We start from the raw sequence: 71,610 nt of genomic DNA, 5'->3' as shown, positions 1-71,610 counted from the left end.
TAATGTTTAAGTGCATCCAGAATAAATTCACGTGGTTCAATCAATGTGTTCATTTTATTTACAAAATTATACTGTGCTCGAAACATCTGCATACCCTTTTTCTTACCCGAGGGGGAATACAGAAGAGGTTACGTACTCCTCCGATGCCGTGTCTAGGACGATGAAGTTTTCTGAGATACAGAGAGAGTGCTAGTGCCAGCTCCGGTCGCCGGAAGGGCTCCGTGCGGCGTCTGTAACTGCAGACTCCCGGCGACTTGCTTCACACACAACCTCCTGGAGATGTGCCGATGAGAATATCGGAACTGACTGTTCTTCCAGCAATTTCCACCAATACAAATCCCGCTGAGCAGAACTTAGGGTACAGCACTTAGGGGTGGTGTCATTAGAGTGGTTTGGGGGTTTCTTGCTTCAGGGACCGCCATTTGGAAGATATGTGACCCCGTCCAGAGAATAACTAATAATAATGCTGAAAATCCAAAAAAGAGAGTCCCTCTCAGGTGGGGCCGCCCATGAGAGAGATCTGAGGGGCGGGCCAATATTTCTGCATTACAGGGGTCCGGCAGAATGGGAATCTCTCTACAATCTATAATGAAACATTATCACCTGAGTTGTGGGCCGTGGCGTGTATGGGCATCAGCTTTCCTGTCTTTCAATGAGAGGTTTGGATAGGGTGATATTCAAATTCCAAGCTTCCACGCTCTGTGGTGTGGACAGGCGGGCCACCATAAACACCATTCCGTATGCCAGTGGTGATGCCACTCTGGACTGTACCGCAGTTCCCATGAGCATTATGTGTCTACAGGTGTACGTAAGAACTTCTCTTTGCTCTCTTGTTGGCGAACCTTACAAGAAATCAGGGCTCCATTTGTTCACAGGCGGCGTCACACTCTCAGTGAATCTGTGTGTGTGTGAGACAGAGAGAGAGGGAAGGGGAGAGAGCAAAACGGAGACTGTTCGGTGATACGGGGCAGGGTTCACTGGTTTAGGGGGCAGTAAGCAAGGTGTGATCCAAGACGGAAACATTGGCCGACTGTGAGGAGCCATTTGTGTGAGGGTTTGTAACGGGCCAAATCCAGGCCCGTGCCCTCGCACGCGCGTGGGCTCCAGGCTCGGTCTTCTCTCCAGACAGCCCTGAGAGCCTCCCCTTCCCTGTGGAGCGGGCAGGCCCCAGGGACGTGTCGGGGCTGCGGCGACAGGACCCTCCTTGCCCTCCCTGTCTCCCTGCCGGCACACACAGCGTTCCCCGGGCTACCCCCGCCGGTGACTGCAGGGACATGCAGCTCTTTACAAATTCCACAATTGCTTGTGCTCCATGAAAGACATTTTTTTTTTGTTAGAAAATATGTTGGTTAAGAAACTAAGTCAAATTATGCTTTGTACGTCTGTTGTTGTGGTAATAGAAATGTACTTGGACCATAAGGACAGATCCAGAAAATTAAGGAAGGGGAGAAATTGCGATATGCTATAATGGGAAGTCAGATTTCACAAGAAATTAAGCCAGTCACATCTAAAGAGCGCCGTGAACTCATAACTGCGGAGTCAGACCCGCTTGGCCGAGCGTTAGGGATTAAACTGGGCAGGTGCCGATGGGACCTCTGTGTTTTGGGGACACCCTGACCGCACGGAGGGAGGGGCCCGTTACCGGGCTTCTCGTTAGAGCTTCGCCTGCTCCTCCGAGATCATGCATGTCTGCTACACGCATTTGCACAGTGAACTAAAGCACCCCCAGGACGGAAGTAAGGGGGGTGTTTGAGCCGCTCTCCTTTCTGACACGGTTCCTCATCGCCTTCAGCCCACGTGCCCCCAGCCCCCCAAGTGTCTCTCCGTCCCCCATTCCTGGGAGGACATCTCCTCTGGAACTGTGTCTCCGACAGAGAGATCCAAGCTTCTCCCCCGCCCCCACCCTTTCCTACCCAGCTTTCCAAGCTGAAAATCCTCTGGGCTGTGAGCAAATTTAGCAAATTCAAAATTTTATTTTCAGGAGAGTGTTTTACTAGTACAAACACCAGGTTGGGGTAGGTATTTTCTCCTCTCTTGGACCATATAATCGGCTACCAAGAACACTGTAAGAATAAACAACAAAACAAAATGAGACACCCCAAAGCAATAGCACTTAGCACACGAAGGCTTCGTAGGCGCCCGTGCCTCAACCCTGCACAGGGAATGCTGGGAAAGGTGAAGCCTCGCCTGGAGTTTGCACTCGGAAAACACACACAGTAGGTGCTCCTTCACTTGCTAGATGGAGAGCTGAAGGCTGATGGTTTGCTTCAAAAGGGTGCTTTTCCTGTTTATGCTTCCCAGTCCCGATAAGTTCCACCTTGTGCCCAGACACCGAGCCTCACCTCTGGTCCCAGCCTCAGGACCCGTGGAGCGCCGCCGCCCCCCCCCCGCCCCCCGCAAGGCTCTGCGGTGCCCCTCCGCGAGGAGCCCAGGTACATAGATCTTCTGCTCGGTCCGTTCCGCTGTGGTTTCAGCAGGATTCATTGTGAGTGCAGGCAGAAGTCTATGGCCATCTGGAGGTTTTTTATTTGTTTTGGAATGATAATAGAACCCTAGGCAGAGGCGTGAATTAGGCCCTATTTGTCTTTTCCTTTTTCTAAGTTGTTATCGTCCCTCACCTTATGGGCTCATTCACAGCTGGTGGGATCGTGACAGGCGTCTCCTCTCCCTGAAACACGTCCCGTTGAGTAAAACACGCTTGGAAATGAGGAGCCTTCAGCATCAAAAGGATGAGTGTAGGCTGGTGGGTTTCAGGTAGCTCGACTGACTGTTGGCAAAGGCCTAGAGTGAGCTGAAAGCTAATCGCGTGGAAAACTCCAGGGAACAAAACCCTCAGGTTAATTAAAGAGAAACCGGCGGAAGAAGAGGGTAGAACGGCTGCCGTGTTGTTGTACAAAGGGCAGATGATACGAGGCCAAAAAAAAAAAAAAAAAAAAGGAGAGGAAAAGAGGGCGGGGTCAAGTGCAGGAGTAAAGTTCAGTTAGCCGGGGCAGCCAGCGGTTAATACAACCACCTACAGATTCTTGACGTTGACAGGTGGTATGGAAACCATTGTTGATCAGAAGGCTGGTTTTGCATCCTGCAGTCTTTGAACTATACTTACAGGCATGTGTATGTATGCATATGAATGCCATGTATGTTTATATAGAAGAACTAAATGGTTAAACTGTAAACATTTTCAGTATCTGCCACCGGGGTTGGGGTTCCGTGATACTTCACAGGTGATAGCAGAGAATCCCTACTCTTTTCCCAATGTAAAACTCATGTTTTTAGTTGATAGTTCCGTCAGAAACAGGTTTCCTGATGAGAATCTCAGGAGACACATGTGGCTAAACGCTGGCGTGGCCACCGGCTGGAAGCAGAGGGTGCCGGGGTTGGAGAGCTTCGGAAAACACGAAGTCGCCCAGGGTCAGTAGACAGGAAATGATTAGAGGCCGCGTCGTGGGAGTCAGACTCCCAGATCAGTGTGGCTGAAGACAGAGGGCCGTTTACCCCGGTGAAGATCAGCAGCCGCGGGAACAGCCGTCAGGTACTTAAAGAACCCTGAAGGGGAACGTCAACAGTGTTACTTTTGCTGCATTTCTGACCAAATTGGCGGGGAGGTTTACCTGCGAGAGCAGGACTGGACTTAATGGGAAGAAGCCATAGGTAAGAAGTTCTGCTCAATAGAGCAGGGACCTTCCTACGCCATTGAAGTCCCTGCTGCCTGAAGGTGGCTGTGCCACCTGCAGCCCGTGGGGGGTCCTGACGGCGGGAGAGGTCCAGGCCGGGGCTGAACGGTGGTCGCTGGAAGATGTTATAAAGAGCTGCAAGCCCTCGATCTCCATTAGACCGTGGCCACGTGACTTCTTGATTTCTCATTCTCATCTGCAGAGTGGAATCGTAGCAGCACTAACCAAGGGCCCATTTCAACAAGAGCTGGAGCAGGGGTTTGAACCCAGGCCCTCCCAGCCCTGTGCAGAGCTCCTGACCATTATGGGATGCTGCCCCTCCTCTCACTTATTAGAAAGATGTCCTCGAACAGGCCCAGGCGCATACCAAGTGTTAAAAGTTGTAGCTATTATTATTTACTGAAGCAATATTTAGAATTTGGTAAGCGCAGTCAGATTCACTGGCTAAGAGTGAAGGTGCTGGACTCAGAGTTTACAGTCTTGGCTCTACCCTCTACTTCCTGTAACCTCAGTGCCTCAGTATCTTCATCTGTAGAATGGGCATAAGACCACCTACCTTGAAAGTATTGGTTGTAAGTCTTCGGTTAAATAATAACATAACGTCTTTAGAAGGGCACCTGGCCCATAACTACTGTTCAGTCCATGTCGGCCCATCGTGACTGCTCTGGGCAAAGGACCACGCTGCGTGGAAACGGTGGAAGCGAAGAGGCAAAGATAAATGCAACGCCGAGTCCTCAGAGGTGCTTGGGGTTTCGTGAGGAAGATGGAAACGTGCGCAGACACGTAGAGAGCTGGCCCGTGGGGTTCTGCGCTTGAAAATGATTCTCAGAGCAGGTGTCAAGTTCGCGCTCAGCACGAGACTGCCCACGTCAAGGTTCCCAGCGGGAAGATTGGTGGTGGTGAGGGGGGGGGAAGCCATGCCTGGAGAGTCCCTGGGAGAGTGGGGGGCAGGGGGGGCAGTTCCGATGGAGAGCGCTTCTGGAATCTGCTCCCACAATGCGGCCAGTGGTCAGCCCTTCCGCAGAGAGGACACTTCCTTCTCGTCTGTGCAGCGGGTTCGCATTCGTGAGCACGCACGCTCTTCCCCGCAAAAAAACCCTCTTCAGTGGTGTCAACAGTCTCTTCACACGCATTTTCATTAGGGGAGGCTCAAATACGGCGTTTCACGAGACACTAACCTCAAAGACGGAGCGGTGATCGATATGTCGAACAATTAATATCCAGCATTCAGCAAAAGACGCATAATTCCACCAGTGGAAAATGTTAGCTATAAATAGTCAGTAGACTGTGGCCAGAAAAATGCTCTTGGCATGTACAATAATCAAGCAAAACTCTTGAAAGATGAATTACTTTCCTGATTTGCATACCTTGGAGTCAGTGCGCTCGCACAGCATTTGCATTGGAAACTTATCCTAAAGCCAGCGGATGGGAAGGGATACACGGGCTCAGCAACATGCTTATACATTAATGACATTACTCGGCGAGCTGATGTTTCAAGACCCAGGGTGAATTACTTATTAAAAACCCATATACAGCTATCTGTCTTTATCTTTCTCTCTGTATGAGCCATAATAGCTCTGATTGTTTTCAAAATTATATTTGGACAGGAGATGACGGGCTGCTACATGAGACCTCTGCAAGCAATAACGTTTCCCTGGCTGGCGTGGTGCATCCCATGGCCGTGTGCACTGAGCCAGAGCCTCAGTGAAGGAAGCCCGGCCTCACCTCCACGCCTCGGCTCTGACCCGTGGTTCCGCTGCAGCGACATCTTGGAAACTAACATCTTGGAAATGGTTTCAAAAGGGAAGCTAACATGATTATGAATATTTATGGTAGATTCACTCGTTTCTTGAAAATCCATCCTGCCATCTGAACCATTTCATTATTCTTAACTATTTTCTAAGAGGCTTAACTTGGAGATAGAAAAAAAAACCTCACAGTATCTGAATCTTACATTATTTGCAAAATCAAATAACTGTATTCCTGGAGTACATCCCTTCCCTGTATTTATTTAACCAGGCAATAGCTCCTTCAAATCTGTGAAATGTGCAAATGAGGAAGTACATGAACACAGTCGTCCCTTTTTTCAGCTTTTAAAAAATATGTGGAAGGCGACCAGTGCCTTGCGGTTACTCTCCTGAAGGAATGCTGGGTTTCCAGGCAGCAGCTGCAACCAGCAGCTACTGGCAAACGGCTTCTTGCAGGCAGGGGCACCCCACCTTATCTGTGGGGACATGTCGCAGTGTATTTAACGCGTGGCCCCAAACAGCTCGCTCTTCTTCCAGGGCGGCCCAGAGGTTGCCCAAACGTTGGACACCCCTGAAGTCTATGGGGTCTATTTGCATTTCCCGGACAAGGTAAATGGAGACACCTGAATTTGCCAGTAACTAGAATTTTCACATGGACCCGTGACGAGGGGATTCGAGTTTGAGATGAAAAAGAATAGATGAGCCTTTGTCGTGCAGTAGCTATGAGCATTTCTATCGACTGACTGCTGGTGACGGTGCTCCCCACACAGTCGCACCGACAGGGACGGAATGTGCATCCCGCCTGACGGATGTGAGTGAATAGAGGCAGCCAGTGGCGTAGGCCACGTCTCTGGCTCGGGAGGAGACGCACAGGAGTTTGATGTAGAAAGTGCGCGCAGGCCAGGCGAGGCGGGGGCCTCTGGCCGGGAGGCGGGAAGGCGCCCCGCAGGCTTGCCGCAGCCCCGAGGCAGCTTCGAGGCGTGTATTCGGGCTTGCCCGTCTCTTCACCTTTTCTTGAAGCAGCCTGGAAGTGGGAGGGGACGGGACTCCATCCCAGGCTCAGGAGCGCATCTGCCCCCCCTGACCGTTCTCCCTCGGGCTGCCCGTCCGGTGGTCAGGTGACTCCGCTGCCCTGGACTTAGACGGCGATCGGGGAGCGCAGGCGTCTGCCGTGAAGGACGCACTCACCTCGGAGCCCGCCAGGACGGAGGGGGTCGGTCCTCTCTTCCGAGAGCAGGCCGTCCCTGCCCCAGGGGCTGTGACGGTGGGAAAGGGGCCCTGTTTCCCCAAGGGGTGTTTCCCGGCAGTGTCTACCACCGTTTTCTAGAAAACTCACCATTCCACAAGCCCAGTGTAACCCGTCATGACGTAAGCCTTGGAGCCGGTCGTTTGGCCGGTGGCCGCTTCCCCTGCCCATGTCACCCTGGGTCACGGAGACTGCTTAAAAGGGCACGGATGTGTGGTTCCTTACACACTTGTCCTCAGCAGTGTTCCGACTGGAGTTTCCAAAGTGGGTTCTGATTTCCAGAGCCTCTCACGCCACGCTCAAGCTCCCATCGGACACAACTAGGGAAGTGAGCCTCCTCGGAAGGGGGTTCTGCCACGGACAGTGGTGCGTGAGCTCCGTGGGTCCTCACTCTGCTGGGGTGGGGTCCCTGCCGCCGGAACCCAGGTGCCCGCCAGGGGCAAGGGCACACGCCTGCTGGGGGCAGTGACTCGGCCCGAAGACGTGTGCCCGCGAGGGCTCCAGCTGCCCCCCGCCTCCCGGAGCAGACACGGCGGTCGCCACCCTGTTCCCAGAAGGAAGCTGCTTTCTCCCTCTGGGAAGAACACAGGATGGGCGGACTCAGCGCCCTTTGCCGAACAGAACTCTCCGTTCCCTTGCACAGGCTGTCCCAACAGAGTGTGATGTGAGTTGTGTCTCAAGGACCCTCTGGGCTGGTGCCACCTGCCCAGGTGCTCTGATGGGCCCAGGTCAGCAAGAATGCCTCCAAAGTGGTTCTTCTGCAGGAGCTTTCGGGGGCGGGGGAGGGGGGCCGTGGGGATTCAGAGTCTTTGGAGACGTGTGTGAGGTCCAGTGGTGTTCTCCCCATTCTGGACCTGGTTCTGGAGCTGTTCCCTTCGCTGTCAGTACCGGTGTGGCCCTGCTGGCACCCCCGCCGTGAGTGAAGGGGACCCCGGTGTGTGGGTCCCAGTGAGCATCATGGGTGTCCTTTGTCAGCGCCGGGAAGCCCTGGCTGAAATACCGCAGGAATGCGGTTTCTCACGGGTAATACCAGGGACTCCGTCACTGGCAGGGTGACTCCTCAGGGCAGGAGTGCCATGGATGCAGGACACCAAGCGGAGCGCCACCATCGGCGTTCACACCCTGTCGCCGTAGAAATGGCTGGGGTAGTGGCTAGGTTTGGGGTGATGAGCCAGCGCCTGCGGCAGCACAGGTGTCATCTCCTGGGGGCCCACCCTGGGGTGGGGGTGGGGATGTCCCAGAACGTTGGAGTGATGCTTGTGCCTGATAATAGAGCCAAAGCTCCATTAGTCGCTTGTTTGGCGGTGGCACGGAGTCACATGGTGCTCCGTAATGATAAAGTAAAACGCAAGAAGTGCATTCAAGGGATGCTGAGCGTGCCTTGGATCTCAAAAACGCTGAGTGGAAAGCTGAACACCTGCCAGCGCCCATCTATGGCTCGTGGTAGATAAGCCATTAGTCTAGGCCGGGCCCAGCGCTTCGTACATTACCGCGCACGCAGAACGCGAACTCCGGGCCCGCGGGGAGTTCATCATCCAGCGGAGATGTGCCTTTAAGAACGAGTCCACAGAAGGTCACCGTCTCGGACACGGATACGGGTGTGGGAGGGTGCTACTCATCTGAGAACCAGTGGGTTGGAGGCTTCGAAGCTTATTGGATTTATAAATTAAAAGCCAATTAGTGCCCTCCCCCCCACAGAAACCGGCAAACAACCCGCAACTCTCTTACTGAATTCTTTTGCAAATAATTGTGATTCTCGAAGCTGGGCATGGAGCATTTGGGTAGCTGAGATTGTTTCAGGGGAAATTTAATTGTGCCATATCGCACAAGGATACTCACTGACGTGCACAGTGACATGGAAGACCAGCTTGTACACGAAATTGGAAAATGGGATAACTGTATTGATTATTTCGGGGAAAACAGAGAAAGGAAAGCTGTAAATCAAATCAAGGAAAGCCTGTCTTATGTCAAGATTAAGCCAGAAACCGAAAACTCTGATATAAATTAAACCAATTTTCTCTGGGCCCTTAGGAGAAGAGACCCAATTCAGCTAAACCACTTCCCTTTTGGGTCGGAGATTATTAAAATAATAAATGTGGACATCACTGACATCGACTCCCAACATCTGACATGTTTTCTGTTGCTACCGCTGCAGATCAGATGCAGGGCTGTGTGGATGTGGACGGTCTTATGGATTTGCAATTGGTCGGAAGTGTCCCCGGAGACCGTGAATCAGGCAACAAGGTTAATGCAGAGGGAGATCATAGTGATGTGTCATCAAGCTCTCTCCCCAAGGTACCGAGACAGGGCACTGTCTAAGGGATAGACCGGTTGCCATGGCGATAAGAGAATTTACTGATCACACTTCATCAGGGCTCATTGACCAGTGCAGCTCACTGATTGTCTGGCCCGCGGGGACACGGGGAAGCGACTCTGCCTGCTAATCCACCGGCCAGGGGGGCAGTGTCGTCGGGAGAACAGGACTCAAGGGGTGGCCACCGTAGTCAACATAGATATTCTTTAAAAAAACACAGTGAAGCAAAAACAGAAAAAGCACATCATCAGAGGGAAATGATGAGTTGGTTTTGTATAACTGGAAGGCTTTTGAGGTTCTCAAGTAGAGATTCCATCACCTTGGCTGTTTCAGCAAGAGGGACTCCTCGTTGTTAAATTTTGGATCAAACAACCCATTCCGTAATTGGACATAGTTGAGAGAGTCTATCAGGATGAACATTGTCGCTACGCATCTTTCAGGGAACTAGAAATGCCGTCACTGAAAGTGCCTGGTCCCGGGAAGCCGAGGGGGGACTCCGGTCACCGTGTCTGCTGGAGCCCACTCCGAGGCTGGGCCGCGTCAGACACACGAACTTCACAGGCGGGCACTCGAGAGAAGGGGTAAGGACTTGAAAAGTAGGAGTGCTTGCACAACATTTATTTTTACATTTCTCAGGGAGATGAGACTGTTTCAGGGATCGGTCATCAAAAGAAGACACACTCAGATGACCGAAGTTTTCGAAGAGCGGGACCTTCATCCAGGGAGCTTCAGTGTTAGGTCATCGGGTTGCCCAGACTAGCTCCGTTGTAACTGCGATTGCACGAGGCAGGGGTCGATGTGGTATTTTCCCCAATAGGTGTAAGGCGTCGGAGCCCTCTAGGGAAGGACTGCATTGGAGCACAGATTATCCGTGGGCAGCTTCCGCAGCTGTCTGACAACCCAAGACCTGGAGCCCCCCAGAGCGGCAGGTCGGGCCGAGGGGTTCCCTCAGTACTGGTAAAGGGCCGGCAGGAGACCGGACTTCTGTGAGCGCAGACACTGACTGTCTCCTTCTCTGGTGTGTTTCCATCGCCCGGCGCCAGGGGTGGCAAATAAATAGGCATTTGATAAAGGTTTGATAAATTCGATAAACGTCAAGTTTGAGAGAGAGAGAGAAAGAGGGAGAGAGGGGGAGATTTGGCTCTGATGGAGAGGGGAACAGAGGGTGACTAACAACATTTTGTCCCTGGTGCCACCGCTACGCTCTGCCATTTGTTTTACGTTTATCGCCTTTTTGTAGATCGTTTCAGAGAAATCGCATCTTTTCCCGAGATTCCGCCGCTAGTAACTAGCAGTGGTGTCAGCGATGATCTCAAAGCATAACGTCGGGGCTGCCGACGCGCCTGCCCCCGCCACCGCACCACGTCGTTAGCAGGGCTCGGTGATGTCCGCACAGGTCAGATTTCCTCGCCAGGCAGCCGGCTGCCTGTCTCTCCGGAACGGCGGTGCCTTTGGTACTGGAAGGGGCCGCAGAGGGGGGTCTCTCCGACACCCAAGGCTGCAGCCCAGGAAGGCAGGCAAGAGGAGCAGGAGGCGGGCCCACGTGTGGAGTGGAAAGGGGCTGGAAGACAGCCCTGCCTCCTCTCGCATGACCCCCAACACACGCCCGACTGTTTGCCGAACACCTGCCTCCCACACCCAGTAACAGTGTCTGCCCACGAAGCCAGGGGCCCCGGTTCTCGTGCATTCCACACCCCAGGGCCAGCATCCGTAACAGCATTCCAGTGGGGATCGACTGAACGCATGAACGAATGAATGAACAAGCGAACAAACGAACGGATGAGCGAGTAGAATCAGGAAACCTGGAGCCCGGGTTCCCCCGGCCGAAGTTTGAACGGGGAGTTTGTGTGAGACGCGGTCGGCGGTGCTCCGTGTCAGGCGCGAGCTGTACCAGACGGTCGCCGTGGTTCCTCCTGAGGGGCTGGCGTCTCCGACACTGAATCAGCTCACGTCCTCGCCTCTCTCCCCTCTCCCTGCTGCATGCGTCCTCTCTCGGTTTCTCTTTTGGCGTCTGCCTCGTTGCACCGACAAAGCTGTCTCCGTCCTTGTATTTCCCACCAGGTTAAAATTGCACCGCAGTTTGGACTGCCGCGTCCTTAGAGCGGCCTGCAGTGCCTCACGCGGGGCCTGGGCCCCCCCGGGCGCTCATCAGATCTTCACTGACCCGCATGGCCATACCTTCTGCCAGGGCTCTGAGGACGCAGTTAGACGTCTGCGCCGCGGCTCCCCGTGTTGGGAGCTCCTGGTTGCAGATTGCTCTGTGGGAAGGTGTGTATGGACTTGATCGGCTTTCCAGCGAGGTTGCATTTGAACGGTCGGACGGACGTTGAGAGGGGGCGTTCAGAAGAAGTCTGTGGTCCCCCAGGCCGGCCTGACACGAGGCTCTTCCTTTTGAACTGCCCCTTGTGCACGTGGACGGGTGCTCAGCATCTGCTTCATTGGGCGGGGGGACTGCCCCAGAGGCGGCAGGAGGGTCGGGCGGGCGCGGGGCGTGGGCGCAGAGACTCCCGCGCGCGCGCGGACGGCTTCGCCTTTAAATAAAAATGGAGTCAGGTTTCAGAATGAGATTCTCGAGTGCTGTCACCCGGCCTGAAACGGGAGCTGGCAGTTGTCCTCTCAAACTGTTGTTGCAGAGCACGTGTTTCCCAGAAGGGACGGCGAAGGGGATGTTTGTCACGTTGGAACCCTTTCCAGAGCCATTCAGCAGGGTACTGGCAGTCCACCCTCCGTGTTCATTGTTGCCGCCCCGATCGCCTGGCAGCACGGGGCCGGCGAGGTGTCACGCTTCGCCGTCTGCGGAGGCGCCCGGCTCCGTGCGGGGAGAGCAGGCCACGCGGGGTCCGCTGGGGACGCGGCGGAGTGAGCTAGGGGTCTCTGACTGGACGTCGCTGTGGGTGCAGCGGTTCGCAGTCGCACGGCTGTGCGCGTGCACCACAGTTTCCGAGAGCTCTCGGGGGTCGCGGCGGGTCGAGCGACCGAACACGGAGCCGCCAGCCCAGAATCCGTGGCTGTGAGCCGTCTCCTCCAGAGAAGAGGGTGGACTGGCTGCAAGGCCCCAGTATTGTCTCCTTCAAGAATGTTCTAGATGTTTTCGTAACATTGTTGGGATTTAGAAATTTGAGTTCAGACGTGGGAAGCCAAGAATCGAGCGGGGTGGGGGCGAAGACGCCGCCGCTGCGGGAGCAGCCGCCATGGGGGGACCGGTGCAAACCGGACGGGCCCGGGGCTGTGACGGGCCACCCCGCTGGCGCAGTGACCGGCTCTCCTCTCTGCACGCCCGGGACACTGGTCTGCCGCACCGGGCCCCGGGGAGGCCTGCTGTGGACACAGGTCTGCTGCAGCCGGGGTCCCGGGGAGGCCTGCTGTGCAGGACTGAGGACAGAGGGCCCACTCACAGCTTTGGGAAACAGGGACACGTTTCTGAATTACTGTCACAACTTCAATCTTTTTTTTAAAATGACTCTCCGACACTTCCCTTCTTGCCGTGTTCACGGGAGCCACCCAAGGGGTGGCTTCGAGGAGGGCGGTGCAATGTGAGATGAAGATCCGACGGGCTAAACCGAGCCCTGGCTGGCGTAGCTCAGTGGACTGAGCTCGGGCTGCGAACCCAAGCATTGCAGGTTCGATTCCCAGTCAGGGCACATGCCTGGGTTGCAGGCCACGACCCCCAGCAACTGCACATGGATGTTTCTCTCTCTTTCTCCCTCCCTTCCCTCTCTAAAAATAAATAAATAAATAAAATCTTTAAAAAAAGATCCGATGGAAATCAATTCCAAAAGGAACTGTAAAGTGCGATTATTAATGAGTTTAGCGATACTGTTTGTACTGATGAGGTGCTGCGTTGTGAGTATGTAGTTACCCACCCACACTTTAAAACATTTTGATATGAAGATTCAGGTCTATCTTGAAAATAGGGTTTTTTCCCCCCAAATTATTAGGACTTCAGTCATTTATTCAGATTAGTAGATTGTTCCTTTCTCAGTTAAACTAGATTTCAAAAAACCGTAGAAGTTCAAGCATATCCTTGGAACAGATACACTCAGTTCCACACATAAAAGTTTCTGCAAAAAGTGTGCGAACCGGCGTCTGGGCAGAAAAGGCGTGGGGTGGGCCTTCCGTCGTCCACGTGCCGCTCACCAGGGGAACTGGCCTGGAGCCAACAGCCAGACCCAGGACGCGGTCCTCGCCTGGTTCCTGGGAAGGTCAAAGGGAGTGAGAAGCCCACGTTTCCTTCTGTGAGCCTGGGGGGAAAATAGGATGGTCTTCGTAACAGCGACGCTGGGCCGCCCCTTTCTGTCTCCGAGTGCCAGGACTGCCCGGCCCCGGCCACCCCCGCAGCCTCACCCCCCGGGGAAGGCACGCTCTCTCGGGGTCACTCATGCGGGCCTGTACCCCGGCACACTCATGCCCGGCGCCTACCGCCGTAAACAGGGAGGGGCCTCCCACCGGACACCCGTGTCCTGCGCCCCACCCCCTGTCTGTTGTGCACCCTACCCGCTGCATGCCGCAGTGTCGTGCAGGGGCACGGCTGTCCTGGCGTCCTGGCCGGGTCACAGCTGGCGGGTGTCCGGTGGCAAGTGGGGGTGAAGGCCCATCTCACCTTTCAGTGGAACCCCCCGGCAGTGCGGCGTGCACCCCGATGTCCTGTCGGGCTCGTAGAGGGGCGAGGCTCTGTGCAACCTTGAACCTTAAACTCTTCCTGAGAATTCAGCCTCCAGTTTGTGGAGGCGGATCTTTGAGGCCAAGCTGTGTGAACAGAGATATTGACGCATATTGTGCTGAAGTAAATTCCTCTTCCTCCCTTAGGCCGAGGTGCTCTGTCCAGCTCCTATTTCTTTACCTTGGGAGAAATTCCCCCCCGATGAGTCTTCGAGATACCATGTGCAAATAAACGTCTGGGGGGAATGGCCTCACCCCCTCTGACAGGGCGGGTAAAAAGGTCTTAATCCCAACAGCAGCTACGACCTGGAAAGGAGGTGACAGTGGGATTTGGGGCATCAGATTCTCCCTGAACCCTGTGTTTGTGTGGACTGCCAGCTAACCTTTGTGTGTGTCGTTACACAACTGGGGACAGATTGAGAGGAGAGTTCATTGTGATGTGAAAAATTCAAATTTCGTGTCCATCAGTAATAAAGTTTTATTGGAACACAGCCACACCCATTTGTTGACAAACTGTCTGCGGCTGCTTTCCTGGGACAGTGGCAGAGCTGAGTGGCTGGGCCACCATATGGGCTGTCAGCCTGAAATAGTTGCCGTCTGGTCCTTCAGGGAAAATGCTACCTACTTCCGGTGCAAAGATGGAGCCACTGCTGTAGGTGAGGTTGTGGGTGCAGGGGTTGCCTTTAGGAAGTGCTTGGTAAGCACCAGGTTCAGGTGTTCCTTCCAGCACAGAGATGCTCAGTGTTTTATGCTTCCTCCCTTCCTCCCTTCCTTCCTCCCTTCCTCCCTTTCTCCCTCCCTCCCTCCTTCCTTCCTTCCTTCCTTCCTTCTCTTCCCTCCCTCCCTTCTTCCTTCCTTCCCCCTCTCTTCCTTCCTCCCTTCCTCCTTTCCTCCCTCCCTCCCTCCTTCCTTCCTTCCTCCCTCCCTCCCTCCCTCCTTCCTTCCTTCCTTCCTTCCTCCCTTCCTTCCTTCCTCCCTTCCCTCCCTTCCCTTCTTTTCCCTTCCCTTCCTTCCTTTCCTTTCCTTCCATCCTTCCCTTCCATCCATCCTTCCCTTCCTTCCATCCTTCCCTTCCTTACCACCTTCCTTCCTCCCTTCCTCCTTCTCTCCTTCCTTCCTTCCCTCCTTCCCTCCTTCCTTCCTTTCCTTCACCTGTTCTCACCATTCCTTATGAATATTTAATTCATTCCCTAATTTTTTAGTATATATAAAAGAAGTCATTTCAAAAGATTTTACTTCAGATTAGTATTTTTAAAGATTCTGTTATAAAGTGCATATTAATACACTTTAATAAGAGTTACAACATAAAGATGCTTGGATTTTTCTTTCAATTAAATGTCAAATGTGGTTATTTCATTTACTTTGTATAAATAGTGCTAGGGAAATCATGAATTATGGACAGATACATTTTAAAATGTTGGTTTGAAGACCAAAAGTATATTAGAATGTATATGGCAATTTAATTGTGTATTTATAATGTCAGACATAGGCAGGGATTTTTTTATAAGCTGATATTTGGTGTTCTTGCAGTCTATTATAAAAATGTGTTTCTGTTTTGTTGTTTTACATATCATTTTATATAAATTTAAACATTTACATAAACTTAAATATTTTCAATAATACCTATGTGATCTACTTCTTTGTTGTTTAATGTTTGCTTTCTGAATAATGAAACAAAGATTTAAGGTCTTCTGTTTGTGAGCAGTTTAACAAAAATAACACATTATGAATGTACATAATCTTTCTTATAAAGAAAAAGACAAAATGAAAGATCACCATTATTTTTTGACCTTCTAATTTGGGTTTTAAAACAGTTGACATGCCTTGATATTGTAAAATAATTTTTGTTAGATGAATGAGCTTCCCTGATCACGAACATCACGAAGAAAAGGATGGGTCGTCTTCCTGTGCACATTTCAGGGACTAGCGAAATGAAATGAAATCGGCTTCTGGTTGAGCCGATTAAGGGATGGATGGAAGAAGTAACTATTTCCCAGTTCAGATGCCAGCAGTGCGGCCGCCCAGCACTAACATCCTCACCGTCTTACCCACAAGATACCTTGTCTTTCTGCTAGCCACGCAACCCAGCTTCCCGCCCTTTAAGTGCTCAGAGATTTCCCGGGGGAAGATCCTGCTTCCTCTGCGTTAAAATCTCCATCCCCAAGTAGGGAGAAGGCTCCATCCATTTGTTGCAAAGAACAGCAGGAGGCTACAGGGCGGGATATGCGTGTGCCCTTTGTTTTCTGTGTCAGCGGTCTGCGAACATGTGCGTGTGCGCCTCACTCATACGTGTGTAAAGAGCACAGACAGGTAGATGTGGGGAGATCGAGGAGGGTGGAGTGCCGAACATGGATGGTGTGCTCAGTAAATTTAGATAAGTATATACATAAATAACCTTATATTGGACCGTTTTTAAAGGCACCCTACCTCAAGATAACTGCCGTACGCAAATACAGCAGGAAGGAACTTTCCATCTTACTTCACGTAAATGTGGGCATCGGTTACAGAAGACGGTGGAAACCGTAAACCACTTTAAATTGCAGTAAGCCACAGTGTGCTGAAGGTAACAAATGTTGGGCTATTTGGCATCTTGTATGTGCTGTGAGGGTCGTGGCATTTTGCCCTAGCGTGTCCGCATTCAGGATTGTGATAAATAACTTTAAAGTAGTCCTTCTTGTCTTTTATATTAAAAGTATAAGTAGAAATTCTAATACACAGTGCTACTTTACATTCCAGTGGATTCTCTCATCTGTCCCCTGGGTAAGACAAGCTCTCTTCTATGGCCATTATTACCTCATTGTTCCTCTAGAGGTGTGACTTCTTCAGTTAATTACGTTTCTCCCTCCTCCCGATGTCATTGTCCTGATGATCTGGGCCCGAGGCAGACAGGAGCAGACACCAGCTCCGGTGTGGACCTTTGAATGTGTTCCACGTGCTGTGGCATCTGGCACCGATCCCGCGTACTGGATCCTCCTTCCAAAATCACGTCCTTCCTCCTCCAGACCATGGCCTGGAAGGCTCAGGAATGGCGGCCAGTCCTCACGACTCAGCAGCGTGGCTGTGCGTGTCCGTGGGTGGATTGTCTGTCTCTCCCTGCGGGCAGCAGGCTTTCCTGCACTGAAGCACATCTACTCTCCTTCACCCCCTACCCAAGCCTGGGTGGTGTTCCCATTGGTTTTGAAGCTTAGAGCTCATTCTAGGACCCTGGATAACTAGTCGTCTTTCTGGAGTGGCTTCCAGTCCTTGGAAGGTTGAAACCAGTTATCAGGTGGGAGGTAGGGCTAGATGGTGAGTAAGACTTTCAGCTATTTGGTAACTCTTTAGTTACAGAAGAGCAATGTGGAAAGGCTGGGAAGTGGTGTGTCAAACTTTGGAAGGGGTAATTTGATCCCAAGGTTGGTGTTAAATTCTACAGTCAAACACTGCCCTATATGGAGGTGGAGATAGCCACTGCCAAGAGTCTTACTGGAAGCCAAAGTCGCTGCAGAATCATTACAATGATGGTGTAGATTTAGGTGGTTTAGAATCCACCATTAGGGTCATTCTCTTGCACTAAGGGATTCATTGCAGGGTTAGGATAGAAAGATTAACCTTAGAAGAAAGGCTTATTCATCCACTCATTCAAAAATATTTCTTTGGCACCTACTTAGCTGCTGTGTACTCACTGCTTGGCCCTGGACATAAAAAGAGGCAATGCCAGCCCTGGCTGGTTTAGCTCAGTGGATGGAGCACACGCTGCGAACCAAAGGGTCGCCGGTTCGATTCCCAGTCAGGGCACCTGCCTGGGGTACAGGCTAGGTCCCCAGTAGGGGGTGCGCAAGAGGCAACCACACAGTGATGTTTCTCTCCCTCTCTTCCCCCTTCCCTTCCCCTCGGTCTAAAAATAAAATAAATAACATCTTTAAAAAAAAAGAGGCAATGCGAAAGAAACAAGTCCTGGAACTTCTCATTTCACAAATCAAATTTTGTTTGTCGACTGTGTACTTAGAATTGTGGTCAGGTATTACACGGAAACAAAAGACATAAAAAGAGGTCATGAGACCTGCTCTAATTAGTTGAGTAGGTTCTGCCCAGGAACGCTGACTCACCTACGGAAATCTTGCTTTGGGGCATCCACATGGGCGTTCGGAACAATAGCTTCCTCACGAGTGTTACCATTTAGTTCATTTGTGCCGATAAGCTCTCCAAGTCAGAGGCCTCTTTGGGTCAGGGTATCATGTAAGCGTCACCAACAGAGAATATAATTGTATTCAAGTTCACACACTGAGTGGACCCTGCCCAGCACACATCGACTGAGTCTCATTAAGGCAACGTAGTAAGATTCTGTGCGAACAAATACCATTTTCTCAAGTTTGCATTTGCTTCTCCAAGATCAAAATCCGGCTTCTGAGAAGAGTTGCCAGTGACATGTTTAAAAGACCCATTTTAACAGGAAAAGTTACAAAGCCAAGTAAGTTTAATTGCATGTCACCTCTTGGTTTTGACAAAATATAATGGCACAAGTTGCTAGTAAACTTAATTATGTAGATTTATTTTAGCTTCACAAAATATATGCTATATAAAGTAAGTAGTTAGCTCGGAGCCAAGTTTTAACTTGATATACTTTTTTTTTAACAGTGAAAATGCTCATGAAAAATGATTTAAATTAATGGACTTTACCAGTGTAATTATTGTGAGAAGCAGTTTTATACTGGAAAAACACCTTTCTGTGGTTCAAGGAAAAATAGAAGGACCTCTTCTCAGTGTGCAAGGAGACATCTGCTGAAGACACTGCATTTCCTTGCTTGGCCTTGAACCTCAGAATTTACATAATTCCCCCCCTCCTCTGCAGATGTAGTTTTTCCAAGCCACTTCTTAGGCTGAGATGTCACGATTGGGAGCTAAGTGAAGACTGATGAGCGTTTGTCGTCCCTCGACCCTCCCCCCGGCCTCCCCACACTCCTTTCCCCCATTCCCGTCTCATTACCCGTTTTTTTATGCAGCTCAAACACGAAAACAAACGGGCAAAAACCATGGAGGCATCATTTCTCTTCCTTCTCCTTCAGCAGCTCCCAGTCAGCCAAACCCTGCATCTCCTCGCTGCAGTGTTTCCCGGTATCCGTGCTTCCTGGTCAGTTCTCAGTTTGGTCACCCTGGCCCGGGTTCTCCTGTCCGGACAGAGGTAGTTGCCTGTGCCTTTGTTCCTCGCCTTCCCTTCCACAGCCAGTGGCGCCCGCGATTTCTGGCGCTGAGACAAAGAGGGCGTCCCTGCCCCCCTCGGTGTTTCTGTACAGCCCGGGAAACGGCTCAGACCCTCACAGGACCTCCAACTTCTTCCCCACGATAGCCGTCCCCTACGAACCCACCCTCACCTCCGCTCCAGCCCAGCTCATCTCCGGGCCCCGACCAGGAGGGGACCTCCAGCTGTGACTTCTCACTCACGTTCACCACACTCCCCTGTCCTCTTGTTCCTTCTCCCTCCTCAGATCTCCCAGCTGTCAGGACTCAGCGGGCACCCCAGCTTCTTTGCCCCACTTGCTTCTCCCAGTCAGGCCTCCCAGCTCCCGGCGAACAGTGTGCCAAGCCTAGAGGAATCTCGGATACTATGCGAATGCACCTGCTGATCGTACACGGGAGGAGGTTGAGTCCCAGAAGGGTTAACCAGTTAGAGCCCAGCTGGTTAGAGACCCCTTCATTTGACTTCCCATTAAATCTCGCTGCTTTTCTGGCCTGCTTTGAAAAGTGGAGGGATTCGGGGTGTACACACGTCTCTGTTTGGTGGTCAGGGATACAATGGCTTGTGTTACCACCGAATTCTTTCCTCCGTATGTGTTGGTTCTTGCTCTCTAGTCTAAAGCTCCAAGAAATGAGGGGTTGCGTCTCACCTGCAGTTCTGTGCTAATCATGTTTAAGCAACTGTAAATGCTTACTGCTTGAAAGGTTTAAATATACCCTTCAAAATTAGATCTAAAATTCTAATGAGGCCACAGTTATTTTGCTAACATGTTCAAGGTGCACATTAAACCATTGTTTATTCTTAGACAATAACAAACTGTTTAGGTTTCAGCATTTGGCTAAGTTAGCAAAGGGAATGGATATTCAAATAGGGTTAGAAGCTAGAACTCAGATATTTAGATTAAGAAATAAAGCCCAGTACCTTACTGCAGTTTGCTAATTAAAAGATAATTCCTGAAATGAAATTAGGGTGAAGCATTTTACCACATTATTGGATTTTCTCCCAAATCATTTTTATATATTTGGTAAATATTGTTAGATTAGGAGGGAATATTGGTGCATGCATACCTATGTTATTATTCCTTTGGTAAATAAGAGACATTTGGTCTTTTTTGTTTCTTTCTATAAATCTAGTTTGCGGTCTGTAATACTCAGGGAATCAACAGTATTTAACTACGTAGGCAAGCTTTTGAACTGAGTGGGACATACATGAAGTCTAGCTTCTTCTGAAACGAAAGAAATTCTTCTTGATCTATTAGATACAAACTCCTCCCATGGACTGCTCCTTAGGGGCAAGCTAAACATAACCTACAACGTAGGGTAATTTTAAATACTGGGTGCGGCAGAAGTAACGCCTGCTCACGTGTGCCTGGTAGGGCAATCGTATGGGTGTAATAATTTATAGTTTTAATTTGAACATTTCACCTATGATGTCCTATGGTGTGCTGGAGTGTGAGAGCGTTATGTCACAGAATTGTGTGCTTATGATTTTGTAATAAAGGATTTTGTAATACGAGAGGGACATTATTTGTGCCGGAACCACAAGCGCTTTGAATTGAGGGCAGAGCAAATATGTTTTCCCTTCGGAAGGGCGACCTCGCTGACGAGCAGCAGTGAGGGTCTGTCAGAGCGCGCGCAGAGTCGGTGGAGCAGAAGTCACGGTTTTGAAATGTGGGGGGCCACCCTGAAACTGTCCGCGTGCAGCGCTGCGCCCTCACCTCCCCTCCATCTCGGAGAGACGCGACGTGTCCCTGGTTCCGTCAGCAGGGACAGTGTCTTCGCACAGGCCTGTCGCCGACGACGCTGGAGCGAAGCGCTCCAGACGCTAATTGGAAGCTTTAAAAAAAAGTCTCAACGACAGCCGACTCCATCATGGCTCTGACCCTTCACCTTCGACGCGAATTATCACCCACACGTGCACGGATGTGCACGGGGAAATTATTTAGAATTGCCCGATACTGCGTAGTCGAGATCATCCCCTTTTATCCTGGTGAATTAGTTTGGATGACTAAAACACATGCGATATCAACCTGCAATTTTGAACATATATTACCCTGCAAACAATACAGAGGCTCCCGGTTTTTAAAGACAGTCGTCCAGGTCTGTCCCCCCGAAGGAAAAGCCACGTGGAACCCCAAGGGGTCCTCTCGCCCAGAGGAGAAGGAAACCCGGCAGGCTCTCCAGCGTTACGTAATTGACTAGGTCGGCACCGTCCTTAGAACTGGAACGTTTTCAGGGTTTGGAAAATGGAATTACGAGTGGGCATTTGGTGCTCGTGTGATGATTGGTGAAAGCTATCGACGGAATCGCGCAGCGTGCGTCCCAGCAGCGTGCCAGCACCAACGGCAACCACCACGAACCAGAGCCCGTCTGCGAGTGCGGCCGTGAGGGACGCGGGACCAGGGCAAGGTCCAGTAATGCCCCCTGCCCGCTCCTCTCCTCCGACCCTGCAGCGGAGACAGCCGGTGCTCTCGCAAAATCGTAAACAGAAAAGGAAAAGAAAAAGCCTCGATGTGTACGTGATTCGTAGAATGAAGTTTACAGCGAATATTAAGCCGTAAATACCTACAATCATACAATGAAATGCTCAGTGCAGACAATACGTGGTGTGAGTGAATGCACAGAATCCGCTGGCCACACTGTCTGCTCTGTGGCTTAGCCCGTGGTCTAGCCTCACAGAAGCCTTTCCCCGGACACGTCTGGAAGGACCGTAGGCCGGGACACTATGCAAAGGAAATGACTTCCCTGCTCGCCTCACGGAGTGCACGCAGAGGATGTCACCTAAATATCTGATACGGCACGTGCTACCCCACAATACTGCGTGCCCAGGCTGGCATTCCACCCCCTCTCGGCCCACCCGTTGGCGCCGCCAGGGGCGTCTGCATGGAGACAGTGACCACCCGACGCCTGCACGCCCCACGCCGGTCAGATTGGTGGGAGGCACGAGATCCGGCTCCTGAATTCTTCCTGCTCCACCTCTGCAGCCAGGACTTTGTGACCCAGCAGTAAAAATGTGCCGAAGACACGCTATCCACAGTTATTGATCATCCACCAAATCAAGTTAAAATTCCCACGTTATCGTAGCTAATGCTCGTTGAGTGCTTGCTGTACATCTGAGTTACAAACAAATAATTCCTCGAGCTTGTACGGAAGAGAATGACAGTGTAACCATGGCAACAAATAAACACTTCATCAATACATGACAACGCTTTTGTTTAACCTGCCTCTGAAAGCCAGCCAGCTAGTGACAGCGTCCTGCCTTCCAAGCCAGCCGTCTGTGGCCGGGTTGCTCCCGTGGACGCACTTCTGCAGCCGACGTGAGCAGTGACACGCTCCTCTGACACCAGCTCTACTCCACGGCTGGCGTTCGCAAGCCTCGCCTCGGGCACGGGGACGTCCTCTGGACACTCGTCCCTCACGGCCCTAGGAGAGGCCAGCAGTGTGCTTTGCCTCTGGGAGTCTGCGGCTGACCAGCAGGGGACCTTCCGTGGTCAGGACAGAGCGTGCGAGCGAGCGCTTCCCTTTTCCTTTTGCATGCTGAGCAGCGTCCCTGTGTCCCTGTGGCTGTGGCCGGTCACTGAACCCCCTGATCCACTCCGTGAAGCCCCTTCCACTGCAGTCTCCATTTTAGAGCTGGGGGCTGAGGGACAAGGACACTAAGGAGTGTTCTCAGGGCTACAGCCACTCGGGGGTCAGAGAGCTGGCCAGAGTCCAGCAGCGTGACTCAGTGCTGAGACGTGACGTGTCACAGCCCCTCGGCACTGCCTTCTCCACCCCGCAGACGAGGCCGAGGACAGGTCCCAGCCCCTCCCGGGGCAGACAAAGAAGGCCAGTTTTAGACAAATGACTGCTGTGCTTCTCCCCTTCATTTTTAGCAGGTTGAAAGGAGAATGGTTTATGAGAATGTAGATAAAAAGTGAAGTACTTTAAAGCATTATTTGGTGGCTTGTAAAACATGATACCACCAAAATATCGACTGTGTGTGATGGAAGAGCTACTTGGTGAATAACCTTCCACTCCTTTTGGGAACCTTTTTCTTCCTTGAATGCTTGCTTGCTTTCTCTCTTTCTTTGGAAATCACCTGTAATTTCTACTGCCAGACATAAACCATAAAGTCTACTCTGATTTTTTTTCAGGGCTGTTTGGCTCCTTGAGAGCCAATTCAGCCAAAATTCTATAGACCCAACAGTCTTTCCTTAGTGGAGAAGTGAAAAATTGTTAAAAGAGGCCACGGAGTGTGTTCGGCGCTTCACGAGTGGGTGATTGGCAATGAAATGATCACGGAATGTACACAGTATTACTGCAAGGTTGTTGGTGGCTGAGGCACCTCATCACGCAGTTAATCATGCAAACGCAACCCCATGTAACGAGAGAATGGGGGCTATGATTTCTGTGAATGCCCCAATGGGTGCCAGAATATTATAAAAATGAAAACACCAATTCTTACAAAGAACTCTTAAAATTCAACATAAAAAAGCAAACGGCTGAATTAAAACATAAGTAAGGATCTAAGCGAATGTTTCACCAAAGAAGACATTCAGATGATCACAGAAATCGTGAAAAGTGTTTGTCAAGATTGTCATTAGGGAATTACGAAAACTATTCAGTGCCTCGCATTCAAGAAAAATCTGAATGTTGTAATTGCTTCATGTGTTTCTAAACGGTATCTTAATCTAAGCCAACTCTCAACTGGGTTTTAAGTTCTTCAAGTAACAGGACTATTATGCCTTGTTTTTTAGATATATATACGTTGCGGAGTACTCCACACGGGACGGATGTCGGCTTGTCCAAAGATCTCTGACAGTTGAAGTGTTTAGTCCATTTACAGTTGTTGTAATTATTAGTGTGGTTGGGGTTGAGTCTATCATCTTCTCCCTTCTTTCTGCTTTTTTCTTTTCCTGCAGCTTTTGGTACAAACTGAGTAGTTTTTGTGCTTTTTTAACTTTTTAGCCAATGGCTACTCTCAGCATTATAATATACATTCTTAACTTGCTATAGTATGCTTAAAAATAAATATTATAGAAGTTACTATAAACTAAAAATGCTTAGTAATATGATAGATACTTAATGATAAATTACTTCTCAACTTACATTTATTGGGATGGCAATGGTCAGTAAAATTACTTACGTTTCAAGTGTACGATTCTATATGCATCATCTGCACATTGTACTGTGTGGTTACCGTCCCAAATCAAGTCTCCTTCTATCACTGTGTGCTTGGCACCAAAGTGCTTTTGCTCTCCCGATATCAGCACGGGAGCGTGAGTCTCACATAGATAAAACCCCAACAGCTGACAAAGTCCTGTGCCTTTGGTAAGGTAAACTTAATAGAGAAATTTAAAAACTGTTAAATTGGAGCCAGCAAATAGAGACCCGAGGAAGTGTCAGAAAGTTGAGATGTTAGAAATAATCATTCTCCCACGTAATGTTCTATTGAACTCTCCAAAGCTACTGCTAATGAACTAGGATCTTCCTAGAAACTATGTGAACGTGAATTGGAAACTAAAACATACTAATACTTCATTTTTTGCAACGCTTTTATCATCTTAGAGTGTGCAGACACACCATGAGGACTTTTGTGCCTGTTACTCACATGGGCAGGAGAAGGACTATTTTCATAAAATAAGTTTGAGATGGAAATATCGGGAGATAGAAAATTTATTTGTAATTATACCCCAGGAGACCTGCTTCCTCAATGTAAAATTCATATAAGAAACCAGCTAAAGGTTGTTATCACGTAATTTTATTAAAGGAAGTAGCAGCAGTAATCATGGTGGCATCCCATGAGCCCGGTCGATATTCCTAAAGAGAGTAAAGAATGCGCTTGAGATTCAAAAAATAACAAAATTGATGTGTTTTTGATACAAAGTGATCTCAGTTTCTCTTTCATAATGCCTTGATGATGTCCTCACTAATTCTAATGTTGGATAAAACATTACCGATTTCCCCTTGGTTGCACCGTGCACGTCTGAGGCTGACCACGAATGGACTGCTTCCGCTCACCTTTAGGGGGCGCTGAGTACCCACACGTTCTCTAGGTCCCCTCCCCCACCGCCTTTTCCTCCTTCAGTGACTCTATGCAAGTCGGCCGTTCCTCCTACCGCCTGCCGAGATTCCCTCTCCCCAGGCCCGTGCTGAGATGTGCTAGTGACCACAGTACTTTTCCTACCGAACGCCGGTGGCCGTTCCTAACTGGCAAGCATTAGTGCTCGAGGGGACGCCCGTTCTCGTGTGACTGTCCGCTGATCGCTACAGCCTGTGTGTTAGTAAGACAGTGTGTCAGTAAACAAGGACACACGTGTTCTCCAAGTCCTTTGCGTTTAGACAGTTATAAATGTACAGATTTGGTGAGTTCTCCTCAGTAGACTTCAGAGTCTGCCAATTTTAGTCATTTTTTTCATCAGGAAGATATGGCAAAAATGGTATGAAGAAACTATATGTAAATTTTTACATTAAATTAAACATCCATAATCAAGAAATCTTGAGTAGGCTATGCTGTCACAAATAATTAAAAGCACAGAAAAATGCCATTTATTATTTTTTCTTTTAAATACTTTATTTATTTATTTTTAGAGAGGGAAGGGGGAGAGAGAGAGATATCAATGTGTGGTTGCTGGGGGCCGTGGCCTGCAACGTAGGCATGTGCCCTGACTGGGAATCGAACCTGCGATGCCTGGTTTGCAGCCTGCGCTCAATCCACTGAGCTACGCCAGCCAGGGCTATTTTTTCTTTTAAATGATGGGAGACATTGTCCCTACAGGGTATATGCTCATTGGGGTTAAAAGCACAGGAAACTTAGGCTTAAGTCTCTTCTCCGTTGCTTCTTTTTTCTTGACATTCTTTTCAGTTGTTATTCTCTGCAAAGTACATCCGTTTAAAGAAAACCTAGGAAGAACACGCAAGCATTCATTAGATATCTGGAGGAACAAATACAAAGAAGTAAGTTTTCAGTGAATGCAAGTTAGGAAATGTCCCTTTTGTTTCCTTTATGTTGCTGGAAGGAACTCACATCACGGAACAAATTGTAAATGCTACTTATCCTCCCGGATCAGCCCCAAACTAAACATTTTTTTTTTTAAAAATCCAATTTGACTGACAGGTACGAAAAGTAATAATAGGTTTTCTTTGATTTTGACTTCACATTCACAGGTACGTCTTTTCCTTGATGCCTCTGGTGGGTAGGCGTCCACGTTCAAGTTCAGGCAGGGACCAGCCGGGCGACTCCAGCAGACGCAGCAGGGTGTGGTGCCTTTCCTCTGTTTGGGGTGGCGCCCGCCTCCACAGCTGAAGCCTCCGCTGACGCTGCCGTGCATCCCATCGTGTCCGGGGCTCCTCCCCGCTCCCTGCATGTTTGGGGGCCTTGTCTGGTCATTTCAGAAGAAAACGCCCACCGAGTTGGCTTTTGCCTGGGAAGGTTAGGAGCAAAACCCTTGGTGTCCCATCCCTAATCTCCCCCGCGGCCTTGGCTTCTTCAGGTTACATCTTCGAAGCTTGGTTTTCATCCCTGTAAAATGGTGTTTGATAATTCCTGTCTCTGGGGAAGGGGTAAAAATGCAGTTGATAATGGATACTGGTACAAAACTTTCAACACGAGATTTGAAGACATGGTAGCTCCTTTCTCACACACAGAACTGCTGAACCTCTTCACTCTCCCATATGTTCTATGTCCACGACAAAACTGAGCAATCGGTAGTTTTTATTTACATGAAAAGCATCTCTTGAAATTCCTCGCCCCAGTGATCTTAAACATCCGTTTGCCACGGAGCAGAAACGGCGGGGGTCGTCAGCACCTAAGAAGGCATCCTTTCAAGTTCGCAGTAGAAGCAAGGTTTAAACTTCCAACTCGTGATTGAATCATTTAATATTTAGTTTTTTTAAAAAATAGAGGCTTTTACACAGGCAAAATGGGCATCCACGGGGGAACGTTTAATAACATCGTTTTGAAGAAGACCTCCAGGAGATTCAGATCTTTGCAAGCCTGAAGGGCCAAACTGGAACTTCCGAGTGACATTTCTTTTTACTGCTGTTCATTCACATGGGTCTAAAGCCAGCAGCAGCAAACACTGTGTGTGCCTCACCAAAGAAAACCCACATTATTACCGAAAGTGTCTTCGGGAATAATGTTAACAGGATAGTCCACTTTAATTTTATTTTTCCATCTTAAACATAGATATTGCCAATAACGATTGATTCAAAGGCTTCATTTTATACTGTTCCACTTTAAATATCACAGCAACTTTGGTCTCTCTCTTTTTAAAAAGATTTTATTTATTTATTTTTCAACAGAGGGGAAGGGAGAGAGAGAGAGAGGGAGAGAAACATCAATGTGTGGTTGCCTCTCACACGCGCCCTACTGGGGGCCTGGCCCACAACCCAGGCATGTGCCCTGACTGGGAATCGAACTGGCAACCCTTTGGTGTGCAGGCCAGCACTGGATCCACTGAGCCACACCAGCCAGGGCTTATTTTGTTTTCAGTTTAATAAATTCAAAATATTTTTATTTAACAAACGTTATTCTCACACCGTGCAACAAAGCACGCTTCTAAGCGTTACTGTAGGTGTTCCGATGAGTGCGACGTGGTCCCTCTGTGGGCAGAAGCGTGCACGCCGGCGGGGGTGAGACGTGCCCAGTAATGCATAGGCACTTTTTTAACAATGGGCAGGGAAGCTTTCGGACTTCCCTTTGCAAGATCGGTTACTTTTTACCATACCCAACAGGTCTGCCTGGATTAATGAGGTCACCTTTATAAACTATAGAGCATTGTGCTACTTTGGCCTTTATTTTTTCCCCTGGCCAGTCTTAATGAACAATCCATGTTATTCCCAAATAAGTAATCTGTTAGAAAATGTGAGTGAAGGATACCCACGGGACTCAAACTAAGTGCATAGATGTACTTTTTCTTAGGTACAATACATTGTGACTTTTTTTTTTTTGCTGCCTTTGCTTTCTTTTCTGGCACATAAGATGCATATTTTAGATCAAATAAATTCATTTTTCTCCACAAAGAGCTCGTATTGAAAACTGAGCTTAAACAAAGCATAATGACCTAGCTCTAAAAACCCATATTATTTTTTTTTTGCCAGTAGAAACTTCTCTCTCAGTGATCAAGTCCCAAACAGCCGTGATAATATCATGAAATTCAGTGAAAGGGGCCAAGAGGAACTGGAGGAGTTTTTTTTTTCTTTTTAAGAATATTTTTTGTCTTACGGTGTACGTGACATTGGAAACAAATGCATGTACGCTGGAGGGTGAAGACAGGGCCCGTTCCCCTCAAAGACCGAGACGTTTTGTAGTCACAGCCCGTGTCCGTGTGGGCAGCTGTTCACCTTGACAAAGCTGCAGGCCCAGGGCAGTGCGCCCCAGAGACGCTACAGCTTCACTCCACTGCCGTAAGCGTGTGCGACGCCGAGTTGGAGCGCTCTGCGCTCCCCTCAGGGAATTCCCTCATGTGGTTTGGCTCCTTAGAACCTGCTCCACTGGGCAGGGGTCTTCCGCTTCTTTTGTGCAGACGAATATATATATATTTTAAATGCACCGTCACGGCAAAATTCCTCGACTTGCATCTTATTCAAGACAAGAGACTACTCATTTTTAAAAAGATTTTATTTATTTACTTTTTAGAGAGGGAAGGGAGGGAGATAAAGAGAGAGAGAGAAACATCAATGTGCGGTTGCTGGGGGCCATGGCCTGCAACCCAGGCATGTGCCCTGACTGGGAATCGAACCTGCGATGCTTTGGTTCGCAGCCTGCGCTCAATCCACTGAGCTACGCCAGCCAGGGCTAGAGACTACTCATTTTTAACATGGATGCCAAAATGACGCATTTTATGTACATGGACACAGGAAAAACCAGCCAAGAATGACTGCTTTTAGTTGAGATCTTAGGAACTCACAGGGCAGAGCGCTATCCGAGTGAGGGCTTTGTTATGGGTGCATATGGAAATATATAGACGTGACACTAATACATCGCACATCAATACAAACACATGTATGTTTACACACATACATGTACCTTCCCCTGCAGGATCAATTTCAGCACGTGATTGTTCTCATGCCTGGAACCAGCAGAATCAGTTCAGTGAAGTTCATCAATATTCTGTTTCTAAAAATAACAACACGATTTGTAACAACAGTGTGAGCCGCGTGGCGTCACGACCCCCCTCCAAATCGCTGCCGCAGGCAGGAGCGGCCACAGGTGGTCGGAGGGCAAGAAACTAGGGATTCTGGGTCCCGGCCGGTTATCCTTCTGCCTGGTCATGAAGTGAACTCTTTAAAATCAGGCGCCGTTCCCCGCGATCCCTGTTCAGAACCAAGCAAAGCGCCCCCTGGCGAGGCCTTCACAGCGGCTCCCAAACCCTGCCCGATTCAGAGGCCCATCGCGGCCAGTGAGAAACCCGGTCCGTTCCCAGAATTCCCACGTGGGGGTACCTGGGGGCTCACGGCATGGACGCAGCCCTCCTCGGGGGTCCTGTGGCGGAAATTCAGAAGTGCAGGATGGGGTCACCCCCCAGCAGGCTGAGCCCCGTGAATATCGGGGTCAGGACCCCATTGGCTTCCAGGCTGGCTGATGTGAGGACGAGAACAATCTCATTGCCTAGGTCTTGCCCCTGAATCCCCAGTGACCACGGTGTGCGCAGGGCCCCAGAGGGGGCTGTCCCCGGGCACACCCGGGAGCTGGAAACGCAGCAGGAGGCACCCAGAAGCCTGGCCGGTGGAACCTCTTTCTGCGGGACTTAGATGTTTCTGTAAATGTTCTCACAGGGAGGGTGTCCTTGGGGACAAGGGGACAGCAGTGATCACACACCCATGGAGAGTGTTTGGGGACCGAGGAGCAAGTAAGGTCTTCAATGGGGGGTCGGCTGAGGTTCACGCCCCTTCTCGCTCTGTCTCTCGCTGCTTGTCCCCCCTGTGTCCCCGCCTGTAAAGTGGTGTGAGGACGACAGAGCCAAGTTCACGGTGGTCTGCGGGGCAGCGAGAGTGTGGATTCTGCCAGTTACTGTTGAAAAGAACGTACACGGAGTAGGAAGTCCCACTGATGGCTTATCTCAATGGATTACAAAAAGGAAAAAAAAAAACCCCACTTCTTTGTGTGGAGATGATCTTAAAGGCCATATCCTTTCCTGGGGATGCCGGGAGAAGTGGAAATTAGGTGGCCGAGGATACCGTGCTGTCGCTGAGATCCCACGGAAAGGGTGAGGCTCGCTCGTCCCCGCAGAAACGTAGGGACCTGGAGCCGCCACCTTCCCACTCGTGACACTCGCGCGTGAGCGCCTTGCTCGAGAGCGGGTGTTTCCAGAACGGCGCTTCGAAACCTGCCTCCTCTTCGTCTGCGGGCTGGTTGGAAGGGCAGGTGCGGGGCCTCCGCCCAGACCGCTCGGGCTGACACACGGGGCAGCTCCAGTCACTGTCCCCCAGGGAGCTGCGCGTCTGTCCGGGGCGGGGGGGCTGGTGTCCCCTAAAGCTGAGGACTCGGACCCAGAACAGCTGACCCCAAGCATGTGAGCAGCTTATGACCCCCCACACCCCCGCATAGGTGGACACGTCCTGTTCACTCGCGATGATGGGCATTGTCGTACACACTTAAAATCCGAAAAACACATTAAAGGTTAAAATATAAATGTGATTGGAGATTAAATTCTTCCTTTCTTTTTTATATTGATAGTATGTCATCTGCCTGGGACGCAAGAGTTACATGCTGTACCCCCGGCCCAAAGGGTAGGCTGACTTTGGCTGTGGAGGGCGACACGCCGTGGGTGTGGGGCCCGCAAACCCGGAGCTGTGCGTGCTCCCTCCCGTTGACGAGTGTCAGCTGTGAAATACGATGTAGCCGCCGCCTCTCATCCAGCTGTCACAGATCTTAGCAGGTTGCCAAATTTGCTTCAGAATTTCTTAAACAATGAAAAAAACTACAGCGACATTTAAATTCTTCATGTGTCCCTCCCTGTCCCTCCTCCCTTCCTCTAACTGCACAGGAGCCATGATGTGATCCGAGACGCAAGGGAATGGCTCTCACTCATGATTCCATACCGCACCTGCGTGGCTTTTAGTCCACACACCACTTTAACGGCTGTGACACGTCCTTGTGTGAGCACGTGCATCGTTGTGCGTATGTGAGAAAGTTTCCTCGGTGCACAGAAAAGTGTGTACTCTGTTGATCTGCAACTTCTTATCTGCAGGTATCTTAAGTGATGATGGTTAAAAGCGTGTAAAAATATATCTTCCTTCAAGTTGTCCTTGACTCATACTCAGCGGACTGGCCATGTTTTCATGTGAATGGCCACTGGTTTCAATTTCTGTGAGCTGCCTACTCATTGCCTTTATTAATTCTTTCTCTTGGGTTTTTTGTCTTTTCCTTATTGATTTGTAGATGATTTTAATCTATTTTGAAGATGCACCTTTTATGTGTTTATAGATATCGCAGCTACCTTCTCTGGATCTGTCCCTTGCCTTTTAACTTTTTCTTTTGTTACACAAAAGTTTTACATTTTATGTAATTAAAGTTATCATTTTTCCTTTCATGGTTTAGAAATTTTTTAGTCATCAAAAACATAGTGTTGTAAAGATGTTCTCCCATATTTTCTTCGTGCACAAGTTTAGCATTCATTTTTAAAGGGCGGTCTTTGGTTCACCTGCAGTTTCAGTGACGTGTGTTGTTAGTTGTGCACAAGGTGAAATGGTTAGCTCTGTCTGGACAGGCGTGTGAGCTCTGACAGGTGCACGCACTTGCACACACCCCCGCGCTTGGGCCGGACCCGTGCCAGCACCCCAGGGGTGCCCGCACGTGGCCTCAGGGGGTTGGACTCCCCACCCACCCCTCCCCCCACCCGCGGCAACTGCGGCCCGAGCTTTATTGCTAGAGCTTTCCCTTTTCCAAAACTCACAGAAATGGAAGGATATACCGTATAACCCTTGAGCCAGATTTCTGTCATGTGGCACAATGAATCTGGGGTTCAATCGTGTTATTGCCTCGTCAATAACTTGCTCTTTTTATTGCTGAACGGTAGTCCATGGGGCAGACGGACCTCACTTCCTTTAACCAGTGATCCGATGAAATATATTGCAGGTGTATGCCGTTTGTCTGATCATCAATACGCCGCTATAACCGTTCTGCAACAGATTCCCGTGTGAACGTGTTTTCATGTCTCTAAGGTGAATACAAAGGATAAGACTGTTTTACTTTGTAAGAACCCACCGATGTGTTTTCCAGAGCGGCTGTTTTTATTCCGCCACATCTGAGAATCCCAGTCCCTCCCCACAACTTGTTTGGCTTTCTCGCCGATTAGTGATTTCGAGGTCCTTTCCATGTGCCAGTCTGCCATGCACATCTCTTCTTCGGGGAAATGTGTGTTCAACTATTTGCCCATTTGGGGGGCATCGTCTGTTGTCGAGTTTCCAAGTCCTTTGCACACTCTCCTGCTGGTCCTGTGGTCTGGAGCGTCTCCTCCCATCAAGGGCCTGTGGCTTGTGGAGAATCACGGCCGGTTATTCTGTAGACTGGCCTCCATGTCGGAGCTTTCTAAATGTTTCTGATTAACTTCAGCCATGCACTTGGGGCAAGGATGCTCTGGAAGTGGACCTGAGCTCTCCTCCGTGTGTGGTGTCAGCTGACAGATGCTGTGGATACGTCTCCTTACTGGGCTGGTCTCTTCTCTAAAGACCCGCTTGGTTTATGTGAGCCCACTATCAGCGCATTAATGTCTGTTGTTCATAAACGTGTTCCTGTGGGTGTCTTCCTGTTATTCTGTCAGTTTTGAAGTAGACGTTTTGAACCTATATTTTTCCGACATGATAATCGGATCTGAGTGGATTTTTTTCTTGTGTGGTATATCCCTTTTTATTGCTATCCTGTTTTTTATTTTATACTTTGTTGTATATAAAATTTTTAAATAATAGTTGGCATTAGTGTTCCCTTCCCGTATTTACACCGCCTCTCAGCCCCTCATCTCCTCGATTGACCTCTGACGCCTTCCAGACCTTCCCCTTCCCCTGCGTACTCTGAGTTTCAGGACAGATGTGCGGGCTCCATCCTCTGTCCACACCCTTATCCTCTCGGAGCCCCTAGCCTGGCCACACACGCTGGACCACACACTGCCGTAGCTGCACTCATTCCCCCACCACTCAAGGTCGGCGTGCCTAGCCGAGGGCAGCCACACAAAGATCCCGTTGTGCAGACGGCTGTCCCGTCAGACCCGTGCCCACTGACCCCGAATGGGCCCGCAGGGGTGTCCCCCAGCCCTGTGCCATCTCCCCAGTGCCTCGCTCTCCCTCTCCGGAGGACAATGTGGCCCCTTCTCAACTGTCCTCAAACTTGCCCCTTTGCCTGAGCTGACGATTTTCAAGAAGAAAATAAAGGCAACGAAAGGAACTGGGCTCTCTGGACGGCGTTTACCTGCCTACCCGAGTACACATGTCCTCTTCCTTGCCTTTCCCTGTGGCTGGGCTAACCATGCCCCCAAGCCAGCAGCCCTGCCTTGTAAACGCATCTCCGTCCAAGCCCACCGGGCCCCGTCCGTTGCTTTCCCCCTGGCCCACGCCCTTGTCGCCTCGCCCCTGGAGGTTTGCCCTGACTTCCGAGGGCGGCCCCGACTGCTTGTTCCCAGGTGCCTCACGGTGCGTCCCCAACCTGGCAGAGGGAGTGACCCTGATAAACTCCACAGTGCACTGACGGATGGAGGGGGATTTAACAACAAAACAGAACTAGAATCCTAGACATCAGGAACATGGAAGAGAAGAGAACTGATAGGAACAAAAGCATCCTAAAGTTTCTTCTCCCAACTAACAGCTAATTAAATTCACGTATTGCCTGTGAGGGGGGAGGGGGGGAGGGGCTTTGCATGCCACGCGACAGTTTCCAGTGAAACTAATCCCCTCGTATAAATTTTCAATAAACTTGATGAAAGTGCTATATGCTAATTAGTCTTAAAATGGAAAGCGAATTTTTGAACTTAATTAACATGAACACTATGCTGCTTTTCCGTGGCCCGCTGACAGAGACCAAGCTGTGTGGGAAACTTCCTTCAAGAATAGTGCACTTACTATTTATGTTGGCTGCGGCCTTACGCATCCGTGAACCCCTGTTTTCCACGGGGAGGGCCTGTGGGAAGAGCCTTTTCTCCTAATAATGAGAAGAGAGCGAGGGGAAGACGGAGGGCCCAAGGTAGGTGCACGGGGCTCCGAGGGGGGAGTGGACACCCCTTCAGCGTAAGGAGGCCAGGAATCCGTGGGAAGGGTGTGACAGTCTCCTTGGTCCCGCGCTCAGTGCTGCATGCTGTCCGCTGAGGTTGTGTGGGAGATGTCGGCGTCACGCACGGGAGGCAGGGGAGGGCACCCCGACAGTCGTGGAGACCTGGGGGCTGTGCCCACAGAGAAGAGCGTCCCGTTCTCTCGGTTCCGTCGTGGGCAGGGCGGCTGGGTTCCGGCCGGTCTCTGGGTGTGCGTCCGAGCTTCAGAAGGAGGCAGACGGCAGGAAGTCAACACTCTCCTTGAGACGGGAGACCCGGGGCCTCCTCTCCTGGGGGCCTCCCTGGTTCCCCCGGCCCTCCCCCGAAGCCCAGCATCGGTGACATCGGCAGAGGCGAGAAGCATTCTCACGTGGAAAGGCCAAGGGCCCTGCGTGCTGCCGACGGAACTAGGACAGCTTCACGTTCTCGGTCAAGTTCTCTGGTGGTCAGTCTTGTGTCCTTCATGCAGGGCCTTGTTTAGCCAACCGTTCCTGAGCTCCTACACCAGCCCGTGCTTGCACAGGGTTTCGGGGTCTCTCTTTTTTATTTGTAACCGTGTGAGTGTACCGCGGGGGGGGGGTCCATCCTTTCGGCGTCTCTGGGCCACACCGGAGGAGAAGAGTTGTCTGGAGCCACACGTGAAATACACTGCAGCACGCGATCACAAAAGAAATCTCGCAATGTTCTCAAGTAGAGTGACGACGATCTGGTGCTGGGCCGCACCTCCCAGCCGTCCCAGGCCGCACGCAGCCCGCGGGCGGCAGGTGGGACACCCCGGGTGAATGCGAGTAGGAACCCGCCCACAGAACGTCACTGTTCCACAGCATCCCTTCAGCGGCAGTTCCTGCTCGTGGAGTTCTTCCAACTCAGAATCCCCCGTGGAGAAAGGGGCTTCACTGTCTGTTCTTTTGGGGGGTCTGCTCTTCACTTATTACAAATGTTAGAATGATGAATCCCCCCCAAAACTTTGAGTCTGATATAAATGCCTGATCCTGGGAAGTGTTGATCGGTTGCAAATTGTTTCATGCGGTTCTTCAGCTCCCCATGAGTTGGATGGACACAGGAACAGGGCCGTGGTCTCTTCCGCTTGCCGATGTGGCCGTGTGGAGGGTGGCGATGAACACACCCCCTGTCTGGTGAACTCCAGGAATAGTACATTAGTTTACAGCTTTGTGAGCGGACCAGCGTGTCATTTAAGAGTAAATTAAATGAAAGCATTGGCACTTTGAGACACTAACATTACCTCTAAAATAGTTACTGGCTTGTATACAGACTCTATGGAAGAGTCGGGAAATTTTGTCCCCCTGCTAATACTTATTTACGCACGCTGTCCCGTTTTCGCTGGGGATGTACAATGGTCACTACAACGTGTGGTCGTGAGCAGAGGGGTGGGGGTGGGGGAGGCAGTGTACAGAACAGATGGGGGTGCTGAACGACATAAAAGACCCCCCGCTTTCCTCCAGGGGTTCCTCCCCACCTACTGGGTTCATTTTGCCCACCACCTGAGGACAGACATCTCTTAATACCAGACATCAGTGGAAACGAAAGGAATTTATTATTCATTTGAAATAACACAAACTAAAGTTCCCCACAAACGCACACAGTCCTCCCAGCACCCTCCAAGTGGCAAAAGGGAGCACTTCCAAAGCCTCATGGTCCTGACTCTCACCCAAGCCTCGTGGTCCCAACCAAGACACCAAAGCCGCCTGGTCCCCAAAAGAGAGACGCCCACTGGCTCCCGTGCCTCCGAGTCAGTCCCGGCGCCAGCCTTCCTCTGCAGCCCCGTTTCCGGCTCCGCCCTCAGCCGGCCGCAGCTGCCAGCACTCGGGCAGGTGTGGGCCTGTGGCGTGGGGCTGATCATCTCCAAGCTCGTCTGGGCCCCGTCACAAACCCCTATTTGAGGCCCCCCTTGGCTGCACCCTGTTCCAGCAGGAGAGGGGGAAGGGTCAGATGGTGACGGGAGGAGACTGGACTTGGGGTGGCAAACTCACCGCACACTGTACAGATGCCGCACGGTAGAATGGACCCCCTGAAACCTGGGTAACTGTATTAGCCAGCGTGGCCCCGATAAATTCAATGAAAAAGGAAGAAAGGGCAGCGGCTTGGGAAAGGCGCTGGTCCTGCCTCCCTTCGGCCAGTGTTTAGTGACCAGGCCAGGAGATATTTTGTCTTCTTCAGGGACGACAAACCGCTTCTGATTTGAGTCCCCTCGGCTCCTCCAGCCACCCTGAAGCAGCGCCACATTTCCTCCACAATGCGCCGCGTGGATGGAAGTGCCGTCCCGGGCGAGCACGGGCTCTGCTGCAACAGAGTGAACAAACGTCGCCGTGAGCACCAGGCAAGGACGCTCGGCGGCTTCCAGAAAACCGCGGACGGCCCGCTGTGCGGAGCCCCAGGGCGCGCTGACAGGGAAAAGGCACCCTGGTGAACAGTGTTTTCAAGCAGCTAATTAATAACTAAGGCCACAGGCCGCACCCCTTCTAGCTCAGACAAGACGGTGGTTGTGGTTGGTGGTGGTTGTTTAACTCCACAGTATCAGCGACTTTCCCAGGAGGTAATACACAAGGAATCCGGGGAGGTGCCCGTGTCTTTCAAATGGGCGTTTTTGAACAGAAGTACTTGACCAGCTCCCAGAATTGAACTGCGGGGAGTAAACGGCTGCCCACCTAACGACGATGATGCTGATAATAACAACAACAGGATCCGGCTTCGTGGGAAGATGGTAGGGTGTTGAGAAGCTCTGACCCACCAGACGTGGAGATCAGGGGTCGAAGAACTGCCAGAATGACCTGGAGAAAGCATGAGCCCCCCCTCCCCCCCCAGGCCCCTCTGTGAACCAAGGACCGCCCTAGGACCGGTGTGGTTAGGGCTGAGACAGGTGCTGTGTGTACGATGCCCAGTGCCTGGCGCATAGGAAACATTCAGCGTCTCTCGGCGAGTAATGAAATGGCGAGCGCTGGTGTTTCACCGGATTCCCCGCCTCACGGGCAGGGCTGGCAGGGAACGCTGCCTGCCGGTTTAGGGGCCGACTCCGGTTCCAGGCGTGAGAGACCCTCTGGGGCAGAAAAGCCAGAGAGCCCCGTGGGCCGGGGTCCATTCCTGGCCCCCGTTCCCTTCCCCAGGTAATCCGTTTGGGACTGTCGAGAGACAGAGAGAGGCAGGGACACCGACGCCCCTCACAAACGCCGCCCAGCATGCTCCCGCTCTGCTCGTGCCCTTGAACTTCTCCCTGGGGCCTGTCTCCCTTGTCCTTTCAGACAAGGGGGTCTCACCTGTTCCCCCCTTCTTTCCAGGAGGGGTTCCTGTGGACTTCTAAAGCCGGCAACCTCCCATGGGAGAGCCTTTCTGACCACTAGTGTCTGGCCTTGGTGCCCCTTGCCACGGTGCCCAGAGCACCTGCGACGGTCGCCCTCTGGGTCCGTGAGCTCTGAAAGCACAGGTAGTGCCCGGCGCAGCACCCGGCATGCAGGGGCTGCTCCACGCTCTCGTGTGATCGTTAGTGAGTTTGTGACTGGCCGGCCGGGGGGCCAGTGGGTCCCGGGGCCACGTCCTAAGGCACCTGTGTTCTCCTGTGGGGTGTAGGGGTGTGGGGGGGCACATGGAACAACAGGGAGACAAGTGGACGGGAAGGGGGCCGCCCCTTGCCACGGCCACCCCCTCTCATTCGCTCAGGAGACGCGGGAAGGTGCGAACGTGTTGGCCTTGCCCAGACACCCTCTTTGACTTACAGATCTGCTTAATTGTGCTGAGCGCGTGGCAGAGAATCAGGGCATCCCTTTAGCTTCAACAGGGATATTTATCAAAGGAGCATCGTGTTTGTTGTTCATCCCGTAAAATAACTGCAGTAAAACCTGTGTATGGTTCACGTCCACCTCTGTTGTCTCACGATAACCAAAGTCTTCATGTTGACTTGACCCGGACTAGGTCGCCGGTTCCTCGGCCCGGCGGGTGTTGACAGACCACCTCCCGACGCGGAGGTCTAGCCAACTCCCGCGCACGGCCTGCACTCTACGGCGGCGACACGCACCCGGCGGCCGCAGGAATCTGCAGAACGTGGGGCTCTGACCCTTCTCCCTTCGATGGTCCAATTAAAAAAATGAGAATAGCCAACGCTATGCATCAAATGCACCAAAATGATACCTGTTTTTGTTAGATTGGCAAAAAATATATTTTTTGGTGAGCTGCAGAATTTTAGTAGCTCGTGTATGTCAAGAGACGAGAAAGGTTGAAAAACCGCTGCTGTAAACACTTGACTGAAATTCTTTTGTTTCTAACCAGAAAAACAGCTCAAAGCCCTGCGATACTTTGTACCCATTTCTTTTCAGCCCGGCTAATGTTCAACCAGAGGTAACGAGTTTTCTTTGCTTTTTTTTTTTTTGGAACTCAAGGTTCAGTCACATTTCTAAGCATGCCCTGACATCTTTCCATCTCCCTGATTATCAGTCTTCCAACGGTGTCCTTTGCCTCTTTAACTCCCCACTAATTTGGCAAGCGCGGCCCGACACCCGCGAGGTTTCCCGCCCCGCCTCGGCACCCTTGCATTGGGCCTGGAAGGCGGGTCTGCCCGGGGCTCGCACAAGGACGGGCTCTCCTCAAAGCAGAAGCAGCAAGCCGCCTCGCACGGAGCCTCGTCGGCCCCCCTCCTGCCGCTCCGCACGCAGCAGGTGCGGTGGGATCTGTTGTTTGGCACCAGGCGCGCCGTGCACATGGCCCCTATTTTTAAGCCTCTGTTGGTACCCGTGTGCGGAGGACGCGGCGTGGCACCACCCTGCTGCAGAAGGAAACAGGCTCAGAGACCCGTGCAGATGACAGAAAACCGAAGAACTTCCGTGCATGTGTGTGTCTGTGTGCATGCGACTGTGTGTGTGTGTGTGTGTGTGTCTGTATCGACCGGGAAAACATGAATAATTCAACCTGCTCCTTCCCAGCCACTGAGATCGCAGGACTCTAAATAGAATCGCAATGATTCCATATAAATCATATCCGTCTGGAAAGGCCCAATGATTTTATTGACAAATTTCCTCGCACGCCTTCCCTCTTAGAACGAGACTATGGCAGAGGCACAGAGATATGAATTAATGGCTCTTTGATTTTAAATAATTGATGCGAAAGGCCATAAGGACGGCTGGCTGTAATATGTCATTGTGTGGATACAAAGACCCCCAAAGAGAAAGTCCCTGCCACGCACAGTCCTGCCACTAATGATAAAAGTGCACTAATTGATTCGGCTCTCATCGAATCAAGAGATAGGTTGGATCTGAGATTTTCAAGTTGGTTCCTGGAAAGTGAGGACCGAATGATCACTCGGCTATTTTTGTCCTTGGTTACAGTGACTCGCTGTAAATTATTTTTATGACAAGAGACGTTTCAGAATACGCTAAGATGCCTAACAAGATTTTTCAGTGAAGAGGAGGATTGTCATTTCGTTGTTTTTTTTTTCTCTGGAAGTTTCCCTTCCGGAGTCTGAGCCGACACCCGCTCCGTGCCTGTCCATCCTGACGGTGCCCACCGTTGGATTCAGCTCACGGTCCCACAGGACCGCCAGGGCAGGAAGGGGGACCTGTGGCGTTTCAGAGCCTCTGAGGGATGCCATGCCACAGGGAGATGCTTCAGGGGCAAGGACCTCGAGAAAGGCTACAGAGAGGCCGACAGGATGAAGGAGGGGCTTTAAGAATGACCCGCCCCATCCACACAAAATGCCTGCTGGAGACCCTCCCATCTGCTGCGTGACCCTTGGCCTCAGGCCCTACCTGGTCTCAGGTTTGCGTGCAGCTGGGGGAGACGCTGCCGGCGCCCTTGACGTCGGCGACCATCTGCCAGCCCGCAGCCCTGCCCACAGACCAGCGACGTCCAGATGGGACTTATCGTGTGGGCAGCAAAGCACAATTTTTCAAATTAGAAGTGGCTCATCATAGCAAATTAATGAATTTTGACCAGTATTTCTTTTTAGTAAAAATGGAATAAAGTAGAAAACATCAGCTTGTGGATGCAAAACAAGGGACAATATTAGTTTTGTGAAACATTTGTTTGGGTGAATGTGTGTGTGTGTGTGCGTTTACTGGGTCATGACCCAGATGTATTTATCACGATGGACACTGGACTGGCCTCTCGTACCGGGAAGTCCCGCCCACCAGGCTCCTTGACAACGACCAGCTTCGCCCTGTGACCCAGCACTTCCTGCTGCCCTGAATTCCCGGGACCACAGACACACCGCGCACGCCCAGCATCGTTGACGCCCAGGGGTGTCCCACCCGCGGCCCGTGGGTCCCACGCAGCCCAGGGTGGCTGTGAATGCAGCCCAACACAAAATCGTAAATTTACTTAAAACATTATGAGAGTTTTTTCGTGGTCACGTGTCACAGTGTACTTAATGTGTGGCCCAAGACAGCTCTTCCCCATCCGGTGTGGCCCCAAGGCACCTAAAGTTTGGGCACCCCCCGGTTCAAACTTGGACATCACCTGCTGTGCCCCAGGGAGCGACGGAAACAGGTGTTCCCTCGGCTGAGAGGGAGGGATGACGTGACATGCCCGCTGCGGAGTCCCACCGGACCCTCGTCCCAGAGCCGCCTGTGGAGGGCCACCTGCCACCAGCCCCGTCTCCCTGTAAATCTGCCCTCCCCTTTCGGGTGCAGGTGGCATAGACGTTCAGGGACAACCACATGTAGGCTGACTCGGGAACGCTAACTTGGGAGGGTTTGCCTGAGTGGCCACAGCAAAAACCCAGCTCTGGGTCACTCCGGAGGGGGCCTTGCAGACACCCACCTCACGTGCCCACACCACAAAGAACAGGGAGACATGAAACCCGCTCGCTCTCGTGACTCCGCTTCCCTCCAGGCCAACCCTGGTGCACGGCACCGAGTCAGCGGTCCCCCCTCTGTGCTCAGGCCGCGGGCCTCGCCTTGCACCCTGGCTCCGGTCCTTGGCTTCCAGCTCTGGGGCCAGGCCCCGCCATAAGCATCTCATTAGGGTGGGCTTCTCTGACATGAGCCCTCCCTTCAGGGCGGACTTCCCATTTCAGGCCTGTCTTCCTGTGCTTCCACTTCCCCCCGCGTCCCCACATCAGTCGGGTCACCCCGGGCAGCTGAGAGCAAATGAGCTCTAGGTCTTTCCTGCCCTCAAATTGCCACTGCGCACCCTCCCTCCCTTAGCCTCTGCCCCCACACCTGTGCGCCGGTGGCAGGAGTTTCATACAGAGAAAGAAGTTGTACGAAATCGGAACGGGAGGCGGCATTGAACTGACGACTCCACCAGCTGGAAATATGTGTCCCCTCCTCTCCTCTGCCCCCGCCTGTCATTCTTCCCAAAAGATAGTTTCAAACGGAGGCTGTCCGAGAACAGCTTCTCCCGAAGCCGACCCTGAGCCAAGCGTCGAGGTGCAAGTTGTTTGTTGGTTTGTTTGTTTGTTGGACAAGAAGAGACATTTTCATTGTTCAGCATCCTTGGGTTTTCGGCAGGGGTACAGAAGCGTAAGGCAGGGTCTCTTCTGCATGTCAGAAATCGTTCAGGAAGTGGGGGCGCGGGAGAGAGAGGAGGAGAAGCCCAGCCAGGTGCACCTGCCGTGGCGGGCCCTGGAGTGTAAACCACACCTGGAGCTGGAGAGTTTGTCCCCTGCAGGGCAAAGGCCCGGGGCCTTGGGCTCCCACCCAGGCGTCCCCGGGCTGAAATGGCGCGTCTGCTTCTCCGCCGTGCCCGAGGGGCAGTGAAGTCCTCCCACGTGAGGCTGTGTGTGGCAGGGCGCAGGCACGTGGGACAGGCGTCCCGGGGACCCGGGGCCGGGTGCCAGGGTGTGCACTCTCAGGGCACGTGCCGGTTCCTGGAGCCCGAAAAGTTGAAGCCACTTTCCAAAACGACGCGAGAAGTGTGACTCAGAGCTCCCCTCCCCACCACAAGGAATGTGCTTCCCCACGGCTGCCGTCTGCGCAGGGCGAAGGGCATTGCCTGGACTCGGGCCACGCAGCACGGGGGGTGGGGTGGGGGAGTGACCTGAACTGCCTGCCACCGCCAGGCGCGGCTGTGGCCAAGGCGCCCCTTGAAGACCGGAGTTGTGCGAGTGCCCTTGCTGTCACTTGGCTCTCTCCCCCTCTCCTGCGGTACGTGCTCTGCGAGGTGGAGCTGGGCAGCCGACCCGGGCCTGTGCTGCCCCGCAGCAGGAAGCTGGTGTGGGTTCTGCAACGTGAGAAGGGAGAAACGCATGGCTCCCAGGCCCGGCGTCTGCAAATAATGCTGCCATTTTCCACCTCGCACCCCCCACCCCCCCAAAAAAAACACCGTTCAAGGAAAGCCCCCACCTCAGTGGAATGAGCACACTGAGCCCGGGCTCCTTGAGCGGCCTTCTCTCCAGTGTGTGACCTGTGACCCCCAGGCGGTGCTCCCGCATCAGGGGGGTCGTGTCAGGGGCACTGCCCTCGGCCTCAGTGTGGGACTCCCCGTGCCTTGCCGCTCCCACGGCGCCCGGAAGGCTGTGCATTCCTCCCCAGGAGGCTGTGATTCCGTCCGGAACTTCGTCTCGTCACCCGGGCGGCCTTCCACCGTGGGCCAGTGACTTTCCCGTCGGAACTGGGCTGCGTCCGCGATGTCACCGGCCCTCTTCCCGTGCGCCGCGTCCGAACAAATGGAGAAGACAATTCTCGAACAAAAATCTGTGTGTGGACGACGCTCTTCATCTTTCCATTTTAAAAACTGACTTCCCACATAGGGAGTGGGTGTTCACCCCAGATCTTGCTCTGAGGTCGGCTCGCTTCCGAATTAATGAGTTCTCCAGGTTTTAGATAACTGTTGATAACATTTTTCTATTAGCTCTCTTCACTAACATATTAAACCGATTCTGAGCCGACGCCATCTGGGAATAGTATAACGGAGCAGGAGATTGCGTTTCCTGCCTGAGCATTCCCTCCTGGCGCGGACCCTTTCCTGCACGGGGGCCAATCATCCTCGTCCCCCCGAGCCTCGGTCCCCTCGAGTGCTCGGGGGGAAATCGCGTAAAGGGCCCCTGTCGTGCCGTGCGGACTAATGACAGAAATTATTGGATTAATGTTTGGAAAGTGTTTCAGAATTCTCTCAAGAAAGCTATTATGTAAGTTGCAAGGACTATTATTATTATTTTCTATTTCAGCTTCCTTATTTTTCATCTCTCAAAGTCATTTGGGTCATTTGCTGCGGAACTTTCTGGTTCCTTGGCAATGTCTAATGGCTCTTTGGAGGGTCTTCGGAAGCTGTTTAATCCCCTGGCGGATGATCCACCTGCTCGTGGGGTCTGCACTTTTTCTCACGGCACATTAATGTGCGGGGTTTTGAAAAATAGTTGTAGCTATTTTGTACCTAGGTGAAATTGCTTATCTCTTAAGAAGAGGAGAAATGGACGATCTTGCTTTTCAAATTGGATTTTTTGATGTTATTTTTGGGTTGACTTTTTCTGCGTGTGCGGGGGGCGAGCTGGAAATGGAGCTCAGCGGTGCTGATGGTTAATGACACTGTTTGGAAGCAATGCAGGGTCCGGCAGAAGTAACGCCTGCGTGAGTGTGGTGGGCAGGGCCGTAATATGGGTGTCGTAATTTATCGGTGTAATGTGAGCATTTCACCCAAAATGTCCCATGGTGTGCTTGAGTGTGGTATTATTGTTATGACACACAGTGACATGCTTATGATTTTGTAATGAGAGATTGTGTAATAAAAAGGGGGGTGTTATTTATGCCAGACCCTGTGTAATCCAGACGTGACCCCCAAGTTGCTCTCTGAAACCATCGGAATGCCTCCTTCCTGGAGCAGGGCGATCTGGGCGCTCTCCAGGGGAGAGTCGCAAGGTAACACGCCAGTTCTTGGGGCACGGAGCACGTGCTCCGAATTCCCACACGTGCACGATGAAAATGCACGTGTTCTCACCGGTCCCACGATGCAGGAAAGGAAAGGGACCTCGTGTTGTCCGACGACTTCCTCGCCCTCTAAGCCCCTTGTGAACAGCGGGCGGGGCTGGAGGCGGGGTTCTCCCACTCACTGTAATGATTACAGAAGCCCCAGAGCGGGAGAGAAGGAGAAACCCCGTGATCGGGAGTAGCCTGCTGGCCAGCGATGAAACCATGTCTGTGAAGTGGGCTGGTCTGAAGTGGAGACTTCTTCCGCAGGTCACTCCACCGAGCCTGGCCCCGTGGAACACGGAGCAGACACGCACCTAGCACCTTCAGGAGGCTGAGGCGTGGCAAGGGAGTGGCTAAGCTCACGTTCCCCGGTTTAGGTCGTGTTCTGGAAATAACTCCTTTGACCGGACCATCGTAAGTGATTCTCTTTATAAAAGTGAGTAGTGCTAACTTTGTATCCTGACGATCAGCAATTGAACGGAACCTTCACCGTAATCCCTATATTTTCGGGGAAGCAAATAGCTCCAGCTCAGAATTCGTTTTCCTTTTTCCCCACAGAAGAGCCAGCTAATACGTGTGGAGAGAATTATAGCGCCCTACGTTTCCAAGCCCCGATGACGCGATCATTTGAAGCAGAGCTCCCCAAGGCGCTGAACAATGAGGTGGGAGGTTGCTGGGGAACTTGGCACTCAGAGGTCAGCTGTCACCGCCTGAAGCACTGACCAGTTAACCTCCCCCCCACCCCGTGGGAGGGCCAGCCAGCCTGTGTCCCCTAAGCAGCAGCCACGGGTGGGGTGTTCTTGCCACAGTTTATGGTCACTCTGCAGTTCGTGGAGCCCCCAGAGCTAACTGCCTTTAGCAAGGAAAATGAAAAATAAAAATATAAATAACGTCACAGAAAGTATGGCGAAATCCAACCTGCGAGGTATCCGACGGGGTGAACCAGCGAGTTTCTGCAGTGAAGCACGGCCGTGGGGGGAGCAGCAGCGGGGGCGGGGGCTGCGCTGTTTTCACACCACCCAGGGGAGGGGGCGCGTCCTGCCTGAACCCGGCTCAGGTGAACTGACAGCGAGAAGGGCCTTTTCGGAGGCGCTCGGGGAAACGCGACTATGAAGATGAGGACGGAGTCGTCATTAGTGTCTTGGATCTTAATTGTTCAGAAAAAAATGTCATGTGCATAAAAGGTTACACACGGAAATATGGGAGTGAAATAAAGGGAGGTCTAGGAGTCAGAATACTTCAGCAAAGATAAAAAAGAAACAAAACAACACAAAACACCAGCTCTGTCAAATGGAACAAAAGCTTAGCATTGGATCATTATTCTTTTTTTTTCCTTTGTATATGGTTGAGAAGCTTCAGGATAAAATAATTTTTACATGAGCCAAAGGGCATGTGCTTGAGATAGTACTTCATATCCCCGATCCCTTCATGCACGTCACAATGAGGTCGCTGAAATGCCATGCATTGTCACTGCTAATTAGTCTCACCAGAAAACCGTGGGCTGGGGTTATCTTCTCTTTCCTTGAGTCCCGCAGAACCGCCGAATAGGACTGTTTGTTTATCCCTGTGTCTGTACCGCGTTGACACCTCTGGTGCTCGCGATGCAGCGCGGCCTCCGGGCTGAACCAGGAAGCGGAGGCACCTGCCTCCGCCAGGCTCTCAGAGGTCTGCTCTCCTGCCCACCCCCGCCCCCCGAGGGTCTGACCCCCAGTCTTCCTCGCCTGCTGTAGCCGGTGGGGTCGGCAGCCCCTTCCTCTGTGCCTGGGTCCAAGAGAGGCCCTTTACCTAGCGTGCAGTCTCTCTCTTCAACAGTAAGCAGATCCCTGATTAGAGTTCAAGTCTCAGCACAGGAACTCCAGCGCCTATGGAAATGAACTTGGCCCCTTTCGGTCTTCGGGGCTCCCTAGCACACCTGCCTCTGCTTATTGCTGTTTTGTAGATTAGTCTGCTGGCTGAAGGGGGCGGTCCCTGAGGACACAGCCAGACTCTGTCTCTTCATCTTTGATCTTCACCCACACAGAGCCTGCGGAGTGTTTGTTGAATGAGTAAGCGAAGGAGCGTGTGTTATTTAAACCATGGGGATGTTCTCATCGGGAGGCCTGTTGTTCGACCTCTCCCCTGTGGCCCCTGGGGAATGACACTCAGCTTCGGAGGCAGGAGTGCAGACGTCTGGGGCCTGGCTTTGGGTGCTTTTGAATCTGTGGTTTTTCTTTTTCCCCCTGAAACTCAGCCACTTGGCTTAGGAAGGGAGACACATGTTCATCGTCTTCACGCCGTGGCAGCAGCTTCTTTTCCTTTGTCCTGCTTCCCCACCAGCCAGAGCACCCCTCCCCGACAGCCGCTCCTCCCCGCGGGCCTCCCACACGTCCTTCCCGCCGTGTTTGCCGTTGCGCCGTGCTGGTGTGGCGAGGACGACGAACGTCGCGCTGCCGCTCTCACCAGGCAGAGTCCTGCGCGCATCAAAGGCCCTTTTCCCTGAAGCCGTGCCTGGCGCCCGGGGACCAGCCTCTGTAGCATTCCTCCTCTCAGAGTCGAGGCGCTGAGCCCAGCGGCTCTGCACCACCAGCTCCGTTGCTGTTGAAACTTTCAGGGAAACGGGGGAGGGGGAGTGAGACCCACGGTCAAGTTCCCAAAACCGTCAGTCTCTCAAACGTCTTGGCTGGTTTCTGTTTCTTCAAAAACGTGCCCCCCGTCTTCCTGAGATGCAGGAGTGGGGCTCGGTCTGCCTCCGGGCAGGAGCAGACACTGCTGTGACTTCTCTCTCCTGCGGGACTGGCCGAGGTCCTCCGTGCCCCTGAGACGCTGGGCCTCACCCTCGTGGGCCGCCTGACACGCCGTCCCGTCCTTGAGCTTCGAGACACCTCTGACAATGGTCCCTGACATCAGCTGCCGTTTCAGATAGATCTCCAACGGCAGCACGTCCCTTTCCCTGCACAAGTCAAGAAGCACAGCAGTTACCAAGGGGAGGAGTCTGAGCCACAGCTCAGCTGGGGTGAAAAGCCATGGAAACTATTTAGGGGGCCACCAGGAGGCGGCTCCTGCCCCGTTCCCAGGGTCTGTACAGAGCCGGCTGGGGTTACCGAGAAGCCGGGAGAGACGTGTCCCGGGGTCGGGGGGCAAGGTGAAAAGGTGTCTCAGGTGGTACAGACAGCAGGAGAATAAGTAGAGGCCGTGAGGTTGGCGGGGTGGGCGGGGGGTGATAAGCAGGGAGGCCAGACAGGGCCACACTCGTCTGTCCCTAGGACAGGTGCTGGGAGGCGAGTCCAGTGCTTAGGCCCCCGGTCACTCAGCTTTGGGAAGTGTCGCGGACCACCGTGAGCACTGCAGCCTGGATCGCTGCAGGTGACCGCGAGAACCCTGAGGACAAGGGGGTCACTTCCCCAAAGCGGTTCGGTCTTCCCGTCCACAGGAACAGAGAGGCGACGCCAGCAGCGGGAGGCGGCGGCCGCAGCCTGGAGACTCGGGAAACGGCAACTGCAGATGACACCCTGCCCACAGCCCGCGGCTGACTCCGGGGGCCTTTGTTGCTCCGTCTGGCCGTTCTCGGAGCTACCTGACACACTTCCTGCTGTGAATGTGCAGTATTAAACAGTAAACTCCTTATTAGTTTGACACCCTATTAATGTGTCAAGTGTGAAGCCCATCTTGGCTGAAGCGAAAGGAGTCTGTTGAGCTCCTCGCATTAAGTGCCCGAGACGCAGCAGGGCCGCGAAGGTCTAGAGATGCTGCCCATGACCTTGCCCACGGGGTTGCTCCTTAACGCCCCAGCCGAGAACGGCCCGCCGAGGTCAACGTCTCCACCTTAGCAGCTACAGCGACTTCCGTGGGGGTTTTCTACGGTTGCTTCAATCCCTCTTTCCCACGAGACAAGAAGGAATTCATGTTTCGTGAGCAACAGCGGACAGAAGAGACAGTGAAATGCAGCCTGGGGAAGGAAACTGGAGTTACGGAGGGAGGGTCGGCCAGCACCGTGCAGGCGTCCGGGAATTTTGGCTTGTTCTCACGATGACGGACTCACTGTGGCTCTGGGGGTAGAGGGTTCTCCGTGGGAACAACGGCGCGGTGGTTGGGACAGGATTAAAGTCTCGGTGGCACCATTCTCCAGCTGCGTGACAGTGGGCACAGAACCCTCTACACACCGATTCCCACGTGTGGAAAACGGGAATAACAGCAGTACCTTCCTCCCGCGGTGCTTACGAGAATCAGATGGGTTACCATCTGACAGGCGTCTAGAACAGTGCTCGACACATAGTAGGTGTGACACGGGGGGCTGTTAAAGAATCTGTCAAGTGAAGTAAAAGTGGCCCCTGCTCATGGAGATTGTAGAGAAAATACTAAACCTCAGTTTATATAAAAATTATATTTTATCCTTTTAAAGCTCATTTTTTTACTTATACTAAAATATGCTTTTAAAGATAACACATAATTCCAGGGGGTGTTTGGACAATTATGTTTCTGTGCCCGGTCACAACAGTCTGACAACTACTGTTGCGGATTAAGAATTGCTCTGGCAGCCCTGGATGGTATGGCTCAGTGGATTAAGTGTCAGCCTATGAACTGAAAGGTCGCTGGTTCGATTCCCAGTGACAGCCCATGCCTGGGTTGTGGGCCGGGTCCCCAGTGGCGTGTGAGAGGCAACTGATTGATGCATCTTTCACATAGCAATGTTTCTCTCCGTCTCTTTCTCCTTCCCCTCTCTCTAAAGTAAATACATAAAACCTTTTTTAAAAAAAATCACTCTTTTTTTTTAAAAGATTTTATTTATTTATTTTTAGACAGGGAAGGGAGGGAGAGAGAGAGAGAGAAACATCAATGGGCAGTTGCTGGGGGTCATGGCCTGAAACCTAGGCATGTACCCTGACTGGGAATAGAACCTGCGACACTAAAAATTACTCTTTTAAACGTACCCAGAGGCTGTGTGGGGGAAGGTTATGGCGGCAGCACCGCTCTGCCAACATGAGAGTGTTCTGGAGAGGTTAGTGTGACATGTCTTGCCCGAGTTCAGGGGTGTGTTCTAGGAAGCCTGAACTTCACGGAGCCTCTCTAAGAGAAGGCACCATATAATTACTGTCCTGTGATTGGATAGTAAGAGGGTTGGCCACGTGATGAGCAACAAATCAACTTCTCTTTCATGAGATGTGGAGCTAGGAGATGGAAACTTCGGTTGGTTGTTGGTTAGATCCTCAGCTCGAGGGTGACCTCACCTTGGGACCAGTGTCCACGTCACAGCCAAACAGAATCAAGTACAAGTCGAAGTTGGAGGGGAGCAAGTATGAACTGTTAGCGACTTTTTTGTTGCTGCTACAACAACCCTCTTTACCAAGTTCACGTTCATGGTCTCTATTCCTTATAACCTAGTATTTCCAGGTTCGACTACTTATGGTAGATCGGACGTCACAAAGAAAAACATTAATAAAAACAGTGAAGACTAGGGATTAATAACGGAGCAATTATACCATTGAGATCCTGGGAAAATGGCAGAAGACACCTTGCTATGGTTTGTGTTTATGAAAATTAGAATGATACATTGTGTCAATGACCACTTTTTATTGAAATTAGACATCACCAGGTCTTTTCCTCAGACTTGATGAATGACGGATAATCTTTTCAATTATTTTTAGATAACGTCAGGAGACATGAAATTCTACAAACAGTGTTTAAGAAGCTATTTTCTTTTTCCTAAGCGGCAGTTTCACCATGCACTCACATTCTACGCCAGCCCAGAGAGCGGAGATGCACACAGGGCGTCGGGAAGATTCCCGCCAAGTGGGGCGGCACTCCCACACATCTCGCACGCGATTGGAAATGAGTGCCCCTGGCTGCACGCCCCCTGCTGGGCACTGCCCCTCTTTCTGGAAAAGACATCTCAAAGCTGGAGGAGCCTCTCTGTGAGCCGTGACACAGGAGCACACCAGGCTCGTGGCGCAGGGAGATAAAAGCATAGTTGCCCAGGAAGCGCCGCTTAAAGTGTGTCTTTCATTATGATTAAAACATTTTATAGAAAACCACCGCAATGTATTTAGGGTCATTGTTCTTGTTTACGTGTGTTGCTCTGTCTCTCCCAATGCCTCTGGCTGTAAAAATGTCCCCTTGTGCCTTAAATACGGCGGGCCTCCGAGGGGGAGACGGCGGCGGTGGCCCGTGTTCATAGCCGCGCCAAGTCCAGTGAAGGTCAATGAACTTAGGCTACCGGAGGAATTAACCATTCCGTGCCAATGTGGGCCAGTGAGGAAAACAGTGATTCTCTAAAAGCCTGCTACAATTACACCTAGGTCCTTCCAACGCGGTCCTGTGTTCCTTGTGCCCAAAAGGAACGTGCCAGGTGAACGGGGCAGTCTCGTGTGAGCTCCGGCCATCCAGTACCCTTCTGGTAAATTCCATCCGGCATCCCTTTCAGAGAGCAAGCGGGTTAGGGCTTTGCGCTCCATCAAGAGGAGCAGAGCGCTCCGTGCAGCCCTTCCGTGGGGACTGCGGGGCCACTGCATAGAAAAGGACGTTCAGCTCTGAAACGGAGACGAGGAGCAAAGCACGTGACGTCCGAGGCACGCCGCATCCTGGAGCTTAAACCACAGGACTGAGTGTCTGCAGAACAACACTGTCCCGCGAGAATCACCCTCTCCCCTACCAGACCACGGAGCAGGGGACTGAATTTGCCAGACTTTCTTTACGTGGGGCCATAACAATTCACCTGCTGAAGAGGGGGCATGTACTGGGCTCGCTTTTTAAATGGGAATCTAAATTAGGATGCTTCGGTTAAGTTCCTCTAGGATAGAGTAAGGCGGACAGGATTATTCTGCGTGAAAACCACGGGTTTTGTGCGTCTTAGGGAAGATCTCCGAGGTTAGAAAACACGGACATCTGGAGGGGAGGGGTGCTTTGGGAGTGAAGTCCCAGATTGCTCTCCGTAATTCCACGTTCAGTTGAATAGACGTCACACCAGTCCCCGCATCCACCGGCTCATCCACTGAATAACTGTTCATTCACGAAACAGCCGCTGCCTGTCAGACCGTGGCCGGACCTCGGCCTGCAGCTCCCAGCGCCCCCGGCGAAGGCCGGCCTCGCGGGCCATCCCAGTCTCCGGCCGCTGCGGCTTCCGGGGGTGGGAGGGTCCGCTTCGCTTGCTCAGTGAATGTACTCGAGGGAGTGGTCTCATTTTTACTGTACATTTTCGCCTGCATTTTCTTCTGATCCTTGCTACTTATCACGAAATATCATAAAGCATTTTACCACATAGCTTTTTCTGTGTTAGAGGCCCACGTTAGAAATTTAGTTGGGGCTTCTGATTTGTCTTCATTCATGCCGTGTTTTCTCCCACAAGGAAATAATGGGAACCAGACACCTGGTTAGCTTCGGATGTGAGAGCAGCGAATGCTCAGCGATGCTTACGCGGAGGATACCTGCCTTTGGGAGGGAGCAGCTATAAAGAAGGGACGAGTTCAGAGCTGTCAGCCTCCGCGAACTGGAGGTGGAGGGTTTGCATGTCACTGCAATGTATGTGGTTGTAGGAGGAGCCAGGTCTTGGAGGAAAATCAGAAGTTCCGTGCGGGACTTCTTGAGTGTGGCGTTCCTGGTGGGTCTCCCAGCTGAGATGGGACGCCAGGGGTCGACCCAGTGAGTCTGTGGTTCAGGAAGGGAGCCAGGCTGGAGGTGCTGTGTCAGAGTTGCCGGCACAAACGTGTCCGGCCCTGAGACTGGGGAGGGGGTGTGGGTAGAAGAGAAGTGTAAAGAAAGAGCCCAGGGAATTTTTGTCATTTAAGACAGGGGAGAGTTTTTTAAAAAGAGCTGGGAAAGGAGGCCACGAGGAAAAGCCGCCAGTGAGGAAGAGGAGATCGTGGGTAGGGGGACCTGTCTGAGCAGCCCTGGGGTCCGGGTCCCCCTCCTGTGTCCCCTTCAAGGAAGAGGATGCATCAGCTGGCCCAGGTGCTGCCGATGGACGCACGGAGAGGAGGGCTGAGACTTGGCAACCTTGACCTTAACCACCTGAAAGCCACTGGGACTTGAGAAGGGCTGTTTCGGTGGCGCGGCGGGGACAGAAACCTGGAACTGAGGCGGACCAGGAGCAGAAGGCTTGGTGGCAATGAGCATCGATAACTTTTGAGGAGTTTCATTGCAAAGAGGAACAAAGAAGTGGAATTATAAATAGAAAGGGCTATGGGGTAAGAAAAAGTTCTTACTGTTTTGTAAGGCAAGATTCAATACCATGCCCGTAATGCCGGAAAAATAGAACGATGGTTGAGTCAAAAAATATTGGCAATGCCTTTGAGTGGGTGAAGGATCTGATCTAAAGTGTGTGTGTGTGTGTGTGTGTGTGTGTGTGTGTAGGAGGGAGTTGGCTTTAATAGGGGCATTAACAATTCATGTCAAGTAACAGAAGGAGAAGCATAGTGTTCGGGCACAGCTGTAGATAAGTGGATAGTCGTCGTGGTAGAAGCTTCTTGAAAGCTGTGTCCAGAAAAGGAAGACCAAATGTATGTTTCTTAGAATACCTCACAGCAGTAGGCCACCCTATAATTCAATCGGATCTTTAGAACATGGTTGGAAATAGGTAATGCACTCTCCATTTTGTAGATTTAAAAAAATGAGATTTGGCAGGCTTGCACAACGTGTCTGGTATCATATGATGTGTAAGCTGTGGAAAAGAGAACGAGACCCGCCTGCCTTCAGACTCTAGCAGGGCGGCTGCTCCGCTCCACTCCAAAGCGTCTGTAAGAGCGGCCCCTGCAGTGACAGACTGTCACGGTGGAGTCCAGCATGTTTATGCTGGGAGGTTGGGGCGATCTGATATCTTGGGGAACACTTAACATGAGTCAGTCTTAGGAATCCGTTCCACCTCGGCCTCCTTTGTCCCTCCACTTGTCTTCCACTGGACCCTCCCAGACCTCCCAGGTTGCCCCGGGGGGGGGGGTGGCAACTCACGGCCTTCCAGACTGTGCTTCCTTTCTCCGCTTTCTCTTCTCCGTCCCCCAACCTGCCCATCACACCCTCCCCCCAGAGTCCTCCGACCGTTCTGTTCCTTTCATTTCACGAGGCCGATCCGCCCAGATGTCATCACACCACGAGTTCTGACTTCCATCAGCTCGCGGTGAAATCTGCGTTCTGTGCAGTCCTGGTGGACGAGCTATTCTGGTGCCTTTGGCCCTCGATAATGGCGTTCAGCTTTATTTTGTGTGTCTGTGTCTGTCTTGATTTCTCCTCGCTGAAGTTTTAAGGACCGAATTCCATCATGTTTTCTGCTTCTCCATCCTGACAGGACGAAGATACATAGTAAGTTCTAAAGCAAAGGCCTATCTGAGCCAGAGAGTCCCATAACAAATAATGCTGTACAATACACGATTACTTTAAAAAAATAACGCTCGGTAACTGAGTGTGGCTCCGTGGCCTCCTGGAGGCCATGCATTCAATGAGACGGGAGGGACTGAGGAAGTGACACAGAATGGGCTGCTTTATTCGGGCGGGGTCACCTAAGTTTAAAAAAATAAACGATCTCGGGGTCGTGGTTCATTTTCCGCTTTTTTCCTGTCTCTTCAACAAAAAAGTTCTGCACTAAAATAAGGAGCCTGGTGGTATTACTGCTTCCGAGACCCAGGCAGCCGCATGCAAAGCCTGCCTTCATTGTTTGCTTGCGAACCTGCTACTTAGCAGTCCCGTGGGCCGGGACGGAGCGTCGGTTAATATTAGGGCTTCACTGCGCGTGCGGCTCTCCGCTAGGCACTCAGAGGGGCCTGGAGGAAATTGTTGTGATTTCGTCTCTGCTCCTGAGAAGCATAGAGTGGCGGTAGATGCTCCGAGCGGGATGTGCATATCCACGCGCGTGTTAAGGGGCGTCTGGAAGGCGGGAGCCGCACAGAAGCTCTGAACGCCTCCTGGTCTTCTGCCCCGAGATGCCCTTAGCACTGATTGGTGGAAGGAAGCGCGGAAAAGCAGAGAAAAACATGCCGGTGTTCTCGGTGGGCGGGCCCAGACCCCGTACTGCTCTTGTGTGTTCTTGACTCACCAGCGCGGAACTGGACCCGTCGGGAGGGGCCCCGTCATCCTCTGGGAGTCTTCCTGGAAAGGAACCCGCTGTTGACCTGTTCCACCTGCCCAGCGGCCCTGCGGACCTGCTTTCCTCTCGCCTTTTTGCACCTTCTCTGTCGAGACTTAACCTCCTGCCTGTTCCTTCGTGCCTCCCTCTAGAATCGCGCAGATGTCCTCGCAGAGCTGCTGGGATTTCACGCTCCTGCTGGCCCCTTTTGGCCTCCGAAAACCCAGTTGCCCTTTCTCCCCTTGCAAAGAGGCGCATAAAATCCACCTGAGAGCCGACAAGCCGAGAATCCCCGTCCGTCTTCCTGGCAGACAAAGGCCGGCTCCCGGCGCGCCAGGGCCCTGCTTGCAGCCCACGCGGCCAGGCAGGGGCAGGGAGATTTCCGAACGCACACAGAGGGTAATCGGTTCTGCTGGGAAATCTGCTTCCAGACTCAAAAGGTTTATTTCTCTCACAAATAACATCCTGTTGCATTTGTTGAGTCTCGAAGGCAAGAAGGCTAAGCAAAAGCTACTTACTTGTGGCCAAACCTAAGCAGTTATGCTTAGGAAGTGGAGAACCCAAAGGCTGTGGTGAAGCCACACTGGAGAGCGCGGCAGGAGGTGAGAAGCCGAAGTTCGGGGGCAAGCTCGACAATTGTGCGTCTTCATTATTGGCCCCCTGCCACACACTGAATCCTCTTCGATTTAAATTCCCCCTCTTTCTCACTCTTTTACCTATCGGATGGGTCACAGAACCTGTTGCTTCCATCGCAGAAATATCTATACAATTTAATATCCTTTTCAGCCCCACTGGCACTATCTTGGTTTGCCTTGCTTGATTGTCCACTTGATAAATACTCATCCAAACGGATTTTCCCAGCATCCACCACTGCTTTTAAGTTCTTGTTCCACACTCCTGCAGGAGTTACTGTTATACATGGGGAGGGAGGGAGAGAGAGAGAGTGAGAGAAAGAGAGAGAGAGAAGGAGGAGGGAAGGGGTGGAGGAGGGAAGGGCAGGAAGAGGAGGAAAGGAGAGGAGGAGGAGGAGAAGGGAAGGGGAGGAGGAGGAGGGGATAAATGGTGGGACGAAGGAGAAAGGAAGCAGGCTGTGCCCCAGGAGAAGAGCCCGTGTGGGTGGAGGCAAGGACGGCCGGGTTGGGGTGGAAGGGCTCAGCACGCCCGAGCGCAATGGGAAGCACAGGCAGGTCCCCCGGGGGGAAGCAGGCCGAAGGTCCCCAGTGCCAGAGTCCGGTCCGCCTTGTGCCCACACACCCCGAGCCCTGCCCGGAGCTTGCCGTCCGCTTTCCCCTCGTAAGGGGGGTTCCCGTTAGAGTGAAAGACCTGGAACAACCTTCGCGGGAGACCCAGTAGTGGACACAGTGATCAGCCCGTCACCACGGACGCAGCCGGGTGTCCCTGGTGCGGAGCAAAGCCAACGAGAGGAGAGAGAAGACGGAGCTGAGAATGAGTGACAGGCGCAGAGGGAGCACCGAGAGAGAAGTCGAGAGGAGGCCGTGGGCCCCGGTGGGAAAGGACTGGGGACATTAGGGAGCAGGCCGGTCCCTGGGGTCAGGCCCCTGTATCAGTTAACTGACCCTCCCACAGACCCAGCCTTCCTTCTTCAGGGGTGGCCAGCCTGTCGCCTGCGGGCCGCATGCGGCTCAGGTGGCTGTGAATGCAGCCCAACACAAAATCCTAAATTTCCTTAAAACATTACGAGATTTTTGTGTGTGTGATTACGTGTCACAGTGTGTTTAATGTGTGGCCCAAGACAGCTCTTCTCCCTCCCACCGTGGCCCGGAGACGCCGACAGGTGGGACACCGCGGCACGGTTACGTTTCAAAGGGGTGAGTGGAGGTCTTTGGGAAAGACAAGTTTGGGTTGCAACCCGGTAGGGGTCTGGGAGGAGACCGACAGCCCACAGGGACAGCGAAGGCATCAGCAGCAGCGGGTTCCCTGAGGTGCGTGCTCTGGGAGCGGGGGGGGGGGCATGAGGACAGCTGTTCAGAGTGGCGGAGTGGATGGCAGTCACGGAGGCGCACGGCCCGTGGGCCCGTGGGCGCCGGCTGAAGCTTCCTGATGGGACGGCAGCTGCCTCTTTCCAAGCTGCCGAGAAACGTCTGTATTAGTTCCCTCCTGCCGCTGCCACCGATTTCCACACAGGACTCTCACGGCTCCGGAGACCAGGAGTCCCGTGGGCGAGAGAAGAAAGGTGTCCGCGGGCTGCCCCTCCCCCTTCCCGGTGCCTCTCACGGAGCGCCGCTGCCTGGCCCCTTCCAGACCCTGCGGCTCCAGCACACTCCCCGCCTCGGCCCCTCCTTCCGTTTGCAAAGCCAGTAGCGTCACATCCTCTCCCCGCCCCCCCACCCCCGACCTCTGCCTCCAAGGCCACGCCCCTTCTCCTTCTGGGACCCTGACCCTCCCTCCCGCCTTCCTCCTCGGGGACCAATTTATCGGACCTCCCCGCGCCGTCCAGGAGAATCGCCCCATCACCGCATCCCCGTCTGTCTCCGGGTCCTTTTCAGCGCCTCGGAGGGTGTATCGCGGGTTCGGGAACCAAGGCTTGGGCACCGCTCTGCCTCCCAGCCCCCTGGCGGTTCTTGCACACGTACATGGGCATCATGGGCTGCGGCCCCGGCAAGCGTGTCCCCGAAGGCCGCCGCCCCTCTCCGGGCGGCCCGGGGTTTCTCGCGCTCTTTCCTCCGCAGACGTGTTTCGGACGCCGAGGTCGGGGTCGCGGCAGGTGCCCGTGCGCTGCTGAGCCCTCTAGTTGGGGGGTTTTCACGTCCCTGGGTGAATGACCCTGGTGGTGTGACACATTTCTGGCTGCTTATTAAACCGCCGGCCCGATCCAGCTGCAAATAACAGCTCTACGTATACAAGCGAACACTTAGCTCCTTGTGTTTAACGATGACTATAATTTAAACATCTACTTTCAATTAAGGAACCTTGTAATTCCCCAAAGCGGTCGTGTTCCAGCTAACTGCTGACAGGCCGACGGAATGCACGTCCACGTTCCGTCGGGCAGAAACCGGCGTGGCCACGTGGCTTCATGCTGAAAAGGCCATGGAGGGGTCCTGCTGCCGTGACCCGTGTGGGTGGCGTTTAATGTTTGTCTCTCGGAGTCGCCTCCTGGTGTCAGAGCGATCTCCAGCCGGCAGAGGAACTGCACACAGCTCGAATCAAGTGTTTGTTACGAGTCTAACTACATACACTAGATATTTTCAAGAAAATGCACTCAAGGGGCGTATTGATTTAGAGAAGGGAGATCGCTGGTCATTCTGGAAGCAGGGTGGCCTTTGAGAACGGGATGGTCATCTGTTTTCTGTTGCCAAAACTTTCCGCAGAGGGAGTCAGTTTTCCAAGGAGAGGGCTAAGCGTCCGGGCGGCCCTCCTGGTAGAGATTCAGTCCAACAGGGCTCAGCCACCAACGTTTCGAGTCCAACGTCCACAGCAAATTCCCTTTGTACTTAAAAACTAAACTGAAGTGGGAATGGGTGCAGGTAATGACCTCGCCGCGAGATGAGGAGCTTGCAGAGGGCACTCGGGGATGCCATTGGCTGCATACTGGCCGGAACGCACCGGCCGAACACTTATGGGATATTAGCGGACTCCTGATTCCTGCAGCCCCAAACAAGACAGAACGGCTTTTAGAGGGATAGAGTCCGTCATCGTCTAATGTATGAAAGCTAAGGCCGTGACGGCAGTTTTAAATGAAGTCCAGAGCAAGCCCGTCGTGAAGGCGGTCGCTTTTGCCCAAGGCTGTGTTTATTCCCTACCTGGGCCTTGATTTCTTTTTTTAAATAAACACCATTGAAAACATTTTATTAAAAGCTCTGTGTGTGTGTGTGTGTGTGTATGTGTGTGTGTTGGTAAGAAATTGTATTTCAACTGGCATAGGCCAGAATGGTGCACGCTCCCCCGCCCCCCCTTCCCTTTGTCATTCTATCTGAATTCTTTCCCGCCCCCACTCGGCCTGGAAGGGCCGTTTTGACCAGGGAGGGGCTCCGAGGGGGCGGCTCGCCCCGCGGCTGTGCGGCTGGGCGGGAGGCAGGCAGCTCTTCCTGCGGCCACGGACATCTCCAGGCGGTGTCCACAGGCGCGTGGAAATTTATAGACCAGCGTCGTGCTCGGACGCCCTCCCTGCGGAGACGAGGAAGGAAAACTGTCGTTTGGAGCACTGTGACACCCAAGAGGGCTCCCGTGTGGTCCTCAGCCCACGCCGTGTGCATTCTTCTTCTCGACGTGTGACGTGTTCGATGCTGGGGTGGGGGAGGGTCCGCCGTGTGCGTTAGAGCAGGAGCGCGCCTAGGGCGGGCCGTCGTGGGCGGAGCTTCAGGGTCTGTCTGCTCTCCCCCCCCACCCCCCCCACCCAAGCCTGACTCAGCTACCAGCCCTCCCCTCCGATGTCCGGGGGTTTCATTTCCCATCGGCGAGAGGGCTCTGTTGCCCCCCTGAAAAGATACATCTTTAGTTCAGACTCTCCAAGAGCTGTGAGGAAATATGTTTAAGCACATGTATCACATATTACAGGGGACTTTGGAAGTAATTGAAAGGGTTTCAAGAGCCTTTTTAAAACATCAGTGGCATTGCTGTGACAGGAAATAGTCTGACAGCCCTGACCAGGTGGCTCAGTGGGTGGGAGCATTGTCCTGCGCACCAAAGGGTTGTGGGTTCGACTCCTGGTCAGGGCACTTACCTAGGTGGCGAGTTCACCACGGTCAGGTGCATATGGGAGGCAGCTGATCAGTGTGTGTGTGTGTGTGTGTGTGTGTGTGTGTGTCTCTCTATGTGTGTGTGTGTGTATAGTTATACTTATATATCTACCTATCTTATATCAAAGATATGTATGTATATATCTTTCCCTTCCCTTCTCTCTAAAACCAATAATAAAAATATCTTCAGGTGAGGATTAAAAATAATTTAAACTAGTGTGCTAGAGGCTGTTCGCTGAATATCTGGGATCTGCCCGTTGGAGCTTATTTGTCAAGTAACTGGGTCCTAAGCCAAGGCAGTCCTCCATATTCCAACATGAAGCCGCAGCACTGTCTTTGATGGGGAGGGAATTCAATCAACTCTCTGTTGCAAATGGGTTTCTGAGTGTGCTTTTCCTTTCATGCAGAGAATGAACCGAACAGTTTTCCGAGTGGTAAACACGTTTCGGTTTCTGCGACTGATTACTCCGTTGTCTCCATTCCTCCCCGATCAGCTTGCTCCGCTCTGTAACAAAGGCAGGAGTTAACCTCATCTGAGCTGCTGCCCACAACGTAGGGAAAGATAATCCAGTTCATTGGAAACGAGGCACTTCAAGCATTTGACAAATAGAAAGTATTTCTCTGTCAGCATGGATTCAGCTTCAGATGCGTCTCACACTGATCTCCGGACTACCGCTGATCCGTGCAGGGATAATTGCAAGGAGTGGCCGGGGTTTCTTGGACTGCCGGGAGAGAGCTCCCTGGAATCACTCTGCCTGTGGCCCGCAGTGAAACACCCCGGTCTGAGTGTTTTCAGCTTCGTGCAGTGGGTAAGGTGTGTCATTTGTTTGGTGCTGAGCTTTGTGACACGGAAAATAAATGACTCCTGGGAGGAGTAGTGGGAGGAGGGATCCTATTATCAAATACACACACACACATGGACACACATATTTCAGCAGCAAGGATTTTTAGGGTTTAATGTTTCTCTTCACACTCGCTGGCTGGGACCTGCCGGCCAGCCCCGCTCCGCGCAATCTTGTAAAAGCAGCTGGCTGTGAACCGGACCAAGCCGGTGGGCGGAGGCCATGCCTCTTCCTCTGCGGGTGTTATGAAAATCCCCCGGCCTGCTGGACGGACGGCCGGCATTAAAATAAGGAGAATGCTGTGATTGTTGTTCAAAGGCACGAAGTGCAGCCTAGAACCGTGCCTCTCCTCTCCACACAAATTCCTTGTGAGAATGTGGCAATGAGCATGCGTTGGGGCCCAGACCTTGCTGTGTAGCCGTGGCGGATCGAAATAGGTCGAATCAAGGACCAGCGGAACATCCAACCGTGGTCCACGGGAACCTATTGAAGGGTACGTAACCTAGCAAAGACAGAGCAACAATCAATAAGCTGGCAGATTTGGTAGGAATCTATCACACGCCTACTCTATGTCACACACTGCTGTAGCACTGAGTATAAAGCAAAAAGGAAGACAGAGTTGTGATCTTAAGATGTTTCACATATTTTTTAAGGGAAAAATGAGGTGTCTTCTCTGGGGATCCCCAGGAAGCAAGCCCTACAGCAGGCGGTTTATCTGTTCTGATTTCATTAGGCATCTCAAAACCAGGACCCGGCCGGGAGGGGCCGGGAGAGTGAGCTCAGGAAGCAGAGAGTCCACAGGAGGAGAAGGCATCACTGATCTGGTGAAACCAAGGACTGGAGCAGTGAGACTCAGTCTTTCTCAAGTTCACGTGTGAACTGTACATAGACCTGGGCCGTGTTAGGGTAGGGGTTCGTCGGAGAAAGGGGGAAGAAGGTGGCTACTGGCCTTTTCCTCCCATCGGTCAGTCCTTCCCTGGGGAACGTTCCTCCCCTACCTTTGCAGGGCACTGGTCAGTGGGATGGACCCCGAGTGGCTCCTCTGTGGGCCCCCCCCCCCGCAGCATGTCTGCTGTGCCCACGTGACATCAGGCGGAGCCCGTCCGGGACCAGCCTGCGCACCTCAGGCGTGTGGGACACTGACTGAGTCGGTCACCGAGTAGTCTGAACACTACGATCCCATTTTTGGCGTAGGAATTATGGTGATATCAGCGATGGCTACAGTTTAGTTCCAGGAATATTGCTTATACTTATTCTTTTATCTGTTTTCTGTTTTTTTCCTGTAATAAACACGATCGCTTCAGCAATGAGAAAAATTAAGGCTATTTTGAAATAGAATTTTGTTATTACTCATATTGAGCAAATTCTCATCTTCTCCAACAATTGGCCAGTTGATTACTTGACTTTGGCCTAATTTACCCAAACTTAGCTTGGCAAGTAAGAAGGGCTTATCAACTCCAGCAAGCGGTCAAGCTGCCAAGGGAATCCATAAAGACAATGCCAATGATGTGCCCTGAACTCTGGGAGCTTGCAAGTGGTAAGGAAAGCAGGAGATACGTGTAAAGAAATACATGTAAAGCACTACTAAGTGTGCTAGATGATAAAGAGACCTTTTCTATGGCGACAAGGGTGGAGTGGAGAAGGGGAACGTGGGAGTTGGGGTGCACTTTCAGGTCGGTGGTCGAGGAACACCTTATTGAGAGTGACGTTGGCGCAAGAAGGGAGGGGGTGCAGGGGGTCCTAGAGGTGATTTAGGGGAAGAACATGCACAGAGCGGACACAGCAGGCGCAGCGCTGAGATGAGGCATGCGCTGAGATGAGGCATGCGCTGCGTTTCCAAGGAAGCGCCCGGAGGCCAAGGCGGTGGAGGTGAGGGAGAAGAACCTCGGAATGAGGAGACTCGGGGCACCGGGAGCTCGGCCAGCCTGCGCCCGCATGCAGGAGCCCGGTCGTGAACCCGTGAGGCCCACAGCCTGTGTGATCCATGGCAGGGAGTGTCTTTGCGGAGTCAGCTGATGCTCTCATCCTTGCCTTCTCCAAGATGCTAGCTGCGATTTCAGAAATGTTTCATAATTTCACAGTTTCATAGAGTGGTCCTTGCTGGACTTGCTTTGACTTCCCGTTAGAGGGTAGGTTGTGTGAAGGCAGGACTGTGCCTGTTTTGCCACTGACTGTGGTCCCAGCCCGGCACATACATAGCTTTGGAAAGAAGAACTTGCCTCCTTTCCGGCGGGAATTGTAGGAGCAGAGGAGTTCATGGCATAGATAAGGTAATGAGCTAGAAATTAAATTCACTTTCAGAAAATGAGCCCAGGCCACGGCTTTCGAAGCAGAAACACCCTGAGATGGATTAGGGAGGAGGGAGGGGACACCAGGTCAAAGCTGGCAGCATGACAGCCCCCCAAGGTCATTTTGCAGACACCCTGAGCCGTGGCCGTGGCCAGCGCGTGGGAAGGTGGACGCCACCCTTTCCTCCAGTCGTCCTCCACTCCCCCGTGTTTCCCACAGACACGTGGAGTGAAAATGAACTTTCTCAAGGAGCCCGGAGTGCCTGCCTGGTCTTTTCCCATGCCCATACTTCGTGCCTCAAGGCTTTCTACGGAGTTGTCCCCTTTCCTCGGAATGTCCCCTCCCGCTCCTTCGCTGGGCACCGACGCGGAGTTCAGGTTCCCTGGAAGGAGCTTTGCCCGGCTCCTGGACTTGGGCCGCCTGCCCCTGTGTGCCGTCTGTCCGGGCGCCGTCCAACTGCCCTGCGGTTGGACCACGACCAGGAAACAGCCATTCGGCCTCCGTCTGCCCCGTGGAACTGTGCGGCCCCGGGGCGGGGGGCCAGGTCCCTCCCGGTCAGCACCTCGGCCCCGACGGGTGGCGGATCTCTGGAACTCAGAACGCACTAAAGTCTACAGGGCTTAGAAATTATTGTTTAGGTGAGCACAGTTTTAACTGCGGTCACAGAGATGGCTGCTCTCAGCTACTTTTACTGTATTTTGCCCACATTTTTGAGGGAAAAATAAAGCTGCACATTATACGTGGATGCAATGGTTACACACCACGGGGATAATAATCCCATGTATAATGCGCACAGAAATGTGGGTGCACGTGATACATGGCAAAATACCGTATAGAGGGTCTTCATTTGAGGACGTATACCGAATCAGGGAATCCAGAAATAAATGGAAGAAAGGACGTTAAGTCTCTGGCTGCCGGAAGTACTTTCGGTTACCCTGAAAACACCACCTAGCACCTCACTAATACCCTGCCACGCACATCTGATCGAGTTGGCCAGCTTACCGCACGGGAGCAATGAAACTCCGTCGTCTCTCGGCCTCTGCTTCAGCTTAGTGTTGATGCCAACTCAGTGTCTTTTTAAAGATTGTGGTTCTTTATTTCTTATATTAGGTTCCGCACCAAGTTATAGCAAACTCCAGAATTCTGCTACCATTACCACACACTGCATAATTTCTGTCTAATTAGACAGAACTAATGTGCAGCCTCTCTGTACTAATAACAAAGCAGTTAACCTAAAACACTGAATTGGTGCGCGTTCCTTGACTGTTTTCTCATCATCACAGTCTGCGCCCGGCTTTGCACAATCGTCCGTTGCCCTTTGTAAATGCTGGCTCCAGACGAAGTTTATTTGTGTATCCATCACCCTAGCCTTCCCACTCATCACCTCCAACTCGACTCTCTCGCCTTCCCCAAATTTGCGGCATGAAAGGTACTGGGTACAGCAGGAGTCCATTACAAACCAGGCGAATTTATGGACCATTAGGGATGTTGAGAGACCTAACGGTGTGTTATCATGGCCCTCTGCATTCGCTTTCCTTCCTTTTTAAAGCCTGATGGATCTTGTGCGAGACGCTTCCTCTGTGTCTGGCACTCCTGATGCGACGGCATCAGTGGAGGGACGTGAGAAACCGTCGCCTTGTCGATTTGGGGGTGTGGAAGGCAGCTGGGTGCCCACAGAAATGCATAAGGTCCTTGCATTATCACGGTAGCTGCTCCTCTCGTCCCCTCAGCACGTCTGAAGACACTAGTCTGTGGGAAAGACTCAGTAGCTGGAATGGCTGCCCGCGTGTCTTGAAGTTCATTTCTTGAAATTATGATCTCTCTTTTTCTAGCCAGCGTTAGCAAAAATAGATGCACAAATAAAGTAATAAGAAGTTATTTTTGTGGCTAAGGAGGTGAAAAAACTGTTTTGAATTTTTCGAATTCAGATGGCTGGTACACACGCCCAGGAAAATTCTTGTTTACAAGCAGAAATAATGAAGACAACTTGGGCTCTAGACAATGTCGTCTTGAAAAGACACTGCGAGACGCTCACAAAAGCAGGAAGGTCACTGGAAGTAATGGCTTTGCCTGAAGTCACGCCCACGGGAAGCCACCACGTCCCTGTTGTGGTGGCGAAGTGCTTCCCGGAGCGATGTCTCGGGTGACAGCAATCCTGGTCCCTCTCTGATCCCAGGTGAAACGCGCGTCGGTCCTCGTGTGTTAAATCAGGGTGGGCTGCATCGCACACTGTTCCCGTCCCTTGTCCTTACGCACCGCATGGCCTGGCCGGTCTCACTCCCTTTTCCTTTGACTCTGAGATTGAATTTTGCCCCAGTTTTCTCTGACAGATGTTGAGTACTTGTAAAGTATTATACGTGGGTGGGTATTTTGGCCATACACACCACATACACACACTCACACTCAAATAGGGGCGTGATTTTCTCTTACGTTCTAAGCATTGGAGATGACAGGATTTGTGTACTTATAAATTATTATGAATTTGATTGACTATTTCCTACATTTTGCCTATTAGGTCTTTGGCACGTGGAATTCTTAGGCTGAGAAGAAATTTGTAAAATTTTAAGACAAGCCCTGCTGGCATAGCTCAGTGGATTGAGCGCGGGCTGCAAACCAAAGTGTCGCAGGTTCGGTTCCCAGTCAGGGTACATGCCTGGGTTGCAGGCCACGGCCCCCAGCAACCGCACATTGATGTTTCTCTCTCTCTATCTCTATAACAGTCCCTTTCAAGGACAGCATTTCTGCAGATGAATTCTGGTAAGAATATAATGCACACACTTCCTTATTCCCACTCATACACGGAAGGAGGGTGGGAGGGGTGGTGAGAGCAGGAGAGAGAGGAATCAGAGAAAGGGTGAGAACGTCCGTCCGTCTGTCTACCTCAGTGTGATTTGGACGCCTGTATCTTATATACCTTAGTGACATGTAGAGATCTACAGATCTTTCTATCCACTAGAGATGGAGGGGGGACTTCCAAAGGAACTCACCAAAGGGAGAGAGGAATGCAAGAGACAGTGGTCACGTGGAGGAATGGAACTCAGTGTGAGGCAGAAAGCTGTGCCCCCCGCCTGGGGACGTGGCCTTGTGCCTCGTGGGGAAGATGCCCCGCCCCCGCCCAGACAGCAGGCTCCTCTCACCCCAGGACTGCACCATCCATTGCCCCACCCTGAATCCAGGCGCATCCTGCCGCAGCCTCAGGCCCCACAGCCAAGATGGGGCAGGGAACCCAGGCTGGGAAAGGGCCCCCGAGCTGCCCGTCCCCAAGAGGGAATTCACCGGTGCGAGAGGGCGGAGGTTGAAAAGGCCCCCAAACCCTGGCTCGATCGTCCCGAGGAAGGGTGGGTGTCGTCCCGAGGACGGGTGGGTGTCGTCCCTTGCCCAGCACGAGCAGCTTGGGGGAAGCGGGCATTTCTTCGATGAACTCATCATGAGCTTTCCTCGTCTGCTCGTTCTATTGTTGTCGAAAGACCAAGATGCAACACTCCCCAAGCTAAAAGCTGGCTTCCCCGCTAAGGCCAGCTCATCCCGGAGTCCAGGGCAGTCTGAACCAGTAGCACGCCATTCTACAACATATAGTTGCACTTACACAGGGCGCCAGTTCACAGAAGCCGGGTTCCTGCCAGCTGCAAAAGAACTCTTTCAACATACCTCTGGCTGTCATTCATTTCTTAAAACGTGTTAGCGGCAAATTGCTAGAGCCCATTCTAGTAACGCGTCGATATGTGTTGATGCACTAGTGATGTGGGAGGGGTGTTTCCTCAAATGGAGCTGCTGCGTACCAAATACTTTTGTATACATACGTATTTATTTTCAAGCACCATTTAGGAAATATTAACTCGAGTTGCTGCATTAACTGAAATTTTAAGCCACTTACTTTGTTTCCAATTAACAAATGTATTTCAAAGGCGGTGAAAGCTGATTAAAAAATCTGCCACACAGGCACTTTATAATACAAAATAATCTATCTCAAATGCAATTCAAAATTTAAAAATAGAGTCACTTCGCCAAGCATGGAACAGTTAATAATGCCTTGATTTTTTCTTTTTTCCTTTTTTTTTTTAAAAAAAGCATTTGCTTAAACTTTGACACATTTAGCATACTACATTTCAACTAAAAAATAATTTTGTTTAATATTGAGTAATTCCATTGAGCTGAGTATATACCTAATCACCGTTTCCCAGCATTTATCGAGAACTTGCAGTATGAGTATGCCAAAGACTGTCTTATGTTACTTTACTCGGGCTTCACAGAAATCCTGCGGCGGAGATGTTATTATCTTCGTTCTGTGGATGAGAAGACTGACATGAGTTTGAATACCTCGCTCTGAAGTTCGCCTGGCTGTTAGGAGCTGTAATTGGAATTCACACCTAGTTCTGTAAAATTACACCGCCAGTGTACGCTCAGCCGTGCCATTCTTTCTGAGAACTGGAAAAAATTGCGCGACGGAAGAAATACTCCTTGAAATAGTGGTACCGTCTTTGTCAGTCTGGTGGGTGCTGAGTCGAATTATGTGTTTAAATTCCGAATGTAGAGCAGCGTCGTGGGAGCGTGGGAATCGAGGGGGCGTGGGCCAGAGAGGTGGGGAGGCAGGCCAGCGGGCGGCGTGGGGGCGCTCGGGTCCAGGAGTGTAGGTGATGCCGTGCTGGTCACGTGGGACGGTCCAGGGCCCAGCAGCTGCTCGGAAACGCAGGCTCGCGTCCCCACGCAGCCCTGCCTGGGTCGGGTCTGCATGTTCACCGGGTCCTGCAGTGCGGTGGTCCCTGCGTGAATGACATTGTCAGAAGCTCTGGTCTGGGCGGCTGATTGAACGGCATCGAAGCTGGATGAGACCTCGAGTTGGCTGGCTGGCCGGCCGCCTGCAAGCCTGGACTGCGGGCCTCCCATGATGGAGGGGGGTTGCTCGGAAGGGGTTGCCATGGGAATCAGAATGGCCACGGCACGGGCGTCCCGTCTGGCCAGACGAGGGGAGATCACGAGACAGTAGTGGAGCCTTGGCAGGCTGCCAGCACCACCACCATAGCTTCTTTCTCTCTCCTTTTCTCTTCCCGTCCAGACCTGTGTCTCGTGCCCACAGGCGCCTTCATCGGTGGCTCCGACCTGGGCGCGAAGAGGCCCAGTTAGATGAGGTCAGGAGAGCGAATGCAAGCGGATGACTGACTGGTGAGGGCAAAGTGTAACAAATAAGTTCCCTTTGTGAAAAGAGAGGGAGAAAGAGCGAGGGCGAGAGAAAAGACAGGCGGTGCATGGGTGAAAATTTAGGGCATTATCCAAGACCTCGCAGAACTGACACCTTCAGAAATCTAAATGTAATACTGAGTGTGTCGCTCAAGCCACGGGGTGATGTTTTATCTGAACATATAATTTTCCTCCCGTCAGGAGAAGGAAAAATCTCGGCTAGATGTAAACCTTTAAGTAAAAGATTTCTAACGCAGTGATAACTTATTGAATTAAAAGGGTGTGACACTCAATTATAACCTTCGCTGTCATAATAATATGGCATAATAGCGCAATTATGATTACATTATTATCACTATTACATCTGTCACAGATGAAATCTCCCAGACAGATGAAACAAATCTAACTCGTTCATTATTTTACCTTCCCAGCGAGTGTCCGACAGCCAGCCCTGCCACAAACTCCTGTCCCATCCCGGAGGCGGATGTCCTGCCAGAGAGCCCGAGTCACGCCGGAGCCTGCAAGAGCCCGCAGACGGCCGGACGGAATTTCCGTGCATACACATTTGATGCACTTGATGATGCGTCTCCTGGGTTCCAGCCACACATGAAATGTTTTGCGCTCACGAACTGTGCCGCAGTCACGCTTATTTTGGTGCTGGCACCCGAATAATGATGCACTGAGCCGGGCGCTTGAAAGCTCGGGGAAGGCCTGCCCTTTGCCCTTTGCCCTTCGCCCTTCGCCCTTCACCCTCCGCGAACACTGGCCCGCCGCCGCCCCTTGAAGCGCACTGCTCCCGAAGACGAGGTACCTTCTCTGTTTCCTTTCTTTCTTTGAAGTTGAGAGGATCCGTGTTATGATCAAATATACGCCAAGGTTGTCATTAATGATTCAAAGAAAGGGAAGAAAAGAAAGCTTACATTCACAGAGCGTGTACGCCGAGCAGAAAGGACTTCTCTGTGTTTTACCTTTCATGTCGTCTCTATGATAACTTGCTGAATTATGTATCAGGAGGGTGATTTCCAGAGGAGGAAATCGAACTTTGAGTGGTCAGATGATTGGCAGCGCTAGGTAAGCCTTCACCTAGATCTCGGATGTTTGGTCTGTTTTTAATGTGTCCCTCCGGTCATAAAATATTTATTGAGTACCGATTGTGTTCTAAATATTGGACTATGTGCTGGTGGTATACAGGGACGAGCAAAGAGAGACGGTATCTGTCACTGTTTTTAAAGCTGACGGCGTAACAACGGGGAGGAAGGGAGGGATGCAGGGCGGGTGGTCCATTGAGTGTGGAAAACTGAGGAAGCCCTCGCCAGCTCAGGCCGGAGGACGGAGGACGTAAGGCCCAGGGGTCATCAGTATCTGTCCCCGAACCCTGGGGCGTGAAGGGAAATAAGGGAGGCGACTCAGTGAAACAGCAGGTTCTGCTGTGAAAGAGACCGGGGTGCTGGTCGGGCACCCCCAGGCGGTCTCTGTGCTGCGGGGTCTGCTCAGACCTCCGGCCGACTCCTCAACAGGCTTGTTTCGGTCCTTAAGTCAGGAGGGTTCTTCGTGCATTACGGACGCGAGTGACGTTTCAGTTCTGTGTTTTGCAAATATTTTCTCCTCGTCTGCGGTTTGCCTTTTTATTGTCTTCGTAGAGTTTTTTAAAGAGCACAAATTTAAAATTTGAAGATGTCCAATTCTCAATGTTTTATGCTGGTGGTTTTTCCATGCTATCTAAAATATCTTTGCCTAATCCCAAATCACAAAGATCTTCCCCTTAGTTTCTTTTTAAAAGTTTTGGGTTTTACAGCAAGGACTGTGATCCATTTTAAGTTTATTTGAAAGTATGTAATGAAGACCTAGTTTCTTTTTGTTTCAAGATATTCCTTCATCCATTGAGCTACCTTCGTGATTTTGTTCAAAAACTTAATATATATATTTATATATATACATTCTATTCTGTTCCATTGTTATATATGACACTATTTTACAGTTTTCCATTAATACTAAAAGTCAAGAAATCCATCTTTTTTCTTTTGCAAAATTGCCTCTATTATTCTAGGTCCTTCAATTTTCCATCCAAATTTTAAAATCAGCTTGGTGATTTCTACAAAAAAAGTTTGTTTGGGATTTTGAGCGAGATTCTGTTGAATCTACAGACCAAATGGGAGATAAATGAAATCTTATGAATACTGAGTTTTCAGATCCATGAATATGGTATAGCTCTCCGTTTAGTTAGGTCTTTGATGTCTGTAGTCAATAGTTTTAAGTATAACATCTTGTACCTGTTTTGTCACGTTTACCTTCAAATTACCCCATTAAATACCTAGGAATTTAATATTTTTGATGTTACTATGTTTATGGTACTTATTTACATATAAACATTATATAATAAGGCATTATTTCATGAAAACATTTATAAAACAAAATATTATGTAATAGAAATAGATGTCTATTATTTAATTAATATTATTTAATTAATATATTAGGTTAATAATATGTTAAACAATGTATTTTAATAATGTATTAGATTTTAATATTATTTCATTAATATTAAATGATATAGATATAATAACATATACCTTATAATACATATTTTTGTATATTGGCTTTCATTTATGACATTTAAGAATGGTTTGTTTTCCTGATGAATGTACCCTTTTATCATTCTGTGACTTCCCTCTTTATTTTTAGTAATTTAGAACCTCGTTCTGAAGCTTATATATTTTTTTATTATTTTTTAAGATTTTATTTATTTATTTTTAGAGAGGGAAGGGAGGGGGAGAGAGAGAGAGAGAGAGAGAGAGAGAGGGAGAGGGAGAGGGAGAGAGAAACATCAATGTGCGGTTGCTGGGGGTTCTGGCCTGCAACCCAGGCATGTACCCTGGCTGGGAATCGAACCTGGGACACTTTGGTTCCCAGCCCGCACTCAATCCACTGAGCTACGCCAGCCAGGGCTTTCTGAAGCTTATATTTATCTGATATTAGTATAACCAGTCCAGCTCTAGTGTTTGCAATATTTTTTAATCCTCTTAATTTTAACTTCTTGTTGTCTTTATATTTGAAGCAGGTTTCTTATAGACAACATATAGTTAGGTTTTTCTTTATCATTCAGTTTTTAAAATTGGTGCCTTTTAATTGGGGGTGATTAGATAGTTAATATGTTATGTAATTATTGGTATCATCGGATAAACTTACTATCTTGTTATTTGTTTGCTATTTGTCCCATCTTCTCTTTCATTTGCATGAAGGACTTTCATTTGAATGAGGTTTGGAAATGGGCATATCATTCAAGGTGATTTTTCCAAATTAGCTATGTGATCCCTGAAAGACAGAAATAAATGCCAGGTAGTAAATACCGTGATAAAAATATGTGTATGGGAAGTAAACCGCTGGGCATCATTGCTCCGACCATGTGTTTATCACGAGTCAGCAGGAGTATTCTATTCAAACAACTCTCTTGGCCCTGGGCTCCGGGAACAGTAAAACAAGAAGAAACAGCTAGAAAGTAATCCTGCCCCGAGGCTCAACCCCTCCTCGCACACGGCTGCCGCGTGCTGTGGCTCACACTCCAGGGGGAGCGGTCTGTGCACGGGGTGGGCGCAGGGAGGAGCAGGAGAAACGCCGTGCGGCGGGGAGAAGTGGTCGGTTGTGACGGCAGAAAGCGGTGCCCGGAGCAGACTTCACCGGCCCTCCCGGCCCTGTTGAAGCTGAGTGCCCCTTTAGAGTGAGGGCACTAGGTTTTCAAGTTTTATTCGGTAGCCTTGGCAATGTGGCGAAGAAAGCACATAAAAGCCTGCAGGTTATGGCGTAGGGCACTGATACGAAAACACGCGAGCATGCTTAAACATGACGACAGGACGTGGTGCATCTCCGCTTGCTGTGGAGATGCACGGACTGTGTGTCGTTTGATGGGGTTCGCTCAGTGTCACTCTCGATCCACCCACGTTCCACGGACTGTGGTTTCCTTTCCACGGTTGTGTGTGAGTGTGTTCCAGCGCAGGGCTGTGGCACAAGCTTCCCGCCCCTTCCGTGGGTGAGCGTCTGACATACACCCTGGTCCATGAGTATGAACATTCCGGGCATTGTTCGAAGTTTGTATTATTTTGGAAAAGCTGGCGTCTTACCGTATTGAATTATTCTATGTATGCTTCTGGTATCTCTTCCTTTAGTCATTCTGTGGTGATTTTTCGTGAATGTTACCGTTTTTCTGGATAGCCTGCACACAATTTTTGCTACTCATTTACACTTATTCCTACATGTTCGTATACATTATTTAAAAATTATATGACCTAAATGTACGTTTTGTGTATATAAACATTCTCATATGTTGTTCGTGCATTCAGACAACTTACTAAGCTCTGAAATTATTTCCTGATAAATGTTCCATGTGTCTCTGCAAAAATGTACATTCTGTCGTGATTGTGTAGGGTGCTCTGTGAATGTCAACGAGATGAAAACATTTGCTGGACTTTAAATCTTCTATACCATCACTGGCTTTCCGTCTCCTTTTTCTGTCAGCTCTTGGAGCAGAGCATTGAAATCTTCAGCCTTCACTGGGTCTCTCTACCTCGTGCAGTAGCATGTGCTTGCACTCCAGGGTTATGAAGCTCTTTCACTGGGTGCACACACTTTCAGAACGGTGGTCTCCTGGCGAGCTGACCCCGCCTCCTT

The sequence above is a fragment of the Phyllostomus hastatus genome, unplaced genomic scaffold (assembly GCF_019186645.2).
Source record: "Phyllostomus hastatus isolate PE091 unplaced genomic scaffold, TTU_PhHast_1.1 phas_scaffold_216, whole genome shotgun sequence".
In the NCBI taxonomy this organism is placed as follows: domain Eukaryota; kingdom Metazoa; phylum Chordata; class Mammalia; order Chiroptera; family Phyllostomidae; genus Phyllostomus; species Phyllostomus hastatus.
The sequence above is the reverse complement of the archived record's forward strand: the minus strand, read 5'-3'. Positions refer to the sequence as shown.